The sequence below is a fragment of the Bufo bufo genome, chromosome 3 (assembly GCF_905171765.1).
Source record: "Bufo bufo chromosome 3, aBufBuf1.1, whole genome shotgun sequence".
NCBI lineage: Eukaryota > Metazoa > Chordata > Amphibia > Anura > Bufonidae > Bufo > Bufo bufo.
The window spans coordinates 674,393,606-674,465,694 of record NC_053391.1 but is presented as its reverse complement, the minus strand read 5'-3'; the positions used below and the strand labels follow the sequence as shown (position 1 = coordinate 674,465,694).

The window sequence follows — 72,089 nt, the reverse complement described above, 5'->3', positions numbered from 1 at the left end:
TGTATGGCATGAGTGATGACTCAGAAATAGGTTCGGTAGTATTCCTTTGATCAGGTTTAGGCAATTGTAAGTTAGGGAGTTCTCTAGTACTTTAGCTTTACAGGCGAAGAATAATTAGATTTACTTTAAGTCCACTTTCCATAGCACTCAGGTACTAAATATACTATTTTCTACTTATCTTGAGCTATACAATAAGGGCGTTTCTCCCTTGCGGCAGGCAAACTCTCTGCGACATTATTTGCAGGATGCTCTCCTAAAGTATTCAGGTTCACTATATCTAGGAAGGCTTCTAGTGAATCAGGACAATTATGGCCTTTAATCATCCGGTTGTATCCAGGTACTTGGAAAGTTACTTTTGGTCACTTGTGCTTGTGAAGTCCATATGCCAGACTCGGCTCTAACCTTCACTAGGCTTGCTTTATATTTAGACGTAGACTTACTGTCCAGTGCTAAGCTACTTTAACTACTTTTAGTTTGTCCTCTCCAGGATTGATCAGGTCTCGGAGGAAAGAAATTTTAACTGCATCGTGGATAAGGCCTGTTTCTCTCCTCCATTAACTTCCTTCTTCTTTCTCTGACTCTCACACACTGACTAACTACTTCCTCCCTGTTCTGTCCAAGTAATGACAGCACCACCTAGGGGTGAATAGATGTAATCACAATGCCAGCCTGATAAATAGGAAATACCATACATTGCAAATACATTAACTAAATAGGCAGATGTTTAAAGTGTCCCTTTTACACAAGTATGTGGGATGCTGCAGGAGGAACACCAGAATAACAACAGAAGGGGAAAGACAAAGAACTAGACCTCAAGGCTAGGCAGAGGGGAGCGGTCACCTCCTAGGAACCCCTAAACCTGGCCCTGACTCCTGTCAGTATGTATAGACCCTGAAGGTGGCAAAATACATACGCCAGAACCTAAACCCTAGGAGCCCTGAAATTCCCTAAGGTTAGTGACAGGGAATAAGACAACTGGTTCCTTCCCAGGTGATTGAACCAACGTCTCCCTGAGGCCTAGTAACAACCAGCACAAGGGAACAATCAAATGCAACGAGCAGTACAACTTATCTTATAGAAAATGGATGAGCAGGAACACAGGAAAGGTCCACACACCAACTCTTCCAAATCCAAGCAGAGAATATCAACCGCATGGATTGAAGAGTGGGACCAAACTAAATAGGGAATGTAGTAATGACCACCAGCTGCACCTTACAAGAGGTCTGGTCATTACCAAACAACATTGAGAATCAAGAGACTGTCAGATAACCCCACGTGCAGCCAGTCTCCCAGATCTTCTGACCTCTGACACGGGAGGAACCGTGACAGTCTGAGATGAACCAACCCCTTTCATAGCCAGCTAATTGCTGGATCGGTGGATGTCGGACCCCCACCGAACGGAGGATAGGTCTTCAATATTTCACTCCCTCCTTTAAATAACAGGACGTTTTCTGAAGACACAGAAATCCCAGAAATGTTGCGCATTTCCAAATCCACAGCACTTTACAGTACAATACATGTGGATGGGATTTCAAAAACCCAGTCTACGTATAGCGGGAAAAATCCGTGCAATAAAATAAACCTGCTGCAGATCCACCCCGTGTGCATTACCTTGCAGAAAATCCGCAGGGTGTACAGGTGGCCTGTGGTCACACCTGGTGAATATGAGGATAGCGAAGCTTAGGCTGGATTTACATCACCGTTTCAATTTCTGTTTTTCTGATCCGTCAGAAGAACAGGAGAAAATAAAAGGAACCTGTAAAAAAAAAAGGATACTGTGCATACGTTATGCACATTTTGCATCTGTTTTTAGCAACCTTTTTTTTTTTAGATGGAAATTCCAGGTTTTTTTCGCCTCCAGTCTTCTGAAAGCAACTTATTAGATGCCTTTACCAGCCGCTCGCGAACAAGCTGAAAGAACGTCTCCGTGCGTGACAGCTCCAGTTTGCTCTTTTTCTGGGTGATTAAGAAAGCTAACGGTGTCTATTGCCAGCTCCATTCTCGGTTCTCTAATAATTTGTGAAAGCAGAAAGTCCCAAAGACCAAGAGGTCTATATTTAACCTGAACGTCAGACGGTGACTAATACCTAACAGGTCGCTGCCTTCAAACCACAGGATCTAAAACTTTCAGAATTCCTTCAGTCTGTAAAACTAAACTGATATTCCTGGCAAAGGAGAATTTTACATACTCATCAAAAATAGACATTAACCCGTCAGTGTTTCTGGGTTTGTCGCTGAGATGATTAAAGAGGAGCTCCACTGCACAATCCGGACGATCTGGTGTGGTATAAAGACCCACCATATGGATCCTTCACTGATGAGACACTTGACATAAAATGGTATGCAGAACATGTACTTCTCTGGACCAGGAGAGGTCCAAGTTGTATTCTGCTTTTTATTATTTTTAATTTTTAATTTGTTTCTTCCACGTATGCTTTTTTTTATATACCTGCCTGTGGAGCTGCAAGTTCATTGCTCAGGGGGCATTCCATGTGAAGCTGGAGCACCCACCATATTCAGTGCAGAATAGACATACACACTCCGTCCACTGGACAAACGCACATGGACTTTCACACACATGCCCTGTCTTGACTATCTCTGCTTCTAGAGCTGCAAGAAGAGTAGTCAGTGGACATTCCCCTTGAAACTGGATCACCCATATTTAACGTAACGCACACACACTTTCAAAACACATGGACTCGCACACAAATGCCCAGTCTTGACTTTCTCTGCTTTTGGATCCGCAAGAACTGTGCTTAGTGGGTATATAATGCCCCGCTAGGGGGCATTACCACTCTTGTCGCCCCATCACTATCTCCTATGGTTGATCCTGTGTCATCTTATACACATATTTTCAGATCCTGCATATTGTGTATGTATATTTCCCTGTAATGTTATGTTAACATGTAATGTGCCTGGTTCACCAGCAGATGGCGGCAACAATGGCAGAGCTAGTTTACCTAGAGTGGTAACTTCAATCCATTCTAGCCCTCTTTAGAGAGGGAGGAGTTTAGCTCGTGAAGGTCAGTCTAGAGCAGTGTTTCCCAACCAGTGTGCCTCCAGCTGTTGCAAAACTACAACTCCCAGCATGCCCAGACAGCCTTTGGCTGTGCGGGCATGCTGGGAGTTGTAGTTTTGCAACAGCTGGAGGCACACTGGTTGGGAAACACTGGTCTAGAGGACCCCCTGTAAGCGGAAGGCTGTGTGCCAACCAGCAGAGCCCGTCTGCTCTGTTGGGCCTAGAGGCCTAAGCTGAGTGCCTCTAGAGTCAGGAAGGAAGATTCCCTGGATAAAGATACAGATCAAGAGAAAGATAGAGAGAGACAGAGTCAGACTACAGCAAGTAAAGTTCAGCAGAAAGAAAAAGTTTCTATTTATTCCAGCCAGCATAGCAGTGTTGAAAGAGTACAGATGTAGCAGAGCTAATTGTGTTTGCCTGCCAGAATTAATGTCAAAACCTGCTGATAACCAAGATAAAGTTGGAAGTTTGTGTTCTGATGAAAGTTTATGCCAAGTAAAGCTGTTAACTACTTCAATACAAGTCTGGACTCAATTTATTCTGCAAATCCCTCAACTATTAACCCTATTTACACTGCTTCGGACTACAACGCCTGGGGTTCCAGGATATCCAAATAGGAGCACCGTGACACGTGCATTCACACCTAAAGGAACACTATAGGCAGCCCTTACACCACTCTGGCATTCCTACACCTGGGATCCACTACCACCTTCTACAAAGGAGGACCCTGTCCCTCGTTGCTGAAATGCAGCTGGCGTCACGACAAAACTTTTACTTATGTAATGTAAAACACACATGAACTCGCACACACATGCCCAATCTTGACTTTCTCTGCTTTTAGATCTGCAAGAACTGTGCTTAGTGGGTATTCCCTGTGAAACTGGAGCGCCCACAGCACGTCATGTAAGACACACCCAATTCCTAAACTCATGGACTCGCATAACCATGCCCAGTCTTCACTTTATCTGCTTCTGGAGCTGCAAGAACAGTGGTCAGTGGACATTCCCCCTGAAACTCGAGCACCCACCCTATTTAATGTAAAACACATACATTTCCAAACACATGGACTCGCACACACATGCCCTGTCTTGACTTCCTCTGCTTCTGGAGCTGCAAGAACTGTGCTTAGTGGATATTCCCTGTGAAACCGGAACGCCCACCATATTCAATGTAAAACATACACGCACAAAACACATGGACTCTCAACACATGCTCTTGACTTTCTCTGCTTCTAGAGCTGCAGGTTGAGCATTAGTGGGTGTTCCCTGTGAAGTAAGCTGTCCTCCTTCCAACTCTCAAAGCTCTATCCCAGAGGCGGTGAACTTTTTCTGTCCTGTAGGAACACCCACCATGTTTAAGGCCCCTTTCACACGAGCGAGTTTTCCGCGCGGATGCATTGTGGGAGGTGAACGCATTGCATCCGCACGGAATCCTGACCCATTCATTTCTATGGGGCTGTGCACACGAGCGGTGATTTTCACGCATCACTTGTGCGTCGCGTGAAAATCGCAGCATGCTCCTCTTTGTGCGTTTTTCACGTAACGCAAGCCCCATAGAAATGAATGGGGTTGCGTGAAAATCGCAAGCATCCGCAAGCAAGTGAATCACCATGGTAAAAGATCATGTGACGTACCATGTGATGACCGGAGTGACGTCATCAAAGGTCCTTGACCTATAATTAATGCTTACCACAGGTCCTATTCAGTAAAGGGGACAGAAGCAGATGCCGGGCTCCGCGATCAAGTGGATTAAGGTGAGTTAAATGTTTTTTTGTTTTTTTTAACCTCTCCAGCGCTGTTTTACTATGCATTCTGTATTCAGAATGCTATTGTTTTCCCTTATAACCATGTTATAAGGGAAAATAATACAATCTACAGAACACCGATCCCAAGCCCGAACTTCTGTGAAGAAGTTCGGGTTTGGGTACCAAACATGTGCGATTTTTCTCACGTGAGTGCAAAACGCATTACAATGTTTTGCACTCGCGCGGAAAAATCGCGGGTGTTCCCGCAACGCACCCGCACATTTTCCCGCAACGCCCGTGTGAAAGGGGCCTAAGGGGGTTTCTGTGACCAGCAATTAAACATCTCTTGGCTGCAGGAGAAAGTTTCCAATTATGCTTACTATCTGGACGTTGCACCCCCTCATGTGAAGCCCCTCTTTGGAACACCCTACATCCACTGGTGTCACGTCCTTTACAAGGTTTTGAGTCTTGTCTATGGACGGGGACGCCACTGCTGCAGCCCAGGAAGGGATGTGCTGTGGACTGAGCCAGAACTATATGTCTCCCTGGCGCATACTCCTGAACCCACCTCATCCGCGCCTGTGCCATTGACACAAATAGTTCAGGCCCAGTCCACACAACCTCCCCCATCCTGGGATGTAGAAGCAACGTCCCCCTCCATAGACCCAACCAGAAAGCTGACATTGGCAGAAGTAGGATTTTCCTTCATCTGCTTGGGTTCCAGAGGGTCCAGTCAATGCAACTTGGAGACGGTAAGTAGATTGGAAGCTTTTTTCTGCAGGCAATCGATCATTAATTAAGGTGGGTTATGGGGTCCTGGAAACCCCTTAAAAGCACACTTATGCCTACTATGCACATACCCTAAATAAGATAAATGAACATTTGCATGCTCCTCACAGACATGGGCTCGCTGTTACCCATTTCGTTCGACTTCCATGACGTGTCCCAGAAAGAGGGCCACTGCCCCAGATGACGATCACATTTGGCTTTCTTGGCAACCACAAGCCCCCTGCACCTTCAGTCTCGACATCAGTCGCAATCTTACTGGATCCAGCTGCGCCTTTCCTCACCACAACCGGTGGGTTTGGTTTGCCAAGACAACCGGCACTTGCTAATGACATCGGGCCTGGCTGCCAGGAGAGTCAGACTTACCTACGGAATGTGATTCTATCCTTGTCTGACTCTTGTAATTGTGCACTGATCCTGACTTTGACTCCTGGTTGACCCTGACCTTGTTCCTTAATTTCTCCTCTTCCTTATCCTTGGGAAAATTCACCTGGTACCTGTTGTTCTGATCCCTGGCTGCAGGGCCGTAGCTAAAGGCTCATGGGCCCAGGTGCAAGAGTTCAGCTTGGGCCCTCCATCCTTCATTGCTTTGTGGCCAGGGGCAGGGAAGCACATAGCCCTCCTGCTGCCTGAGGCAAAAATTTAAACAAACCCCCCCCCCCAAGCATTTTATTAAACGTTTGCACCAATAACAAACCAAAACGAACAGTAGTCAGCAACAGATCACAGATGACAATTTGTCAGATCTTATTATATTGTATCATACTCGATAGACCAGAGGTCAAAATCAAGAACACGGAAGCATCAGCCTTTCCTGGCCAAGCTACTCCTCAGTGCCTCACCACCCCGCTAAGTGGTGGTTGCTAATGAATCCCCTTCCGTACGTCTTCCCTGCTCCTCCCAAATTGCTAATGGGCCTGCATGAAGTGGAATAGTCTCAGATGAGTAATCTCATCCTTCCTCCAGTATGGAGCTATATATGGCCTCCACCTTTCAAAGAACTTCTTAGAATGCGTTTCCTTATGTCTTTCAACCTCAATCCTCTTACAGCAACTTACGAAGGTGGGCAACCAATTCCCCGACAGATGGAACTTGAAAATCTACCCAGTGGAGAAAAATAAGCGGTAAGACTGTGAGAAGCACTGCATGCAACAGCTTGGGGACTTGTCTAACACTGGAGTGCTACAGTTTAGGCTACTTTCACACTAGCGTTCGGAGCGGATCCGTCTGATGTTTCATCAGACGGATCCTCTCCGATAATGCAGACGTTCGCATCCGTTCAGAACGGATGCGTCTGCATTAAAACTTAGAAAATTTTCTAAGTGTGAAAGTAGCCTGAGCGGATCCGTTCAGACTTTCCATTGAAAGTCAATGGGGAACGGATCCGCTTGAAGATTGAGCCATATGGTGTCATCTTCAAGCGGATCCGTCCCCATTGACTTCCATTATAAGTCTGGACGGATCCGCTCGCCTCCGCACGGCCAGGCGGACACCCGAACGCTGCAAGCAGCGATCAAGTGTCCGCTCGCTGAGCGGAGCGGAGGCTGAACGCTGGCAGGCGGATGCATTCTCAGTGGATCCGCCTCCACTGAGAATGCATTGGGGCCAGACGGATGCGTTCGGGGCCGCTCGTGAGCCCCTTCAAACGGTGCGCACGAGCGGACACCCGAACGCTAGTGTGAAAGTAGCCTTACCCCTCAGGATGGAATAGTAGGAGGAGAAGGCCCTTAAAGGCTATGTACACCTTCGGAGGCAATTTTTTTTTATGATTGCATGTTACTCATTTTCGGATAAAAATTATTTTTTCAATTAAACTTTATTAAAAATATTAAGCTGTTCTTCTGTCACAAAGGGTTAACTGCTACTGTTAATTTCACTTTGTACTGAGAGGTCATAAAACACTATTTAAGCCACATTCTTATTGTTAAGATAAGAACTGAGCTATAATGACTGTTTATAAGGTCAGAGAGCAGAGAAAAGGAGTCCGTCAGCTCCTGGTCTGACAGAAAATCCACAGCTCAAAATGAGTACAATGCAATAATTTTTTTTCCCCCCAAATGTGTACGTAGCCTTTAAGTAGAGTAATGGTTCAGAGCAGGGGCGGCCTGGGAACTTAAAGTGGTCCTGGAAAAAAATACTAAAAGTGGCCTAGTTTTGTAGTTGGGTCCAAATTGATGGAAGGCAGGGCCAGCAATACCATACTGTGGCACATTATACCACCCCAACAAAGCCAAAAACCACAGTCCATCACAAAATACTGCCAGCAGCACAAAATACATTCCCAAAAACTTCCACTGGCCGACCGTGAGGAGGGCTCAGCCGCCCCCCTGGACATCGTCCCACTGGGAAATGTCCCTGTAAGGTCTATGGCCAATCCGCCACTGGTTCAGAGGGAGGATACACAGTATATTTCAACAGCACATCTCAATAGCTGCATTTTTTCAGTAATGTAGTTTTTTCAAGGCTAGCACAGTGACCCATTCAGTTCTATGAAGCCGTGTACATCCGTTTCTAGTCACGGATCGTTGTGCCCAATCCGCAGATCTCATGGCAGGTCGTATTTCTCTCCATATTTGCAGATGAGAATATCCCTCTCTATTGATTAATAAAAAATACACAAAGAAGGTATCCAATTTTTGTGGATCCGTTTTCTCATGGACTGAAAATTGGATATGCTTATTTGCATGAGGTCTTCTTCAGTGACTATTCTGGGGCTGAGGACCTCATGCCTCCCCTCTCTTTTGGAGGGACAGTCCCTCTTTTTGACCCAAGTCCCTCTTTGATCCCTTTTTTTGACCTGTGGAATTAATGCATAAATGTTCATTAAAGTGGTATTCCCATCTTAGACAATGGGGGCATATCGCTAGGATATGGCCCCATTGTCTGATAGGTGCGGGTCCCACCACTGGGACCCGCACCTATTTCCAGAACGGAGCGGGGGGCGCTGTGGCTGGAGGACCCCAGATTTCCCGGGGTCCGTCCACCACCAAGCGCTAAACCCTGCCTCTTCCATAGGAGTGAATGAGAGCGTGCCGCGCATGCGCGGCCCATGCTCCCATTCATTTCTACGGGCAGACGGCTCGGCTATTTTCGGCGGCCCCATAGAAATGAATGGAGGGCGGCTGCGCATGCGCAGTGCGCTCTCCTTTACTTTCGGGGCTCCGTTCTCGATATAGGTGCGGGTCCCAGCGGTGGGACCCGCACCTATAAGACAATGGGGCATATCCTAGCGATATGCCCCCATTGTCTGAGATGAGAAAACACCTTTAATAAATTTGCTAAACTGCATCTTACTAAACTATCTGTATGGTTTCTACCTGTATATTAGACCAGAACTTCATTATTTGGGGAGCACATAGCCTTGGTGCTGCCTGAGGCAAAAATTCTTGACCTAACCCCTTCCCTCTAGGAACGGGGAAAATTCTGTAGATGCTGCACCCCAGTCTAGAGGGGGACAGAGGCCTCAGGGAGACGTGGTCCATCAGACACATTGCATTGCAAGCATGAGCACCGCGCATCTAATGCTTTGCAGCAGATGGGCCATCAATGCATCGTGTTAGGTCACGTTTGTTTACTGTATGGGGCCCTGGCAGGATAGGGCCCCAAGAAATTACTTTGGATGGAGGCAGGAAGGTCTTCGAATGTGAAGACACTTTTTATTGACTTGCAATTTCTATAGAATTTTTTAGGGCTTCTACAATTCAAAAACTGCAGGAGGCCTGCTCGAAAACTTTTGCCGTAGCAGCCTAAATTTTACGGGTGCTAGTCAAAGCGGTATTTCCGGTTTATAGCCTTTTGGCCAAAGGACGCATTGTCCATTCTCTCATTCCTGGCTGATTATAGCCTTGTAAAATCTTTTTTTTTCCTTCTAGACCAATAAACAGTTGGACCTCAAACAGAATTTAGGATCCTCATTGTGGCTGCACCTGCTCCATGGCTTCTGCTTCATCCTCGTCAGATAATGCACCACTTCTGCTTCTTCTTTCTGTCTCTTTTTCTGAAGAATCGTGGACAGTTTTGTGACAATTTTTTCATGATTGCATTGTACTCATTTTGGGCTAAATATAATTTTTTTTCAATTGATCTTTATTAAAAATGTTTAGCTGTTTCTGAGAGTTTTTTCAAACTGATGACCTATCCTCTGGATAGATCATCAGCATCTGATCGGCGGGGGTCCAACACGCGGGACCCCCTGCCGATCAGCTGTTTGAGAAGGCAGCGGCGCTGGCAGTAGCGCCGTGGCCTTCTTGCCGTTTACCGCAGGCCCAGTGACGTCACGACTAGTAATAATGGCCTGGGCGGGGCTAAGCTCCATTCTAGTGAACAGAGCTTAGCCCCGCCCTAAGCCATTGATACTAGTCGTGACATCACTGGGCCTGCCGTAAACAGCGAGAAGGACGCGCCGCTGCCGCCAGCGCCGCTGCCTTCTCAAACGTTAGAGGACAATGGTTCACCTTACTAAATTTGAAACCTAATTAAAAAAAACAACTACCTTTAATATTGCCATGTTACTTTCCGGTAGCGCTGGGAAACAATCGGATGGACCCAAAAATGCTTCCTCGTCCAACAAAACCGATCGCTTTCCCCATCGCCGAGAAACAAGCCAGTGCAATACGACCTCTTCCTCTGAGTCATCCGCCATGGTAAAACAGCAACCAATCGAACCTCTGTACCCTGTAAAGACTACAGAAAATGGCCACCAAACCAAACTCACATGACCAGCATATATACCAGTATCCTGGGTGGAGATATTAAAATTACACTTTTTTTTCCCCTTCCTTTTTTTTTACGCTCCGCCCAAAAAAACGGAAGACACACGGAAACACAATGGAATCAAAAAAACTGAAACAGATCACGGAACAATAGAACCCCATTTTGCGGAATGGTCGTGTGCATGAGGCCTTATTCAAGTGAATGGACCTGAGCTGCTATACCAAGCACAGCCACTATACGATGCACGGCGCTGTGGTTGGCAAGCTGCCAGGAGGCAGCGGTGTTCATCGGCTTCCTCAAACAGTAGATCAGTGGTGGTGCCCCTGCGGATCTCATATTAATGACCTATCCAATATATAAATCCCAGAGAACCAATTGAATTGGCTTCCTAAGAGATTGTGAACGAACATTTGTACAGTGCTGTGGACTATGCCAGCGCCATATAAGGTTTTTGTCAGTCGATTTGTCCTGACGAAGTCCAAAAGAACGCGTTTATCCTTTCGTGGAAACTGAGTGAACGGAGAGAGCGACTGGGGACCAGGGAAACATCACTGCGGGGTCATCAGGGGACTAGTAAGGTGAACCATTGTCAGCTGTGTGCAAAACGCTTCATGGGCTTGGACAACCCCCTCAGAAGGAGCGCTCTACAGCTGACAACCCCTTCATCTGACAGAAGTAGAAACTCATTATCATTTTAAGATATTCATTTACTGAGGCACTAATTGCATTTCTTGCGTTGGGTGACGTGTGACATATATTTTGACGCTAAAAGCATTATGGCAGCGGTTTAATACAGGTAACTAGGCTTCAATTAGTGGGGTAAAGCACTTAAACCTACATGAGAAATAAAAAAAAAAAAAAAAAATATATATATTTCAATTATTTTTAGAGACCTTTTTTCTCCATTACAAGTTGTGAATGAGCTGAGCTGCCATCTAGTGGATGTACACAGCATTGCACAGATATCCCATCCTAATAATGCTGCCTATTCATTTACAAATCGGGGGGTTCTGCCAACATCTCAGGACGGAGTGTGGGCACCCTATGCTTTTGTGCCCACTATATATAACCCCTGAGGAAGCCAGCAGAGCCTGGCGATACGCGTTGGGCTTTTTTCTCCCTGACCACCACGCATACTCCCACCATGTTACTTCCATGATAAGTATTCCACTTATATCATTCATGTTGATGGATTTTAGGCACTTTAATTGAATCTTACTTATTTATCTGGGAGGACGTTCATGGTTTTGTGGTAGAGCCAGGGTGGCGTGCGCTACGTATTTGGTCCACACAGCCATGATTTATTGTATACAATGATTTTAAGTTGTCTCTGTTGTCTTGAATAAACTTGATACTTTTTTAGATGTGCGCCTCTTATCTCGGTATTCTTTTTCTCTCTTGGATTAGATTAACCCTTAGATGCCATGGGCATCTAAGTAGTTGAGCAAGGGGAGGGAGAGCCCTATACCTCTGTCTAATCACTTGGAGCACACCAAAAAAACGTACTTTATCTTGGCAAAAGTATAAATTATTACATATAGGGTGATCGCCGCAACCCTTATGACCTGAGCAACAGCATTAGGCTCCATTCACACGTCCGCAATTGTGGTCTGCATCTGTTCCGCAATTGTGCGGACCCATTCATTTTCTATGGTGACGGAATGGATACGGACAGCACAGTGTGTGCTGTCCGCATCCGCATTTCCAGAGCGCGCCGCCGATCTTCCGGTCCGCTGCTCTGGAAAAAAATAGAGCATGTCCTATTCTTGTCCGTTTTACAGGCAAGGATAGAACGGTTCTGTAGAGGGCAGGACGTTCCATTCTGCAATAGGCGCAACACACAAGGCCGGCATCCGTGTTTTGCTGACCGTAAAAACGGCTATGCCGGCGTGCATGAGCTCTAATTAATTAGATACAGGTCATGCAGAGACACACAGCATTATAAATCAGTATAAGGCCTCATGCACACGACCGTATGTATTTTGCAGTGCGCAAAAAAAAGATACGGATGACGTCCGTGTGCATTCCATATTTTGAGTAACAGAACAACTGGCCCCTAACAGACCGTAATGCGGACAATAATAGGACATGTTCCATTTTTTTGCGGAACGGACATACGGGCAAGAAATGCACACAGAGTAACTCCAGTTTTCTTGTGTGGACCCATTGAAATGAATGGCTCCGCATCTTGTCCGCAAAAAAACTAAAACGGAATGGACACGGATAGCAAATACATTCGTGTGCATGAGCCCTAATGCCGTGCGCTCCTATGAAGCGAGCAGTGTCCAGAACTGGAAATCATGCTCACAGACGGAGCATGATTCCCGCACAGGACACGCTCGTCTGAAAGAGGCCTTAGGCTACAAGTATGTACCTGGTCCGATGCCCTGATAGACACGATGTCCACATCATAATATTAAAACAGTTTTTGGCATTTTATAATGCTTCCTCTGTTGTCATGGCCGAGGTGGGTGACTGGTTTAGTCGGAGCGTGCGCAGTTCCAGCGTGGAATGTCTGGCCTTGCTTTGGGCAGAGCAGGCATGACTCCGGCACGCCCGCGCACTAAGACCCTGAGCATGTTGCAGTGGTATACAGAGCGCATATCTGGGTACGCCTTGCCAGATCATATAAGTGCTTTATAATTGGGCACAATGATGTTTACAGATGCCCATCGACTTCACTAATTGATAATTATAGGGGTATTCCCATCACAATGATCACTGTTTAGGCTACTTTCACACTTAGGAGCAGATCCGTCTGGTGTCTGCTCAGACGGATCCGCTCCTATAATGCAAACGCTTGCATCCGTTCAGAACGGATCCGTATGCATAACTGTTTTTTTTTCAGATCTGATTTTTCACTTTATGAAAACTCAGATCCGACAGTATATTCTAACACAGAGGCGTTCCCATGGTGATGGGGACGCTTCAAGTTAGAATATACTAAAAGAACTGTGTACATGACTGCCCCCTTCTGCCTGGCAGCAGACCCCCCCCCCCCCTGTATTTAACTCATTGGTGGCCAGTGCAGCCGCCCCCCCTCCCCCCGTTTTTAACTCATTGGTGGCCAGTGCGGCCGGCCCCCCCTAATTAAAATGACCGACCCCCCATCATTGGTGGGAGCGGAGAGTTCTGATCGGAGTCCCAGTTTAATCACTATAAGCAATGCGCCGCACAGACCTTTCATTTACCAGTAGGAGGAGCGCCCGGCGTCACAGACATCGCAGCTCGCAGGTAAGTATAATGCTTCTAAAATTGCTAAGTAACCATGGCAGCCAGGAATGCAGTAGCGTCCTGGTTGCCATGGTTACCGATCGGAGTCCCAGCGATTAAACTGGGACTCCGATCGGAACTCTCCGCTGCCACCAATGATGGGGAGTCGGTCATTTCAATTAGGGGGGGGGCCCGGCCGCACTGGCCACCAATGAGTTAAATATAGGGGAGGGAGGGGGGGCTGGCCGCACTGGCCACCAATGAGTTAAATACAGGGGAGGGAGGGGGGCCGCCGCACTGGCCACCAATGAGTTAAATACAGGGGAGGGAGGGGGGGCCGCACTGGCCACCAATGAGTTAAATACAGGGGAGGGGGGAGGGTCTGCTCCCTGGGAGCACGGGGCAGTCATGTACACAGTTCTTTTAGGCTGGGTTCACACTTAAGCGTTTTACAGCGCGTTCAAACGCGCTGTAAAACGCTCAACACATGAAAACCAATGCTTCCCTATGGCCCTGGTTCTCACTTGAGCGTTTTACAGCGCGTTTGAACGCGCTGAAAAACGCCCTACGCTCAAACAAGTTCTTGAGCTTCTTTGGGGCGTTTTGACGCGCGTTTGTGGCCATAGGACACTGCAGTCAATCACACAAACGCGCGTTTACTATTGCAAAAAACGCGCATAAAAACGCGCGTTAAACGCGCATATCAAATGCGCTCAGGTCTGAACCCAGCCTTAGTATATTCTAACTTGAAGCGTCCCCATCACTATAGGAATGCCTCTGTGTTAGAATATACTGTCGGATCTGAGTTTCACAATCTAACTCAAATCCGATGGTATATTCTAACATAGAGGCGTTCCCATAGTGATGGGGACGCTTCAAGTTAAAATATACCATCGGATTGGAGAAAACTCCGATCCGATGGTATATTAATAGGGACTCCTGACTTTACATTGAAAGTCAATGGAGGACGGATCAGTTTGCAATTGCACCATATTGTGTCAACGTCAAACGGATCCGTCCACATTTACTTGCATTGTAAGTCTGGACGGATCCGTTCGGCTCCGCGCGGCCAGGTGGACACCCGAACGCTGCAAGCTGCGTTCGGGTGTCCGCCTGCTGAGCGGAACGGAGGACAAACGGTGCCAGACTGATGCATTCTGAGCGGATCCTTATCCACTCAGAATGCATTGGGGCCATACGGATCCGTTCGGGGCCGCTTGTGAGAGCCTTCAAACGGAGCTCACAAGCGGAACCCCCAACGCAAGTGTGAAAGTAGCCTTAATCTGTTATTGATTTGACAGTGATCATTTTTCTAAATACATTTTATTACCAATTCCCACCCTTTTTGAGAAAATAAGTCCCCTCTTACCTGATTGTTGTCTTTCGTCCCCCCTGGTTACGGCCACATCTCCTGTCGAATCCCGCCGGGCAGCGCTTGCGCAGAAGCTTTTAGATTCTCTCCCGGCCGGGCAATGTCCTGAACGCGCATGCGCCATGATGACTTCTTCCTGGCCAGTATAGTACATAGCCGCAAACGCGCACGCCTGCTCTGTACTATACAGGCCAGGAAGAAGTCACCATGGCGCATGTGCGGCGGCGTGCGCGTTCAGGACATTGCAAGGAAAAACTTCAGTCTTCTGCGCAAGCGCGGCCCGGCGAAGAAGTTAATCAAGCCCAGCCGAATCCAGGAAGTGAATGTCGCGCTGGACGAAGGCAAGTATGAAAACTGATGATGGGAATACCCCTTTAAATATCTGTATGAGAAACTGAGCACCTTTACATGACGTATACACTAATTTAGCACCAGAGATTCCAAATTGCACTTTAGCACTTTCAGTTGTGGAAGAAAACAATCATTAAGGCTACTTTCACACTAGCGGCAGCCTTCTCGGGCGGGGGAACAGCCTTCTCGGGCGGGTGCTGCCGTTAGTAACACACTTCAATGTATGAGATTTTATGTGATAGACCAACACAAAGTAGCAAGTATGTGTGAAGTGAAAAGAAAACGATACATGGTTTTCAAAATGTTTTAAAAATAAAAATCTGTGTCATGCATTTGTACTCCCCCTGTACCCTGATACCTCTACATAAACTCCTGTGTGACCAAATTGCCTTCAGAAGTCACCTAATTAGTAAATAGAGTCCACCTGTGTGTAAGTTATCTCCAGCTGTTCTGTGAAGGCCTCAGAGGTTTGTTAGAGAACATCAGTAATCAAACAGCATCATGAAAACCAAGGAACACGCCAGACAGGTCAGGGATAAAATTGTGGAGAAGTGTAAAGCAGGGTTAGGTTATAAAAAAAAATAAAAAATATCCCACGCTCTGAACATCTCACGGAACACTGTTCAATCCATCATCTGAAAATGGAAGGAGTATGGCAGAACTGAAAACCTACCAAGACATGGCCATCCACCTAAATGGACAGCCCAGGCAAGAAGAGCACTTATTAGAAAAACAGCATAGAAGCCCATGGTCACTATGGAGGAGCCTGGAGTCCGACCCACTGATCAAATATTGATGACCTATACTGAAGATAAGTCATCAATATCAAAATCCTGGACAACCCCTTTAGGGAAATGGTGTGTTTGTGAAATGATATCACACCCAGAGAGTCCAGGCTTTATAGAACTGCAGTTTATTAAACTATCAACAAAATAAAACTTTATTAAAAAAATAGCACAAATGAACACACAAGCCATCTCTGTAGAGAATAATAACCGATGAGAGAAAGCACAGACATCTTCACTCCCAGGCCATGGATTCTGCAGGGGGGTCTCCTGTGAATCGGAACCCAGTGAAGACGTTCTGGAGACCGGGGAAGGCGTTTCTTACTTTATGCACCACACAGGCCGGGATGGGCTTCTTATCTCCCTCGCCCCGGTAGCCGTGTATCCACGCTGAAAAAAAGCGGTAACATACCCTGCGGAGATATCTGGTGGGAAAAAAACAAAGTATGAGCCATTCATTTACTGAGGATCAAGTGTTAAAGGGGTATTCCCATCTGGGATAAACCAATAATGTCAGATAGGAGCTGGTCCCAGAGGTAGGACCCCCATCTATCACCAGAAGGGGTCTCTGTTCATTGCCTATGGGAGTTCTGAAAGTAGCCGAGAAGTTCACAGTGGTGAATGGAGAGCATACTGCGTAAGCGGGTGCGGCTGCTCTCTATTCACTTCAAGGGTCGTATTCTGGAGATAGGAGCGGGTGCCAGACACACGACATATGCCATCAATGTCCCAGATGGGTATACCCCCTTTAAATCATGTACATTCTAGCTAGATGAAAATTACCTGTGTATTATAGTGCATGGGGAAGAGCGGAGTCTCATCCTCTACATAATGGACAGGGACCTTACACGTGTGGCCAATCCTGCAGGGGGCGGTAGAAATGCACAGTGCCGCGGAATATGCCGGCCTATATGTATGGCCTGTTTCACACTTTGCATGTGTTCCTGATGGAGTCCAAAAGACCTCTGAAGCGTCCTTACCGCCAGAGGTCACATTACATATTTTGAGCAAGGTAAAAACACCCCTCTTAGGCCGGGTTCACATCTGTGTTGTGAACTCTGACGCTTCTATCCGGTCACCGCATCCAGCGTACATGGCGGCTTTCAGACGGAAAAAAAATGCTACATGCAACGTTTTCTGTCCGGCCAATAAAGTGAATTGGGATCCTGCATTGTGCGGTGGTATCTGGCTACGGAGGAGACGGGAACTCCAGCAGATGTGACCCCAGCTTTACAATTTCTAAGGAGTTCATAGATCGATAGATAATAGATAGATAGATATGAGATAGATAGATAGATATGAAATAGATAATAGATAGATAGATATGAGATAGATAGATAGATAGATAGATAGATAGATAATAGATAGATAGATAGATAAATAGATAGATATGGGATAGATAGATATGAGATAGATAGATAGATAATATATAGATAGATAATAGATAGATAGATAAATAGATAGATAAATAAATAGATAGATATGAGATAGATAATAGATAGATAGATAATAGATAGATATGAGATAGATAGATAATAGATAGATAGATAATAGATAGATAGATTAATAGATAGATAGGAGATAGATAGATAGATAAATAGATAGATAGATAATAGATAGATAGATTGATAGATAGATAATAGATAGATAGATATGAGATAGATAAATAGATAGATAGATAGATTGATAGATAGATAATAGATAGATAGATTAATAGATAGATAGGAGATAGATAGATAGATAAATAGATAGATAGATAATAGATAGATAGATTGATAGATAGATAATAGATAGATAGATAGATAAATAGATAGATAGATAGATTGATAGATAGATATGAGATAGATAGAAGTAGAAATAGCCAGCAGCACTCCGAGATATTAAAGGCAAACGTTGGTTTATTAGACCCAAAGTCAAGCTTGACTTTGGGTCTAATAAACCACCGTTTGCCTTTAATATCTCGGAGTGCTGCTGGCTATTTCTACTTCTAGCTTATTGGACCTAGGTGCTGGTCCACATTTGCCGGACGTGCACCCCTCGTTCACACAGTGTGCTGCCTCCTCACTTTTTCAATTAGATAATAGATAGATAGATATGGGATAGATAGATAGATAATAGATATATAGATAATAGATAGATAGATAGGGGATAGATAGATAGATAATAGATAGATAGATAATAGATAGATAGATAGATAGAAAATAGATAGATATGAGATAGATAGATAGATAGATAGATATGAGATATAGATAGATAGATAGATACAGAGATAGATAGATAGATAGATAGATAGATAGATACAGAGATATGAGATAGATAGATAGATAATAGATAGATAGGAGATAGATATGAGATAGATAGATAGATAGATAGATAGATTAATAGATAGATATGAGATAGATAGATAGATAGATAATAGATAGATAGGAGATAGATATGAGATAGATAGATATGGGATAGATAGATAGATAATAGATAGATAGATAGATAGATAGATAGATAGATAATAGATAGATAGATAGGAGATAGATAATAGATAGATATGAGATAGATAGATAATAGATAGATAATAGATAGATAGATAATAGATAGATAGATAATAGATAGATAGATATGAGATAGATAGATATGAGATAGATAGATAGATAGATAGATAGATAGATAGATAGATAGATATGAGATAGATAGATAGATAGATATGAGATAGATAGATAGATAGATATGAGATAGATAGATAGATATGAGATATAGATAGATTAATAGATAGATAGATAATAGATAGATAGATAGATGATAGATAGATGATAGATAGATAGATAATAGATAGATAGATATGAGATAGATAATAGATAGATAGATAGATAATAGATAGATAGATAATAGATAGATAGATATGAGATAGATAGATAGATAGATAGATATGAGATAGATAGATAGATAGATAGATAGATATGAGATAGATAGATAGATATGAGATAGATAGATAGATAGATATGAGATAGATAGATAGATATGAGATAGATAGATAGATAGATAGATATGAGATAGATAGATAGATAGATAGATAGATAATAGATAGATAATAGATAGATATGAGATAGATAGATATGAGATATAGATAGATTAATAGATAGATACAGAGATAGATAGATAGATAGATAGATAGATAGATAGATAGATAGAGAGATATGAGATAGATAGATAGATAATAGATAGATAGGAGATAGATATGAGATAGATAGATAATAGATAGATAGATAGATAATAGATAGATAGATATGAGATAGATAGATAGATAGATAGATAGATATGAGATAGATAGATATGATATAGATAGATTAATAGATAGATAATAGATAGAAGATATGAGATAGATAGATAAATAGATAAATAGATAGATTAATAGATAGATAGATAGATAGATAGATAATAGATAGATAATAGATAGATAGATAGATGGATAGATAGATAGATAATAGATAGAAGATAGATATGAGATAGATAGATATGAGATAGATAGATAGATAATAGATAGATATGAGATATAGATAGATAGATACAGAGATAGATAGATAGATAGAGAGATATGAGATAGATAGATAATAGATAGATAGATAATAGATAGATAGATTAATAGATAGATAGATAGATAATAGATAGATATGAGATAGATATGGGATAGATAGATAGATAGATATGAGATAGATAGATAATAGATAGATAGATATAGATAGATAATAGATAGATAGATATATAATAGATAGATAGATATATAATAGATAGATAGATATATAATAGATAGATAGATAGATAGATAGATAGATAGATAGATAATAGATAGATAGATAATAGATAGATAGATAATAGATAGATAGATAAATAGATAGATAGATGATAGATAGATAGATAGATAGATGATAGATAATAGATAGATATAGATAATAGATAGATAGATAGATAGATAGATAGATATATAATAGATAGATATAGATAATAGATAGATAGATAAATAGATAGATAGATGATAGATAGATAGATATGAGATAGATAGATAGATAAATAGATAGACAGGAGATAGATAGATAGATAGATAGATAGATAGATGATAGATAGATAATAGATAGATAGATAGATAGATAGATAGATAGATAGATAATAGATAGATAATAGATAGATAATAGATAGATAATAGATAGATAATAGATAGATAGATAATAGATAGATAATAGATAGATAGATCGATAGATAATAGATAGATAGATAGATAGATAATAGATAGATCGATAGATAATAGATAGATAGATAATAGATAGATAGATAATAGATAGATAGATAGATAATAGATAGATAATAGATAGATCGATAGATAATAGATAGATAATAGATAGATAGATAGATATGAGATAGATAATAGATAGATCGATAGATAATAGATAGATAATAGATAGATAGATAGATAGATAGATAGATAGATAGATGATAGATAGATAGATAGATAGATAGATAGATAGATGATAGATAGATAGAGTACAGGCAAAGAGGCAGTTCTCCGGATGGCATGAAAAAAATAGGATCCCTTTATTTATCAAATGCACTTAGGTGAATGCAGGGATTCTACTTTTTTTATACCATCTGGAGAACTGCCTCTACTTTATACATTGTGGGTCTTCAGTCTGAGATTTTTGAGGGTTTTTTTTGCACCTGGACCTTCAATTGGAGTGCATGATATCATATCATAGCTCAATATACTATCCCTGCAGAACCATATACCACAGTGCAGCACAATATACCATCCCTGCAGAACCATATACCACAGTGCAGCACAATATACTGCCCCAAAAGTTGTCCCTCTGTGGTGGCCACCAGTTGCTGACATTTTCTGTCCTCCTCCTCCAGCTTAGGCCTCTTGCACACAAACTTTTTTTTTTCCCGTTTCTGTTCCGTTTTTTGGGTTCAGTATACGGAACCATTCATTTCAATTGATCCGCAAAAAAAACTAAACAGAAGGTACTCCGTATGCCTTCCGTTTTTCCATTCAAAGATAGAACATGTCCTATTATTATCCGCATAACGGACAAGGATAGGACTGTTCTATCAGGGGCCAGTGGAATGCACATGGTCGTCATCCGTATTTTTTGCGGATCCGTTTTCTGCAGACCGCAAAATACTGAAAAAGCCATACGGTCGTGTGCACGAGGCCTTAGGAGGTGATATGTGGCCACAGCAGTTGAATTCCGGAGGGCATGTGCGGTTGCTGGTTGAGTACATGAGTACCTGTTTCTGACAGCTCATTATGTACCCGGCCAGTGGCAGAGAGGAGGGCTTGGGCGCCCCCCTGGGGCAAATTTCCCTTTAAGGTCTAAGGCCAATCTGCCGCTTGCCGGGAGCACACTGGCATAGTAAAGCTGATGTCCTCTGGAGCGGCCGTGTCTGTAGGGGCGTCACTGTGCCCTCGGCCTGGCTCTTTAGGACGTTCCTCTAGGATCAGCTGCACGTATACAGAGTCTGACAACACAAGCCATTTTTCACAAGGAAACCCACTGAAAGGAGGCATACGGAGGCACAACAGCGGTGCCTCATAGAAATCAGTGCTGCACTTTGCCTCCATACAACCCGAGTGCAGGACGCCTAATCAATATATATCTTTCAGGAGGAATCGCTGGTTAAGTAATTACCTATTCTTCTCTGCATCTGGAGGCGGAAACCTGTGAATGATGCGTAAATTAATATTCACAACCTCTTCATTCTGGCAGAATAACTTGAAGAGCGGGTGCTCGGTTATACAGCTCCTGCCTTCTAGGTGACCCTTGATTTTTTCAATCTCTTTACAGCAGACCGATTCCATCTCGGTGGGCAGCGATATGCAGTTGGCGCACTGGCACCAGCTCGTGTTCATTAGACGGACCGGCGCCGGCTGCTCTAGTGCCGATGAACCCGCTTCCTGTAGTATGACGGGACTGGACGGACACAAGTGTTTAGCTTCTGACAGATCCGGAGATCTTGATATCTGTAATAGACACATATATGACTCTATCAATAAGGACCATGTATTTACAGCGGTCTCATGTGTGACAACCTGTGGAAAGACAAGCTAGAGGAGTTGTCAGCAACCTACTGGAAATAAAACAGGACCCGGGTCTTCAGGGACAGGGCAAAAACATCTCGTCTTGCCAGAAGACAGGGATTGACGAGATGTCTTGCCCTGTCAATCAAATGGGAGAGTGGAGTTTAGAGAGGACCAGGGATTATTTGTTGTGGTGCTCCTAGCACTACACCAGCCCCTTGGTGCTCCTAGCACTACACCAGCCCCTTGGTGCTCCTAGCACTACACCAGCCCCTTGGTGCTCCTAGCACTACATCAGCCCCTTGGTGCTCCTAGCACTACATCAGCCCCTTGGTGCTCCTAGCACTACGCCAGCCCCTTGGTGCTTCTAGCACTATGCCAGCCCCTTGGTGCTCCTAGCACTACGCCAGCCCCTTGGTGCTCCAACTAACTCATTTGCATAAATATAAAAGTAATGATATCTCCACACCGGTACAAGCTAAAAACAAAACAAATCTATCGATTTAATCAGCACGATCAACCCTACCAGGCAATATGACTGATTTTATAGGGTTGATCATGCCGTCAGGTGCTCTTAAGATCAGTCAACCTGAACCGACCACAAAAAAATGTCTCATCACAGATCAGCCTCTAAAATAAAATCAAACCCCAGACCAGAAAAAAAGAGAAAGGTTCAGAAGCTCGCCAGCTTCAGGACATTGTGCGCCAGTCCCAGAAGTAGTTCCACTCCTGATGGTACTGCCACCATTACAGTCGACTCTCCTGCAATGCATCTATGGCAGCAGGTCTGCGGGGCCCTGACAGCTGGGGTCCCTGTTCAGGTTTCAGACCGCCAGTTGAGTACCCCTGGTCTAAAGACGTCTCTTTGCTCGTTTTGCTACAATGTATCAGTCAGGAACCAGGGCATTGTCTAGACCGGATACAATGTATCCACTTCTCAGCAGGACTAGCAGTGTACACGATTACTGCCTCTGAATGCATGCAAGGGTGTTCTCGTTCATGCACATCAAGCAGAGATCTTAAATTAAAGAGGTTTTCCCCAGGCTAGGTCATCAGTGGAGGTCCGACTCCAGGCACCCCCACTGATCAGCTGTGGCCTCCTCATAGCTTACCAAGCACAGCGCTGTCCATTGTGTAGTGGCTGTGCTTGGTATTGCAGCTCAGTCCCATGTGAACGTGATGTCAACATGGAGTGCCGCGGCCTCTTCAAACAGCTAATCGGCGGGGGGTCGGGAGTTGGACCCCCACCGATCGGATACTGATGACTTATCCTGAGGAAAATAGAATCACATATGGTACATACGGCGCCCTTCAGCACAGCCCCTAAACATATAAAAATCCTACACCAGGCCCAAACAACTAAATAAAGATAGGGGGCGCTAGGATAATACAGAGGAGACTATTTCGCCATCCATGACATCAGGTAAAAGAGGTGTGAACAGCGTCTTACATTTGGAAATGTAGAAGGATTTGGAGCAGGCATCCTCAAACTGCGGCCCTCCAGCTGTTGCAAAACTACAATTCCCAGCATGCCCGAAAAGCCTACAGCTATCAGCCTACAGCAGGGCATTCTGGGAGTTGTAGTTTTACAACAGCTGGAGGGCCGCAGTTTGAGAATGCCTGATTTGGAGGGTCTGTCTTACCTTCTTGCTGCACTGTGGAATATCATACTTGTCAACTCTTCCAAAACATCTGGGGGGCTCCCGGAAAAAGAGGAGACCTCCCAGAAGAGTTGGCAATTCTCCCAGGCCCTGCTTGCACTTTATCTGTATGTGGCGTCAGGATGCTGCGGCATCAGACTCAACCCCGATGACCCAAACAGTGCATTGAAGGGGGGGAATGTGGAAAGGAGGAGTGGCCATATATAGAGGGGCGTGACCTGTCAAAAAGGGACATGTCTTCAGGAAGAGCGTCTGGCTGCAGCGGGTGTTTGGTCTGCTTGCTCGGTACTTCTGGCAGCCAGGAACTGAGGGGAGCACAGGAGCAGGTACAGTCCTGATCAAAAGTTTAAGACCACTTGAAAAATGGCAAGAAATCCTATGTAGCATGGCTGGATCTTAACAAGGTTCCAAGTAGAGCTTCAACATGCAGCAAGAAGAAATGGGAGTGAGACAAAACATTTTTTGAGCATTCAATTTAATCAAAACAACGAATAAACTGAAACAGGCTGTTTTTCAGCTGATCAAAAGTTTAGGACCACACCTCCCAAAAAAAACTAAACCCCCCAAAACAGAAATCCAACTTCCAAACATGAACTCAGTAATGAGTAGCTCCGCCATTATAGTTTCGGCATGCTTGATGCAAGCGTTTCCATGAGGTGAGTGGGAACATTTCTCCAAGTGGTGAAGACGGCCCACGAAGGCCATCTACTGTCTGGAACGGTTGTCCATTTTTGTAAACTTCCCTTGCCATCCATCCCCAAAGGTTCTCAATTGGATTTAGATCAGGGGAAGACGCAGGATGGGCCAAAAGAGTGATGTTATTCTCCTGGAAGAAGTCCCTTGTCCTGCGGGCATTGTGTACTGTAGCGTTGTCCTGTTGAAAAAGCCAGTCGTTACCACACAGACGAGGGCCCTCAGTCATGAGGAATGCTCTCTAACATCTGGACATAGCCAGCGGCCGTTTGACGCCCCTGCACTTCCTGAAGCTCCATTGTTCCACTGAAGGAAAAAGCCCCCCAGATCATTATGGCGCCCCCCTCCACTGTGGCGCGTAGAAAACATCTCAGGTGGGATCTGCTTGTCATGCCAGTAACGTTGGAAACCATCAGGACCATCAAGGTTAAATTTTTTCTCATCAGAGAATAAAACTTTCTTCCACCTTTGAATGTCCCATGTTTGGTTCTCTCTTGCAAAGTCCAAACGAGCAGTTCTGTGGCGTTCAAGGAGACGAGGTCTTTGAAGACGTTTTTTGTTTTTGAAGCCCTTCAGTCTCAGATGCCGTCTGATGGTTATGGGGCTGCAGTCAGCACCAGTAAGGGCCTTAATTTGGGTCGAGGATCGTCCAGTGTCTTGACGGACAGCCAATTGGATCCTCTGGCTCAGTGTTGATGACATTTTTTTGGGTCTTCCACTTGACTTTTTTGTTCCATAACCCTCAGGATCATTTAAGAAATTCCAAATGACTGTCCTACTGCATCCCACCTCAGCAGCGATGGCGCTCTGTGAGAGACCCTGCTTATGCAGTTCAACAACCCGACCACGTTCAAAAAGGGAGAGTTTTTTTGCCTTTGCCATCACAACGTGTGACTACCTGACAGAAAATAACAATGAATCCACATCTTTGCACAGATTTGGCATTTTAAAGGCATGTGGTCCTAAACTTGATCAGCTGAAAAACAGCCTGTTTCAGTTTAATCGTTATTTTCATTAAATTGAATGCTCAAAAAATGTTTTGTCTCACTCCCATTTCTTCTTGTTGCATGTTGAAGCTCTACTTGGAACCTTGTTAAGATCCAACAATGTAAAATATTATTTTTTGCCATTTTTCAAGGACTGTATGTGGGGTGCCTGGGAGATTTGTCCAGGAGATCACCCCTTTTTTCCAGGAGTCTTATGTATGTGTGATATGAGTTATATGTGTGGATATCGGGGCAAATAACGTAGATGGCGATATCAGATCTGCATGAAAACACTGCAGGAAACAAACCGGGACGTGCTGTCAACATGGCCATGTTTTATGGATAGATTTGCCAAAATTTGCAGATCTTGACTGGTTTGTCCAAATAATAGTTTCCAAGGACAGATGGAAAGGCGGCCATGTTGCTCCCGATTGTTCACAATGCTCTGTATATGGAGTAATCCCACTTACCGGATCCTCTGAAGACACGGCTGGTACGATTATGTCATCTTCTAGGTCCTTAGTGTCCGCCATTTAATTTTTTATAAAATTCTCCTTAAATTCTGAAAAATAGAATAAAATAAACACAAGATTGAAGGAAAATGGCAGTGGAGATGTCCCTGTACAGGTGGCGGCTGTTTTCAGGCTGGCGACTGATCGTGGAGACGTCTGCACTTCTGATCCCAGCTATTTCTGCATTATAAGGGGTCTCCTTTATATTCTCTTTGGGAGTGCCAGAGACCGCCGAGTACAGCGCTCAGCTACCTCCGTCAGTCTCAGAGTGGAACGGGGGTCCCACCAGTTGAAATTCAACAGATCAGATAGTGAGAACTCCCATCTGGACATCCATGGTTCATCCACAGGATATGCCATAAATGTCCGATAGGAGTCGGTCACCAGAATCGCCAACTGGTGGCCGCGCTCGGGTAGCTCTCTCTCCATACTTCAATGGGACTTCCCGAAAAAACAGCAGAGAGGATTTGCCATTAAAGGGGTATTCCCACCTCAGACAATGGGGGGCAGATCGCTAGGATATGCCCACCCAGAGGTGGGACCTATCTCTAAAATGAAGCCGGCAAAGTGGTGGCCGGCAGTGTCAGGTCCGGCCACCACCAATCGTTCCTATTGGCTCGCTCGGCTAATTTCAGAACTGCCGACGGCAGTAGCCGAGCCAGTGCTCAGCTATTTTCGGCAGCCCCATTGCCGGCTGGATTTATGAGATAGGTACCGGGTCCCAGAGGTGGAGGACGCCACAATGGAGGCATGTCCTAGCAATATGACCCCATTGTCTGAGATGGGAAAACCCCTTTAATATCTTGGTACAAACCATTCAAAGGAGTTTTCTGGGACGTAGATCCTCAGGATTGCTATCAATATCAATTCGGTGGGGGTCCGACATCCTGCATCCCAATGAACAACTGTTTGGGAGCCGCAGGAAACCATACAGTGGATGGAGCTGGAAGCTGTGACATCACCGCGCCGGCTACAGCGCAGATCTGTATTTAGAGATTTGCTCCGGTCTGTGAGAGCTAGGCGCAGCAGGCACGGCAACGTCACCGCCTGACGCCTCCCTGCGCTAAACCATTAGTCGCAGGGTTAAAGGACTTGTCCAGTTTCAGGAGGAAACCGAAAAACGCTCGTGATCCAGCTGCAATAAAGAATAGAGTGTTACTTACCTGACAGCTCCCACAGGCAGACATCATGTCAACGCGTGACTGCTGCAGCCAATTACTGGCCTGTACACCACGTACGGTGTCTACGCCATGTACACCACATACGGTATCTACGCCGCGTACGGCATCTACGCCACGTACACCACGTACGGTATCTACGCCATGTACACCACGTACGGTATCTACGCCATGTACACCACGTACGGTATCTACGCCACGTACACCACGTACGGTATCTACGCCACGTACACCACGTACGGTATCTACGCCACGTACACCACGTACGGTATCTACGCCACGTACACCACGTACGGTATCTACGCCACGTACACCACGTACGGTATCTACGCCACGTACACCACGTACGGTATCTACGCCATGTACACCACGTACGGTATCTACGCCATGTACACCACGTACGGTATCTACGCCACGTCACCACGTAGGGTATCTACGCCACGTCACCACGTACGGTATCTACGCCACGTCCACCACGTACGGTATCTACGCCACGTACACCACGTACGGTATCTACGCCACGTACACCACGTACGGTATCTACGCCACGTACACCACGTACGGTGTCTACGCCACGTACACCACGTACGGTGTCTACGCCACGTACACCACGTACGGTGTCTACGCCGTGTACACCACGTACGGTGTCTACGCCGTGTACACCACGTACGGTGTCTACGCCGTGTACACCACGTACGGTGTCTACGCCGTGTACACCACGTACGGTGTCTACGCCGTGTACACCACGTACGGTGTCTACGCCGTGTACACCACGTACGGTGTCTACGCCGTGTACACCACGTACGGTGTCTACGCCGTGTACACCACGTACGGTGTCTACGCCGTGTACACCACGTACGGTGTCTACGCCGTGTACACCACGTACGGTGTCTACGCCGTGTACACAACGTACGGTGTCTACGCCGTGTACACCACGTACGGTGTCTACGCCACGTACGGTGTCTACGCCACGTAGACCACGTACGGTGTCTACGCCACGTACGGTGTCTACGCCGTGTACACCACGTACGGTGTCTACGCCATGTACACCACGTACGGTGTCTACGCCATGTACACCACGTACGGTGTCTACGCCATGTACACCACGTACGGTGTCTACGCCATGTACACCACGTACGGTGTCTACGCCATGTACACCACGTACGGTGTCTACGCCATGTACACCACGTACGGTATCTACGCCGCGTACGGTATCTACGCCGCGTACGGTATCTACGCCATGTACACCACGTATGGTATCTACGCCATGTACACCACGTACGGTATCTACGCCAAGTCACCACGTAGGGTATCTACGCCAAGTCACCACGTAGGGTATCTACGCCACGTCACCACGTAGGGTATCTACGCCACGTCACCACGTAGGGTATCTACGCCACGTCACCACGTACGGTATCTATGCCACGTCACCACGTAGGGTATCTACGCCACGTCACCACGTAGGGTATCTACGCCATGTACACCACGTACGGTATCTACGCCATGTCACCACATACGGTATCTACGCCATGTCCACCGCGTATGGTATCTACGCCATGTCACCACGTACGGTATCTACGCCATGTCCACCTCGTACGGTATCTACGCCATGTCCACCTCGTACGGTATCTACGCCATGTACACCACGTACGGTATCTACGCCACGTCACCACGTAGGGTATCTACGCCACGTCACCACGTAGGGTATCTACGCCACGTCACCACGTACGGTATCTATGCCACGTCACCACGTAGGGTATCTACGCCACGTCACCACGTAGGGTATCTACGCCATGTACACCACGTACGGTATCTACGCCATGTCACCACATACGGTATCTACGCCATGTCCACCGCGTACGGTATCTACGCCATGTCACCACGTACGGTATCTACGCCATGTCCACCTCGTACGGTATCTACGCCATGTCCACCTCGTACGGTATCTACGCCATGTACACCTCGTACGGTATCTACGCCATGTCACCATGTATGGTATCTACGCCATGTCACCACGTACGGTATCTACGCCATGTCCACCGCGTACGGTATCTACGCCATGTACACCTCGTACGGTATCTACGCCATGTCACCATGTACGGTATCTACGCCATGTCCACCGCGTACGGTATCTACGCCATGTACACCCCGTACGGTATCTACGCCATGTCCACCGCGTACGGTATCGACGCCATGTCACCACGTACGGTATCTACGCCATGTCACCACGTAGGGTATCTACGCCACGTACACAACGTACGGTATCTACGCCATGTCACCACGTACGGTATCTACGCCATGTCCACCGCGTACGGTATCTACGCCATGTACACCACGTACGGTATCTACGCCATGTCACCACGTACGGTATCTACGCCATGTACACCACGTACGGTATCTACGCCATGTCACCACGTACGGTATCTACGCCATGTACACCACGTACGGTTGTATTTCACACTGCGGTTTTGACAGCGGAATTTGACGCCGATTCTGCACCAAATCCTTTTGTCAAAAACTGCCATGGAATTGCCTGTGAAAGTTTTGGAGCCCTCCAAACTGCAGATTCATTTTCAGTGGGGAGGCAGATTCCGCTCCAAATTCCCCTGTCAAAAACCGCCTGTGTGAACAGCTCCCTGAAAGCCTTGGGAGGTCAAACTAATTACTGTAAATGAGTTGATGATAAAACAACAGGCCAAACCTTAAAGGGTTAAACGCCCCCCCACTTGTATTTTCCCTACGTTCTTCCATAATCCATACCTCGGGAAGTTGCTCATTCGAAAGCGGAGGTCTCGGAGTCGCGCATGCGCGCCGTGGCTCCGGGCGGTCAGGTCACGTGCTCGCGGCGCGGGCGCGTCCGAATGACGTCACGCCGAGGCGCTGGAAGATGTCCGACGCTTCCGGTCGTGCGGCGGGAAACGAGATGCCGGCCAAGAAGCAGAAGCTGAGCAGCGACGAGAACAGTAACCCGGAGTTGTCTGGGGATGAAAATGTGAGGAAAAACGCGCGGTGGGAACGGGGGTCGAGGTTGGGGCATCTGACTGTTGGTTTCGGTATTTCTCACTGTGCAGTATGCTGCCCGCTCACCTCTCAGAGCAGCCAGCCTCATGTGTTGTGGTACTACAGGTCCCAGAATGGCTGGTTCCGCATCACAGGGACGTTTTCGGTTATGCTGTGACTTGTAGTTCCACACGGCAGGGCACATGCTGGGACTTGTAGTTCCACAGTAAGTAGACGATCGCAGGCTGTCTGTGAGATGTATGGCCTCTGTTATAGAGGTGCTAGGCTGGTAAACGAGAGGGTTTCCATTCGCTGACAGCATGCAGAGTCCAGCTGACTGATAGCAAATCATAGAAAGATCATAACTTTCCATTACACAGCAGAGAATGGGGGACCAGGCTCCCCAGTCTTCAGGACTGGTTGAGATCCCCCTATCGCCTCCCCCGGAGTGCTGTGACAGAGGCGGTATGTTCAACTATGGCATGATTAGAATGCTTGTGGTTTTCAGGATCTCTGCTTACTGTCAGTAAATGGAAAAGCTCTTGGTTAGGTCCAGAGGTTCTGCTGTTTGTCTGACTAAAGGGCGCCGTCAGTCTGGATCAGGGGCAAAATTAAAAAGTACCCTTCCCAGTCCCAAGTTTTTTTAATAAGCTCTCCATCCCTGTGAATATCAACCAGTGCAGCCACTTCCCTGCCTCCCCATGAACCCAGCAATGTGTCCCCGTCCTCTGCCCAGGCCTGCGGAGTTCACTGGGTGCTGCCTGCTCGATCCCGCTCCTTTTCCTAGCGCTCACTCGCACACTGGCGGTGGACTTCCTCTTGGCAGTGCGCTCTACGCATGGTGTCAGCCCTGCCCACAGGCTTCTCACTGGTTGACCATTGGGTGGTCCGCGACAGCAGGGTGCAGCACCTCAGACCATGTTCTGGTGAGGATGAGTCCTATGGAGCAGCGTCCCCGAGCAGCGGCTACAACCTCCGTGGGGGCTCCAGCTGTGGAAACACTACAACTCCCAGCATGCACAATTACTTAGCTGTTCTCCGAACTCCCAAGGAAGTGAATTGAGCATGCTGGGAGTTGTAGTTTCACTACGGCTGCAGTCTTGGAGGTTATTGACCCCCTTGTTCTACAGCAACATTATACAGAATCTGGGGGGGGGGGGGGGGGGCAGGGTAGTTTCTTACCAATTTCTTTTGTTACCTGTGAATTACACCAAGGTGACCTGTAGGGCCCGTTCACAACTGTGACGCTGACGTCAGGATGTGTGTACAGCGTGTGCTGAGCTTTTTCGTCATCGTGAAAAATATGATTAAAGGGGGTATCCCCATCTGGGACATCGATCTCAGAGAGGTGGAGGTCCCATCTCTTGGACCCGCTAAGTGAAGTAGAGCGCACCGTGCATGCTTTCCATTCATACCTATGGGAGATCTGAAAATAGCTGAGCCAACACCATAGTGGTGAATGGAGGGTGGCCGCGCATGCGTAGTGCGTTATCCTTCACTTTGGGGACCCTGTTTGGGAGATAGGTGCAGGACCCACTCCTATCTGACATTACACCATCAATGTCCCAGATGAGAAGACCCCTTTAATCTTCTACCTTTTCTGTTTTTACCTCTTTGGATAAGGGTACTTTCACACTAGAGTTTTTCTTTTCCGGCATAGAGTTCCGTCCTCGGGGCTCAATACCGGAAAAGAACTGATCAGTTTTATCCCCATGCATTCTGAATGGAGAGCGATCCGTTCAGGATGCATCAGGATATCTTCAGTTCAGTCATTTTGACTGATCAGGCAAAAGATAAAACAGCAGCATGCTACGGTTTTATCTCCGGCCAAAAAAACCTGTAGACTTGCCTGAATGCCGGATCCGGCATTTTTTCCCATAGGAATGTATTAGTGACGGATCCGGCATTCAAAATGCCGGAGTGCCGAATCCGTCCTTCCGGCCTGCGCATGCGCAGACCAGTAAAAATGTGAAAAAAGATACAAGACAGATCCGCATGACAAGCGGAGAGACGGATTCGTCCTTGCAATGCATTTGTGAGACGGATCCGCATCTGGATCCGTCTCACAAATGCTTTCAGTCAGCGGCGTATCCGGGGGGCAGTTCTGACGACGGAACTGCCCATCGGATCACTCTGCCGCAAGTGTGAAAGTAGCCTTAGAAAAGTTTGTTGCGTTGTTGTTTTTTTAGGACATATTGTGCCCTTTCTCTGTCAGGACCTGTTCGTCTGTGTTGGAGACTCCATTGCAGATTCCGCCAAAAAGTGGACAAAAAAGTCAGACACGCAGGACTCCCCTGCCCCTTCCGAAACAGACCCCCAAACGGGCCCCATTATAGTCAGTGTGGCCTGTTCGGCTCCATTGGTTTCTGTCTCTCCTCTAACGGAGCCGAACAATAAAAATAACTAGTGTTGGTGTGAACGTGGTCTTATCTCTCATGAATATGTCCCCACGACGCTCTTACGTGGCTTCAGACAGACGTTCTAAGCCCCCACCCCAAAAAAATGCTCTAGTTTTGGACCAAAATAACACTGCGGCCAGATGTTCTGTACTTGCCATTAGGAAATGATAAAATGCTGCGCAAACACTGGTTTAAAGGGGTTCTCCGGGCTTTTTCTATTGATGACCTATCCTCAGGCTATAGGGGTAAAAACACAAATTAGACGGGGTCACATCAGGTTTTCGCCCTACGTTTAACATATACATTGGGGGAGAGGATGCAAAAGCATGATGTACTACGATTTTACATCCTGCAGCGTCCAGCAAAAAAACCGATGTTAACATATATGGAACTAACGGATGGCGCTGTATGTGTTGAATGTAAGGCTACCTTCACACTGGGGTTTTGGCTTTCCGTTTGTGAGATCCGTTCAGGGCTTTCCCAAGCGGTCCCAAACGGATCTATTTTGCCCTAATGCATCTTGAATGGAAAAGGATCCGCTCAGAATGCTTCAGTTCCGTCTCCATTCCGCTCTGGAGGCTGCCTTCAGCGTTTTGATGTCCGCTTGACGAAACAGAGCCAAACGGTCCTGGCACACAATGTAAGTCAATAGGGACGGATCCGTTTTATCTGGCACAATAGAAAACGGATCAGTCTCACATTGACTTTCAATGGAGTTCATGACGGATCCGTCTTGGCCATGTTACAGATAATAGAAACGGATCCGTCCTGAGCGGATGCATGCGGTTGTATTATCGTAACGGAAGCGTTTTTTGCAGATCCATGACGGATCCGCCCAAAATGCGAGTGGGAAAGTAGCCTAAGGCAAAAACGTAATGTGAAACTTTACGTGACTAAAAATTCCACTTCTCACCCACTGAAAAACCCTTTTAAAAGCTGCATGACTTTTCAAGTCAAGAAAAGCGGTGGTGTGCGGCGGCAGCAGGCGGTGCGGACGGGGGAGGGGAAGGTTCGGGGCTTGCACCATGTGGTTTTCTTATGACGCGGTGCCTGCTTTTCTTCTTTAGACGTTGTGCAGGTTTCAGGTTCAGTCTATATGTGCTGTTGGATCATTTGCATCTATACGGTTTGAGCAGGATATGAGCCATCTTTCTAGACAACCATTTAAAAAAAAAAAGTTCCTGATCCAGCCACCTGAGCAGACGTGGCGGGTTCTGCAGATGGTGGATGTTTCCGCTCCTCCTTGGCGGTACACTGCGTGTGTGCAGAAACCTGCATGCCGTCGTCATTGCCTGGGACCTTACAGGGCAGATACTTCTCCAGCGCTGACATAGTCCTACAGACATTATCATCGCTCACTGTCCCCAATCTTAATTTCCTATCAGTTTGTCTTTTGAGGAAACCGGGGAACCCAGGGGAAACCCCCCCCACACACACACACGGGGGGAACCTGCTAATATCACAGATGGTTCCCTTGGTTGGATTCAAACCCAGGACCAGTGCTAACCACTGAGCCACCTAGACAACCATCAGGCCTCATGCAGACGACCGCATCCGTTTTGCAATCCTCAAAACACAGATACCAGCCGTGTGCGTCCTGCCCTTTGTTTAAAAATGCCTATTATTGTCCGCAAAACGGACATGTTCTATCTTTTTTTGTGGAATGGACCTATAGAGGCAGACAGCGCACTGTGTGCTGTACACCTTTTTTGCTGCCACTTTGAAATGAATGGGTCCGTGTCCGATACTGAAAAATTGCGGATCGGACGCAGAATAGAGTTATATGAATGGGTGTGTCCCAACTCTCCTGATGAAGGGTCAGGCAGTTTGGGTTCAGCATGCTCGATCCGACATGAGCTCCTCTGACCCCCCTTATTGAGGACACACATACACTAGCATGTGCCGTAATGTGGGGGAGCGGGGAAACGCCAGCGTCAGATCTGCAGTCCGCGCGGCCGCACATGGCGTAAACTCTGGATTTTCAGCAGCAGAATTGCATGTGAAAAATCTACGGCATTTTACAGTAGTAGTAAAGCGGAGAGGAGTTAAAGGGGTCGTCTCGCTTCAGCATGTGGCATTTATCATGTTAATACTAATGTATTGTGATTCTCCATGTTGCCTCCTTTTCTGTGTGGATTCATTTTTCCATCACATTATACACTGCTTGTTTCCATGGTTACGACCACCCTGCAATCCAGCAGTGGTGGTCGTGCTTGCAGACTATAGGAAAAAGCACTGGCCTATGCGTGCTCCTGCGGTCCCAGCCACCAGAAAGGCCAGCACTTTTTCCTATAGTGTGCGAGCACGACCACCACTGCTGGATTGCAGGGTGGTCATAACCCCCCCGGATACAAGCGGTGTATAATGCCAGCAAAGGAGTCAATATGGACTATCCCAGTACATTAGTAAGTCCCTTGTAATAACTTTCTCTACATAACTGCTATTTGCTGAAGTGAGACAGACCCTTTATTATACTCTATCCTCACAGATGTCCTATTCCGTTCGTCCATCTTGATTTATGAGTGAGGCATTGATGTAGTGATACAAGTGCGACCTTGATTTATACAGTCGGCCTTTTTCCATTAACATGGCGTACACGTTTTGGGCACTGCGGTCAGTGACTGCTCTGGAGATGAGCGTCTAATGGGTGGTATGTAATATACGGAGTGAATGTTCAGTTCCAGTAACTGCAGAGCACATCGCCGCGCCGTGGTGCCGATCAGTGACCACAGCCGAGTCATGGACCTACCGTTCAGCGGGGCTCTCCGTAGAGATGTAACAGGTCGTCGCGCTAAGGGTGAGGTAGTGAGCGCGACCCTGACGTACTAGGTGTAAGGGTGATGGTATGGCGCTGCCCCACAGCTGTGATAAACTGCCACACTCCCACCGAAACTGCCAGGATCCCCCATGGTTAACCCTCTCAAGCCTGTCTGCCCAAGCTTCCCGATGTGGGGCTGTCCGTCAGCGGTGGTCTCAGGACACCATGTTTGAGCTCTCTCTGTCTGTTGTTTGCAGGATGACGCTGTCAGTATAGAGAGCGGCACCAACACAGAGCGGCCAGATACCCCCACAAATACTGCGAACGCCCCGGGGAGGAAGAATTGGGGAAAAGGCAAATGGAGATCAAAGAAGTGTAAATACTCATTCAAATGTGTGAACAGCTTGAAGGTAAGTCCCTGAGTAATGTCCCTTGTATTTCCATCTTAACTGGTTCAGGACCAGACACCGTTTTAGTGTTTAACAGCGATGGCTTTTCATAAATTTGTCGCTCTAAGGGCTCATGCACACGACTGGGTTTTTGCAGGTCGGATGCGGCCCCATTCACTTGAAAAGATAAGGACAGTACTCTGCGTGCCGTGTCCGTTCCGTGCCGTCTGAAAAATTATACATGTCCTGTTATTGTCTGCATTACGGACAAGGATAGGACTGTTCTATTAGGTGCCGGACATTCCCTTCCCCGAAATGCACACTGCCAGTGTCATCTTAGCATTTATTTTTTATCTTTTTTGTAATATATTAGCATGACCCAGACAGGGGTAGGCAACCTCCGGCACTCCAGATGTTGTAAAACTACAACTCCCAGCATGCATACTTCCTCTGCTCTTCTCAGAACTCTCACAGAAATGAATGGAGCATGCTGGGAATTGTAGTTTTGCAACAGCTGGAGCGCAGGAGGTTGCTGGTCCCTGACCTAGACATTTCACTTGTGTTTGTCATTGTCTACCCTAAATTCTGATAGACCGCACTGCTTGTCCGATATCAGGTAATAGAACCAGAACGATTCATGTGGGGAATGATTTTTTTGGTTGATGCTTTTTTTTTTTTTTAATACTCCAGTCGCTGAAAGGTCAGAAGACACTTGGGGACTTAGTATCTTTATGTGTTCTGGTCTACGTTTACGTTAGTCGTTGTCGCAGCATGCCCAGACGTTTTATCAAATCACCAGTAGGCGGCTGGCACTTCCGTAGCTTCTCAGTAAGGGCTCATTCACACGACCGTATGAAAGGGTGTGGACCCATTCATTTCGATGGGGCCGCAAAAGACGCGGACAGCGCACCATGTGCTGTCCGCATCCGTAGTCACATTCCGCGGCCCTGCAAAAAAAAATATAGATCATGTTCTGTTCTGGACCAGAATAGGCATTTTGTATGATGGCAGCGGCCATGTGCTGTCTGCAAATTGCGAAAGGCACACGGTCCAGTATCCGTGTTGTGCGGATCCACAAAATGCTACGATCATATTTCTCTTTCCGCATTTTTGCGGATCAGATGCAGACCCATTAGTTTCCATGGGACCGCAAAATCCACGGATAGCACACTGTGTGCTATCCGCTTCCGTATGTTCGCATAAAAGATAGAACGTGTCCAATGTGTTCCGTAGGCAGTCCGTATTTTGCATATTCGTGTCCGCAGACTTTAATGACCTGTTGTGTCACCTTTGAATCTTTATTAAATGTTACTTTCCTTTTTTGCGGATCCGCAAAATACCGAAATCATGCGGAAATATACATTTTGTTTTTTTTTGAGGACATGCAGAAGATTTTGCTGCACAACTGATCCAGATATTTGCGGACCGCGAATAACACACAGCTGTCTGAACGAGCCCAAACTCTGTTCCACAGGGGTACTATATGAAGACACAACTGTATACCAATCCAGAGTGGTGCTATGTAGAAAAATGTGTCTCAAAGGAGAAAAAAGCGTGGCACTCACTATACGGAAAAAACGAAAGGTTATTGTAGAAGTAGATACATAGGGTGTGGATCCTGAGGGGCCGTTTCGTGCTCACCTGCACTGACATTTTATACGATTTGCCACTTAGTGGGAAGGGTTCTGTTCTAGCATGACTGCACCCAAAGCAAGGTCCATAAAGGCACGGGGTGGAGGAACTCTTGAGTGGGTGCACCTTCTCCAAAATCTGGAGGCTGTTAAAGATCCAAAAAGGGGCCCAACTCCCTATTAACACCCGTGGTTTAGACATGGGATGTCCAGCAGGCTCATACAGGTGATGCTAGGGGTCTGCATACTTTTGAACACATAGTAAGTTGTGCTGATCTATACCACTGTATCTCAGGCTTTTTGACGTAGGACTTCCCCAGTAGAAAGGTAACTTCCATTTGCTTCCTGATCTCTGTGTAGCATTAAACCACCGTCCCCAGGCCGGAGCGTGCGTCCCGTAACGCGCAGGCAGGAGGACTCCCCTTCAGTTGGCTGAAATAATTGCCGGGGAAACGTTTGAGGAGCATTTGTCTTACTGATTTCTGTGTATGATTTGCAGGAAGATCACAACCAGCCGCTGTTTGGGGTGCAATTTAACTGGCACAGTAAAGAGGGCGATCCCTTGGTGTTTGCCACTGTCGGCAGTAACAGGGTAAGTAGCAGGCACTCGCGCCATCGGCGGTGATCCGATTGGTCGTCGTCGGTGACTTTGTTCCTCACAATCTGCTCTTCTTTGCAGGTCACGCTGTATGAATGTCACTCACAAGGAGAAGTCAGGTTACTGCAGTCATACGTGGACGCTGATGTATCCTTCACATGAGAGCGCTTTCCAGGGATTTAGCGTATCATGCAGTCCTTCACCCAGTGAGGACAAGTGCGTTGCGCGGTTTCTTGTCGTAGTTATGTTTTTGGCAGTAGACCCCCACGTCAGAGTTGTAGGGGCATTGCAGCTATAATATAGGCATTGTAAACCCGTTATATTGGAACCTGAAAGGCTTCCCTCTGCGTCAATACAAATGTATGCTCCCTCTGTGACTGCAGAGTGAAGGTGATTTACATCAGATGTCTCTTCCTTCTGCACCCCCTTACCTCTTGCAGTCTCACAGACACACTGAGAAAGAGAAATTGGGGCTGCACCCCCTCCCCATCTATGTACTGTTTCACGCTAGATATTTACAGGGAGCCAGCAAGCAGGGATGAGGTTGTTTTGTCTGAGACATTGGTGGCATATATATCGCTAGGCTATGCCACCAATGTCAGAAAGATGCAGGTCCCAACTTTTGCACCCGCACCTATCTCCCGAACGGGCTCCAGAAAGTGAAGGAGAGTGCACTGCTGCTCTCCATTCAGTTCTATGGAATAGCTGGCTCAGCGATCTCTAGCAGTCCCATAGAAGTGAATGGGGCGGTGGCCATGCCTGCACTGTGAGCCCTCCATTCATTACTATGGGACTATAGCCAAACTATTTTCAAAACTCCATGAGAAATGAAGGGAGGGCACGCCGTGCATGCGTAGTGCGCTCTCCTATTTCTGGCACCTGTTCTGGAGATACGTGTAGGTGCTCCTATCTGACATTGGTGGCATATCCTAGCGCAAGGATCAGAAACCTCCGGTACTCCAGCTGTTCTGAAACTGCAACTCCCAGAATCCTCCTTTCACTTCTGTGGGAGTTATAAAAACAGCTAAGCAAGTGTGCATGCTGGGGGTTGTAGTTTCACAGCAGCTGTATTGACTAAAGTTGCTGATCCCTGTCTCCAGTGAGACAACCCCCAACATTCCACAGGCGTATAAAGGGGCTTTGTGATGTGCCGTTCAGGGTGTTAACACCAGGCTTATTGAATGCTTTAGTATAGCTGTAGTTGTCACCAGTGGTTGTCCACATTTTAGGGTGAATTCACACGTAGCAGTTCTGTTTCAGAAATTTCTATGACTGCCACGTTCATCTGAATGGATCGTGCAGAAAATCTATTTGCTTGCTGCCGAAAACGACCTGGAAACAATCTGCAGCCAGTGAAATTTCTGCGACCGATCTGCCATGTGTGAATATACCCTTTGACGTCATACAAGTAGGTTGTGCGTTGTGCCATGACTGCCATTTCCAGGGTCTGTACTGATTTCATCTTGCTTGATATCTTCTTTTTTTTTTTAAAGTTAAACTCCTTAATTGCAAGATTTAGGCAGATGAGAACTTTTACACCTGCGCGTGGACTTACGACAGCAACACAAGTCACCCGCTCCTGGCAGTGGCAGGCTCCCGGGGAATTATCCGGATTATTAATCCCATCACTATGCAGTGTATCAAGGTATGTGGTGAATGGGTTAGATAACTACTAGGGATGAGCGAATCGAATTCGGATGAAACAAGTGGTACCTTGGAACCGAACCTGAGTTTGGGAAATGTTTTTTTACAGTACAAATGTATGAAGTTATTGTGCGAAGCAATAACTTCAGCTCATCGGAGCCAATACATTCTAATACTGTACAGAGCTCCTGCTCCGTACAGTAGTAGAACAAGGTTTTATGTGAATCGACTACGGATGGTTCATCCAAAGTTAATTCGCTCATTCCTAATAACTACGTACTGCAGCATAGCCTCAGTAAGTGGCTTATATGTCTTCTCGTGCTGTTAGGATGCTCCTAGTTCTCCTGTGTGCATAGGCCATGTAAGCAAAACCTGATCCATGTCGTCTTTTTTTTTATTTTATTTTTTTAAATAAACCTGTATATGCCAGTATAGTGGAAGCAAAACTAAAGATATGATGTTTTTTCCCCCCACGCAGCACTATGTGGGCCACGGCAATGCAATCAATGAACTCAAGTTTCATCCACGCGATCCAAACCTACTGTTATCTGTCAGCAAAGGTATGTCTAATAGGGGACACTGCCTCTGAAGACTCTAGAAAAGGAATTCATGAAGTCACTTCCTAAAGGCAGAATTCATCAATTCACTCAGTTTTACAGATAGCAGCAGGGAGGGGGAGGAGATTCAATACAGCAGATCAGAGTGTGCAGAGGGGGGTAAAGCATCCAAGGAGGGCAGCTCACGCAAACCGTAGATTGGGAGGAAAGCAGACACACACACACCAGGCAGTTTGCAGGGGAAAGAGATCACACAGGTTATGTACAAGTGTTGAGCGAAAGAAGAGCACCCACAGCAGTACACACGTGGCATCAGCACAATGCTCATTAGCTGTAGTCAACCCTGGAGTGAAGCTGTGATGATACATGAGAGCTAATGAAGACAGCAGCATCCTGGAGACACACCTCTCACCTCAAGCATATTTTTCCGTGTGAACATACTCTTAAATATGTGTTGTTTTTTTTTAAACAGAACCACTTTTTCTAATCCTGGGCAGTCCCTGTAAAGGGTTTGACCAGCAAGGAATAATTTTGGCCAAAGGGCTCAGAGTGGTTAAATAACATAAGTGATGACCAATCCCGTTTGGATGCTTAACAGGCCCCCCTTCCCGCCGGTCTCTAATTTCTTCTCCCATCGTGACACACAGGAAATCCCAACTCAGCCAATCACTGGCATTTCCTGTGTGTTCAGGCCAGTGGGGACCGGAAGGCATTGGCATGGGAGTGGCAGGAAATCTGTGAGGTATCGCTTTTCTTTTTTTTTTTTAGGACATCCTGGGCATTTTCCCCTTAATTGTTCTCTGCTGGAAAGAGTATATATTTGGGATTTGAAGACTATTCAGTCTATTTAACCCTTTTGTTTCTGCAGATCATGCACTGAGGCTGTGGAATATACAGACAGATACACTTGTGGCTATATTCGGTGGTGTGGAAGGGCACAGAGATGAAGTGTTGAGTGCAGTAAGTCACTAATATTTCCTTGATTATCAGCATTTATAATTTTTATAAAGGTTACCATGGTCCTATGCTAGGTCTCCATGTACTTTAGAAGGGAGGCGGTATGGTGCCATCAGAATCTTTCAGTGGTGCAACCTCAGACTTTGTACCTGTAGCTTAGTGATCATCTTGGGTTTTCTGGAGCGTTGATGTTTCTATCCTAAGGATAGGCTATATCCATATCACAGAGTGGGGGTCAGAATCCTTACACAGCGCCGTACATTTATGTAGTGGCTGTGCCTGGTACTGCAGCTCAGCCCCAATTACTTGGGAGCCAGCTCTAATAGCAGGTACAATAGCTACTGAAAATGCTGCGCTGGACCTTGTAGTCAATAATGGGAGTACAGAATAATATTTATTTATTTTTTAATAGTATGCAGTTCATTGCAGATTTGCTATGCTCTTATGGAAACCTGCCACCTACAGGGCTCCATAGGAACTACAATTGCAATAGCATGGGTTTCTTCATGAGACCCAGCCTATCGCAGGCAATGAAGCTAAAGTCTATAGCAAATTCTTGAGAAGTCTACATAGACAGCGGTTTGCAGAAGGGGCATTTTCCCCCATAAGCTTCTTTTGGACTCAAGATGCCAGAAAACTGCATGTTTTTTTTTTTTTCTTTAAACTTATTCTCGATCCACAGCATACGGCATAAGTGTCTGATCAGAGGGGGTCCGACTGCTCCCCGTGATCACAAAATGAGACTGTGTTCCCCCCGTTTGAATGACATGTCATACAGATGCATACTGCTCAGGGGTGGGTTAAGTGCATGATAGGCCCAGAGCTGTCTACCCAACTCGGGCCCCTCCCTCCATTTTAGTTTAAACCTCAAACCGTTGATTGGCTGGGGTGCTTCATGAGCGCCACAGTCTCTTCCTAGGCAATATGACATCACATTCATCGTTCACATGGTCTAGGTGCAGCTCTGTCCCATCCGAGTGATTGGGGCTGAGCTGCTACACCAAGCGCAGTGCTATCAATTGGACAGCGCTGAGCAAAGAGGTTGCGGCGCTTACTGGAACATCGCGGTCTCCTCAAACAGCTGATTGTCTGGGGTGCCAGGAATCATACCCCCACCATCTCATAACTTTGTGTACAGATGTCATAGATATTACCTGCAGTCGTATGTAATACCCCACATAACACAGTGAATTAAAGTGAGTTACATAGGACTGCAGGTGACAAATTTTAATTTTAGTTGACAAATTTAAAATACATATGATTATGATAAAAAAGACTTGGAGGAGAAGATGAGACGCAGGTCACAGTAGTGAGCCAGCTCACTCTCTCTATTTCATCAATTTCATTTAATGTTTCTGTGTGTCGTTAAAAGAGATTGACAGTATCCCCCATAACACTGACCTCTGCAGCACCCTGCCCCTTAACAGTGAAATCCACAGTGCCCTGCCACTGTAAAATGAGACCTTCACAGCAGCCCGCCCCTTTAACAGTGAGTTTCACAGCACCCCACCCCTTAACACTGACCTCCATAGGGCACCGTCCCCTTATCTGTGATCTCCACTGTTCCCTGCCCCCTTAAGTGACCTTCACAGTACCCTGTTTCCTTAACACTGACCTCACAGTGCCCTGCTGCGTAGACAGTGACCTCCACAGCAGTTGCCCCTTTAATAGTGGCCTCTGCCCCCTTAACAGTGACCTCCACAGCGCCCTGCCCTTTTAATGCTAGGGCTCCACGACGACATGTGTGGCGCAACATTTTGTCTCAACAATTTTTAGAATTCTAGTCTATGGTGTTGCACTGCGAAATGTGGCGCCTGCAACACGACAGTCGCAAAAAATCCATCCAAGATGGCTTTTTCTGCTACTGTTGCAGCATGTTGCATGTCACAGTGCAATACCATAGACTATCATTATAAAAATTGTCGCGCGACACATGTACCAGTGTAGTTGTGCCCTATGTGTCGTGCAGCCCTAGCCTGAAGCTGACCTACAGCAGTGAAGAAAAATGGCTGGATTGTTATGGAAACCTGGAGTAAAACTGTGTGTATGTGGAGACTAAGGGCCTGCGAGCTTCTATTGGCCGATAAGGGTCATGTAGCTGTGTGTATGGCAGTCGGGATATGAGTAAAAGACTTGCAGGCTTGTATTTGCTAATGCAGGTTATTTTTTGGGAATATCTCAGGAACGTTACGTCCTATAGAGCTGAGACCCGGTCTAAAACCTTCCTGGGCACCTGATTTACCTGTGTTCCAAATTTGGTGAAGATCGGTCCAGTCGTTTGGTCGCGCATGAAGAACAGACAGGAAAACTGGCTTAGTTGTCCATAGCAACCAATCAGATTCCACCTTTCATTTTCCAAAAGGGCTGTCAAAAATGACAGGTGCAATCTGTTGCTATAGGCAACTAAGCCAGTTCTACTTTACACCTATGGTGTCTACAGGAATTATAATGCCCCCAGTAATAATAACACCCTATATTGTGCTCCAAGTAATAATTTCTGTATAGTGTCCCCAAAAATATCCCCTAATAGCAACGCCCCCACACTGCCCTCATACAGTAATTTCTCCCACACTAGCCCCATATACAGTGAGGAACAGAAGTATTTGAACACCCTGCGATTTTGCAAGTTCTCCCACTTAGAAATCATGGAGGGGTCTGACATTCACATTGTAGGTGCATTCCCACTCTGAGAGACAGAATAAAAAAAAAAAATCAGGAAATCACATTGTATGATTTTTAAAGAATGTATTTGTCTTGCACTGCTGAACATAAGTATTTGAACACCTGAGAAAACCAGTGTTAATATTTGGTACAGAAGCCTTTGTTTACAATTACAGAGGTCAAACGTTTCCTGTAGTTCTTGACCAGGTTTGCACACACTGCAGCAGGGATGTTGGCCCACTCCTCCACACAGATCTCCTCTAGATCTGTCAGGTTTCGGGGCTGTCGCTGAGCAACACAGAGTTTCAGCTCCCTCCAAAGATGTTCTATTGGATTTAGGTCTGGAGACTGGCTAGGCCACTCCAGAACCTTGATATGCTTCTTACGGAGCCACTCCTTGGTTATCCTGGCTGTGTGCTTCGGGTCGTTGTCATGTTGGAAGACCCAGCCACGACCCATCTTCAATGCTCTGACTGAGGGAAGGAGGTTGTTGCTCAAAATCTCACAATAAATGGCCCCATTCATCCTCTCCTTAATACAGTGCAGTCGTCCTGTCCCCTTCGCAGAAAAGCCCCCCCAAAGCATGATGTTACCACCCCCATGCTTCACAGTAGGGATGGTGTTCTTGGGATGCAACCCATCCTTCTATTTCCTCCAAACACGACAAGTGAAGTTTAGACCAAAAAGTTCTACTTTGGTCTCATCTGACCACATGACTTTCTCCCATGCCTCCTCTGGATCATCCAGATGGTCATTGGCAAACTTCAGACGGGCCTGGACATGTGATGACTTGAGCAGGGGAACCTTCCGTGCAATGCATGATCTGAAACCATGACGACGTAGTGTTCTACCGACAGTGACCTCTGAAACTGTGGTCCCAACTCTCTTCATGTCATTGACCAGCTCCTCCCTTGTAGTTCTGGGCTGATTCCTCACCTTCCTTATCTTCAGTGATACCCCACGAGGTGAGATCTTGCATGGAGCCCGAGTCCGAGGGAGACTGACAGTCGTCTTTAGCCTCTTCCATTTTCTAACAATTGCTCCAACAGTTGATCTATTTTCACCAAACTGCTTGGGAATTGCCCCGATGCCCTTTCCAGCCTTGTGGAGGTCCACAATTTTGTCTCTGGTCTCTTTTGACATCTATTTGGTCTTGCCCATGGTAGTAGTTGGCGTCTGACTGTGGGGTGGACAAGGGTCTTTCAAGAGCTCAGACAGGTGCTACTAGGTTAGATCAATGAGTGGAGTAGAGGTGGACTTTTTAAAGGAACAGTAACAGGTCTTTGAGAGCCAGAATTCTTGCTGTTTCTCAGGTGTTCAAATACTTATGTTCAGCAGTGCAAGACAAATACATTCTTTATAAATCATACAATGTGATTTCCTGAATGTCTTTTTTAAATTCTGTCTCTGAGTGGGAATGCACCTACAATGTGAATGTCAGACCCCTCCATGATTTCTAAGTGGGAGAACATGCAAAATCGCAGGGTGTTCAAATACTTCTGTTCCTCGCTGTATATATAGTAATTTGCCCCACACTGCCCCCCATATAGTAATTTGCCCCACACTGCCCCCCCATATAGTAATTTGCCCCACACTGCCCCCCATATAGTAATTTGCCCCACACTGCCCCCCATATAGTAATTTGCCCCACACTGCCCCCATATAGTAATTTGCCCCACACTGCCCCCCATATAGTAATTTGCCCCACACTGCCCCCCATATAGTAATTTGCCCCACACTGCCCCCCATATAGTAATTTGCCCCACACTGCCCCCTCATATAGTAATTTGCCCCATGTAATAATCTGCCCCCAAAGTTGGCACAAACAGAAAAAAAATAAAAAAATATAAAAGCTAATGCTTACCTGTGTCTGGGATGGTGAGGCAGGCGTGCAATCTTCATTGTCCTATGTCCCGGCTCGCGATGATGTCATCACACACGCCTGCGCCGGGATTATACTACCACATAGGCCTCAGGCTTACTATGCCTGAAGCCTATGGTGGTGATCGGCGACGGGGCAGGTAACTATGTGCTCCCTTTCCCCCCTCCACAGTATGTGGGTGATCAGGTTGGCGTTGGGCCCCCCAGCGATGCCGGACCTGGGGCTGCCGACCCGAACACCCCTATGTTAATCCGCCACCGATGCTGCTGCTTCTCCATTGAACTCTATTGGGTAGCTGGAGATATGAGCGCTTGTACAGTCTCCAGCAGCCTCGCTCCCTCCAACCAATGACGCCGTGCGCTTCTGCAATGCCAGTCCGGGATCTCACAGACTGTGTTCCACGGACGTCTGCATGAGGCTTAATTCAGTCAGCAGGACAGAGTGATATCGGCCGTCTTGTCCTTGGTGACACCTTCTCCTGAGCTAATGAGAAGATCACTGACCTGAGGTCACATTGCCACATTGTGGCAGGGCTGAAATGCAGGGGAAATGGTTTTTTTTGTGATTAATTTACTATTGTAAAGTTAGTGCGAGCTGCCACCATAAAAAAGTGAAGCTGCAAACTTTGCCAAATTTTGGTTTTTAGTCTCAAAACTTTTTGCTACAACTGTACTTAGGAAAAAAAAGAAAAAAAATCTTCATCAGAAACGCATGTAAAAACGCTTGAAACTCAAACTAAATTAAGCGTTTAAAATGCTGAGAAAATCCGAGCACATTCTCCACGTGGTGTGATCGCCAGTGTGGCAACGGAGCAAAAACTACGTGGGAAGTTGTGCGCCTTTTCTCGTGTCCACTTACCGCTGCTGCTATTTTTCACACAACTGTTTGACGTTCATGCTCTTGATAAATAAAACCGCCATGTCATTATTTTCTTCTTGCGTTAGGATTATGATCTCCTCGGAGAGAAGATAATGTCCTGTGGAATGGATCATTCCCTCAAACTGTGGCGACTGAACTCTAAGCGAATGAAAATTGCCATAAAGTATTCCTATGAATACAATCCCAGCAAAACAAACAGGTGAGTGTGGGGCACATCCTGATGCTCCTTGCGTTTTTTTTCTTTTTTTTTTGCGAAGTTTCTCGATTAGGGCTCATGCACACGACCGTATCTGTTTTGCGATCTGTAAATCACACATTCGCAAAACACAGATCCTTGCCGTGTGCCTGCCTGATCCGCAGTTTTTGCGGATTGAATGCAGACCGAAAATACGGTCGTGTGCATGAGCCCTTAGGCCCCTTTCACACGAGCGAGTTTTCCGCGCGGATGCGTTGCGGGAGGTGAACGCATTGCATCCGCACGGAATCCTGACCCATTCATTTCTATGGGGCTGTTCACATGAGCCATGATTTTCACGCATCACTTGTGCGTTGCGTGAAAATCGCAGCATGCTCCTCTTTGTGCGTTTTTCACGTAACGCAGGCCCCATAGAAATGAATGGGGTTGCGTGAAAATCGCAAGCATCCGCAAGCAAGTGCGGATGCGGTGCGATTTTCACGCATGGTTGCTAGGAGACGATCGGGATGGAGACCCGATCATTATTTTCCCTTATAACATGGTTATAAGGGAAAATAATAACATTCTGAATACAGAATGCAAAGTAAAACAGCGCTGGAGGGGTTAAAAATAAATAAATCATTTAACTCACCTTAGTCCACTTGATCGCGATGTCGGCATATCCTTCTGTCCCCTTTACTGAATAGGACCTGTGGTGAGCATTAATTATAGGTCAAGGACCTTTGATGACGTCACGCCGGTCATCACATGGTACGTCACATGATCTTTTACCATGGTGATGGATCATGTGATGACCGGAATGACGTCACCAAAGGTCCTGTTGCTGTACAGAGATCAGATGAAGCCAGAAGGAGATACCGGGCCGCGAACAAGTGGACTAAGGTGAGTTAGATTATTTTTTTTTTTTTTTTTAACCCCTCCAGCGATGTTTTACTATGCATTCTGTATTCAGAATGCTATTATTTTCCCTTATAACCATGTTATAAGGGAAAATAATACAATCTACAGAACACCGATCCCAAGCCCGAACTTCTGTGAAGAAGTTCGGGTTTGGGTACCAAACACGCGCGATTTTTCTCACGCGAGTGCAAAACGCATTACAATGTTTTGCACTCGCGCGGAAAAATCGCGGGTGTTCCCGTAACGCACCCGCACATTTTCCTGCAACGCCCGTGTGGAAGAGGCCTTAAGGTGAACGACTGGGCTCCATGCAGCTCAGAAGTTATCCCTGCTCTGAGAAAGTCTGCTCCTCAAGCTTTCTGTTTAAAGATTGGGCTGAGCGCTCCTTTATCACTCTGCCCAATTATACAGAGAACTGTGCGGCCGTACATTTACAGCTGCACAGTCCTCTCTATCCCCTCCCTGCACTCCTCTCTATGATCAGGGCAGAGAGGAAACGGAAAGCTTGTAATATCAATGTGCAACCTCCTAATAGAGCCTGTGCAGTGCTGCAGCCTGCTGTACTGCATTAACCTTTACACTGCCGTCCATCGGAAATCTTAAATTTAACCATTTGACTGCCTTAGGCCATCAGAGATCCTTACATTAAACCCAACACTGTTCTAGACCAGACCATCAGAGACACTGTAATTAACCTCCAGGCTGTCCTAGACAACCAGGTATACTGATATTAACCCCTTCAATACCCTAGACCACCAGGAATATTGTCATGAACCCTTTTGCTGCCCTAGATCACCAGGGACTTCAACACTTTTACTGCCATAGACCACAAGGAATGCTGGCATTTACGCCTTCATTGCCCTAGACCCCCTGGAGTACAGATTATCAGGTTAAAGGGGTTATCCAACTCCTATAATGACCCCCCCTCATATAGGTTATACTTACCCTGGCACTCGTGTCACTCCTGCTCCCCGCATGGCCGCCACTACATTTCCCCGTCATGTGAATCAAAACATCTGGTGACGGGGGAGCAGCCAATAGCAGGCCACGACGGGGGAAGAGCCTCCCTAGCGTCATCCGTGATGCTAGGGAGGCTCATCCCCCATCACGGCCTGGGGTCAGAACCAGCAGTGCACGCATGAGTCTGAATGCAAGCACTTTGGCAACAGAATCTGACTCGCATTTGCGCTGCAGATTGTAATCCCAGGCTGGGATCACGTGCCCAATGTACGGCACGTCGTCTTGGAAGTAGCGGCAGAACAGGAACCTGGCACATCTTGGATAACTCCTTTTTAAGGATCATCTAGGAATAGCACATAATGCTGAGATTTACACATTCACATATTAGACTGTTGCCGTCCATTTTACAGGATGACTGATTTTATGTATTTAGCTTCTTAAAAATTGTGACTTTTTGCTCGTTTCCCACAGACCATTTATTTCGCAAAAGATCCATTTCCCAGATTTTTCTACGAGAGACATTCACAGAAATTATGTGGACTGTGTGAGGTGGCTCGGAGACTTGATATTGTCTAAGGTGAGTGTGTGTGAGACCGCAGTATAAGCCTGACCGACCAAAAAGGCTTAAAACACCATTAGAAGAGTGTGTGTTAACCCCTTAAGGGACAACCTTTCTTTTTTCTTTAAGTTATGGTGGGACAACCCCTTGATCACCTAATCAGAATGATTATGACAATGAGGGTCCTTGAGTCCCTCAAGTGAATGCAGTGGCTGTTAGGCGCGTGTGCTGGCACTCCATACACTTCTATAGGATTGTAGAAGGGCAGCAGTGTATATATATATATATATATATATATATATATATATATATATATATATATATATATATACATACACATACACACTTTGGCTGTGTCCGGTAATCCCATAGAGATGAATGGAGCGGCAGCGCATATGACTGCACTGGTCGGCCTCTACCAATCAGATAGTTATAATCTATCCTGTGAGTACGTGGTAAGTTTATTATGGTGGCACCACCCCTTTAAGGATCAATAAAGATTATATATATTTTTTAATGCTTCCATTCGCAGAGCCACAACTTTTATTTCATTTTTTTGTAGCTGCAGTAGCTGACTGAGGCCTGTTTATTTCAGTGTGAGCTGAAGGCTTTAAAGGGGTTATCCAATTTCTCGAAATCCCCCATATGTGCTGGGCCCCTCACAGGTAATATACTTACCCCGCTCCCTGCGCCGCTCCTGGTCCTCGCACCACCGCTTCTCCCTGCACACGGATGAAAACATCCGGTAGGGGGTGTAGCAGCCTATGGCAGACGGGGACGAGCCTCCCTAGAATCATGGGTGACGCTAGGGAGCCTCGTCCCCCGTCCCTGCCTGCCATTGGCTGCTACACCCCCATCCCTCCCATCCCCGACACCGGATGTTTTTAACCGTGTACAGGAAGAAGCGGTGGAGCGTTATATTACCGGTGAGGGGCCTGGCACATGGGGGGTGGTTGAGAAATTGGATAACCCCTTTAAATGGCACCTTTTTGGGATACATGTGACTTTGATCAGCATTATAGTTTACTTTCCTAATTTATATCATTTATGTTGGTGAACTATTTAAATATTTTAACAAAAGGGGTTTATTTTATATCTTTTTTACAGGTTAATAACATTAATCTACTTAAAGGGGTTGTCTCACTTCACCAAGTGGCGTTTTAATATGTAGAGAAGGTGAATACAAGTCACTTACTAATGTATTGTGATTGTCCATATTGCCTCCTTTGCTGGCGGGATTCATTTTTCCACCATATTTTACACTGCTTGTTTCCATGGTTACGACCATCGTGCAATCCAGCAGTGGTGGCCGTGCTTGCACACTATAGGAGAAAGCTTCTGCCTCTCTGCTGGCCGGCACAGAGTGTGCATAGGCCGGTGCTTTTTCCTATAGTGGCAAGCACGGCCACCGCTGATGGATTGCAGGGAGCTCGTAACCATGGAAACGAGCAGTGTATAATGTGATGGGAAAATAAATCCAGACAGCAAAGGAGGCAATATGGAGCATCACAATACATTAGTAAGTGCCTTGTAATAACTTACTCTACATAATAAATGCTATTTGCTGAAGTGAGACAATCCCTTTAAAGGGGTTGCGCCAACATGTAAACTTGTACCCATAGAGGATGTGTCTGCCTGATGGGGGTTCAATCACTGGGACCCCAACTGATTATGAGAGTCTTGTGCTTTCCCAACACCCCCATAAATGGAGTGGCTATCGAGCATAGTTGTTCCCGCTCCCTTCACTCTTTATGGGACTGCCGGAGATGGAGTACAGCATTAGGTTGTCTACAAGGAGATGAATGGAGCGGCGGTGCACGTGATCGACTGCTGATTTCGTGATCGCCTCGGGTCCCAGCGGTCAGACTGATCATGAATTACAGCTAGTGTTGAGCGAACTTGTGTTTTAAGTTCGGCGTCTAAAGTTCGGGTTATCGAAGAATCGCGTTATGGATTCTAAATTCCGTTATGGTCCGTGATAGCGGAATCCATAACGCGATTCTTCGATAACCCGAACTTTAGAGGCCGAACTTAAAACACAAGTTCGCTCAACACTAATTACAGCCCATCATATCCAGAGGCTGAGAACCTGTACTGACGCAGCTGAGGGTTTGCTACAGTTGTATCCAGTCTAGACAATACTCCTTTCAGATAAATACATAAGCAGCACAACTCTCTCTCCAGTCCTGATAGTTTGTTACAATGTGTCAGTCTTGAGCTCACGTTATTAACCTCACAGAGAATGGTCTGCAGAAAATAGTACCAGACCGTACTGGATCTGTGGAGGTAAATAAGTAGGTTGCCGTTCACTGACAGCCATCCCATTTTGGAAGTGGTTAACTGAAAATTCAGTAAATTGAAAATTGGAGTAATTCATTGACAATGGTAAGAGATCAGTTTACTTAAAGGGGTTTTCCGGTACTTAGGTGTTGATGGTCTATCCACCAGATAAGTCATTGATGTCAGATTGACGGGGGTCTGACACCTCATACCCCCACAGAAGAGACATTTTGGGCAGCCACCAATGGTGGGACACTGTGTAGTGGAAGGAAGGCTCTGCGCGCTGTGTAGTGGAAGGAAGGCTCTGCGCGCTGTGTAGTGGGAGGTAGGTTCTGCGCGCTGTGTAGTGGGAGGTAGGCTCTGCGCGCTGTGTAGTGGGAGGTAGGCTCTGCGCGCTGTGTAGTGGGAGGTAGGCTCTGCGCGCTGTGTAGTGGGAGGAAGGCTCTGCGCGCTGTGTAGTGGGAGGAAGGCTCTGCGCGCTGTGTAGTGGGAGGAAGGCTCTGCGCGCTGTGTAGTGGGAGGAAGGCTCTGCGCGCTGTGTAGTGGGAGGAAGGCTCTGCGCGCTGTGTAGTGGGAGGAAGGCTCTGCGCGCTGTGTAGTGGGAGGAAGGCTCTGCGCGCTGTGTAGTGGGAGGAAGGCTCTGCGCGCTGTGTAGTGGGAGGAAGGCTCTGCGCGCTGTGTAGTGGGAGGAAGGCTCTGCGCGCTGTGTAGTGGGAGGAAGGCTCTGCGCGCTGTGTAGTGGGAGGAAGGCTCTGCGCGCTGTGTAGTGGGAGGAAGGCTCTGCGCGCTGTGTAGTGGGAGGAAGGCTCTGCGCGCTGTGTAGTGGGAGGAAGGCTCTGCGCGCTGTGTAGTGGGAGGAAGGCTCTGCGCGCTGTGTAGCGGGAGGAAGGCTCCTCTCCCATTCACTTGTATAGGAGCTGAGTGACCGTACCCGGGCACTGCATAGCGGACAGAACCTTGTTCCTCCGGCTGCTGCTGCTTACAGGTGTCGGGCCCCCGCCGATCTGATATTGATGGCCTATCCTGAGGATAGATCACTGATAACGAGCTACCGGAAATTTCCTCTAAAGCCGGACAGTCGCTTACAGTTATGGAAATATTTCATCATTGCACTGATACCTCGGCGTTGGTTGGACGGTGACGAGATAACACTTCTAGTGACAACTTTGTCTTTCAGTCCTGTGAAAATGCCATCGTGTGCTGGAAACCGGGTAAAATGGAGGACGACATTGACAAGATCAAGCCAAGCGAGTCTAACGCCACCATCCTGGGGAGGTTTGATTACAGCCAGTGCGATATCTGGTACATGAGATTCTCCATGGACTTCTGGCAAAAGGTCTGTTATACCGCACTGCAGGGCGGCACTATGGGCAGAACTACAGGGGGCTGTGGTATTCCAGGATCCAAATAGCCAGTGCATTTACTGGAGTAGAGGGGTAAAGCCAGTCTCCTCGCTGGAGCCCAGAAATGAATGAATGATGCAAGGAGACGGAATATCATATTGGGGCCCCCCCCCCTCGTTTTGTCAGTCTGCAGCATTTTCTGCATGGTCCTGAAACGGTCTCATAGAAATGCTGCAGAGAACAGAGGGGTTAATATGCGGATCTATTCTATCTTCGGCTGAATACTGACTTAGGGGGTGGGGCTTAGCTAGGGGGTGTGTCTATCAAACTTGTATTAGTGCAGAGGGTGGAGGCGGCTGCTGCTGCAACCAGTTGTCTTACAGCCAGACCCAGGACAGTGAGGAGGAGGAGGAGGAGGGGGCGGCATGGCAGAACTCACCGGGCGGACAGAGATTTCTTTAGATATTTGTTAATTGTCTTTTATAGTTGTGTATGTCAATTGTAATATGTTTAATTGTAATATAAGATAAAATGTGATCAAAGGAGGGATAATGGGTGGCATTCCTGGACCCTATTACATCTTAATGGCGCTATTGTACCCATGGAATTGTCTAAAAGTGCTCATTGGGACTGGGAGATGGATTTCTGGTTACATCCTAATGGTTCCCTAAAACCATGTCTCATAAAAGGCTGGACTCGGAATGAGTGCAAGTCATAAAATACGTAGACGGCTGGCACTCTGGAAGAAGGTGGTGCTCGGATACAAGTAGAAGAAGGGGATCAACACGCACTTCCTGATCCTAATAAATCTTCCCCTTATTGCCATAAACAGAATACAGCCAGATGTGACGCGTTTCGGCTAAACAGATGCTTGTTTAACCCCTTAAGGACACATGACGTATGTTTCCCGAGTCCTTAAGGACACACGACCCCCAATGGACTATGGAGACACAAACATTTTTTTTGTTTCAAAAATGAAATCATTGTGTAAAACTTACATAAATTTAAAAAATTGTATACATATTAGGTATTGCCGCGTCCGTGACAACCTGCTCTATAAAATTGCAAATTATAGTAATAGGCGAGCACACTTCATTTGGCATGTGAATAAAATTTAATTAAATCACTCAATAGTAATACACGTGTATATGCAGGTAAAATAATGATGAATACTAAAAACTATTAAAATAAATAGATGACCATATGTAGGGTATAAGCTTCGGAGTTATATAGTCCAGCAAAGTCCAAAATATAGTTCACAATACGTACAATATTGGTGTGCAATAGGTGGTATTGATTATAATCCCTTAGGGATAAGTCCATAGATGTATATATGGATCCGTATCCAATTGATTGCTATGCAGATATTAGAGGACTCAATTATTCCCGGAGTAGCTTAGGAGATCCACTTTGTAAATAAAATGTTCCAATAGACATCAGAAGTTCAAGCCTTCATATATTTGCAGCTTGTAATAACAGCTTAGTTCTTACCTTCCTCTGTGTCGAGGATCCGGGACGCTGGTGTTTGTTAGCGTCTTCCTCCTTGCCTCTCTAGCCGGCTTACCCGAAGTATCGCGGGAGTTTGAGCGAGACTTGCAACTTGGTCCGTACTTGTAGCTCTTCCGGCTTGGTACATAGGGAGGAATCTTGCGGTCCTTGGTCTTTTAGTGCCGATGTCAGTTCGACTGTCCTGGCAATTCAATTTTCTTAGCGTGGCCACGCTTATAACTACGGAGGTGTTGTTCCCAGGTATCTGATCCGGTCCAGACGCGTTTCGGGAATAAACTATCCCTTCATCAGTGGTATCAGATCACCTGACAGCCTCCGCCTTTTATATCCAGTTAGGAACTCAAACTATGGAGATCTGGATTTTCATATGGAACAAGCGATTCTCTGTATGCGGTTTTCGTGCGTTTTTTAAAACGCTTATGCGTTTTTTCTGCTGTATATTGCCTTTAACCCTTAAAAGCTTGTGGTATAAACTGATTTGGTATTTAGAGTTACTTTACAGAGTTATATCATTATAAAGTTTCATAGATGGACTCACATGTCTATACCTTAAATTTCATGACAATATAATGTCTGGTCACCATATCTTCATAAATAATGTAACAATATCAATAAACATGTTAAAATAGATAAAAAATAAATAAATATGGACATAATACATAATAATATAAAATTTATTAGTATGTTTTAGGACTTAAAATTGAGGAAATTCATAGCGGATATATTATGCAAATTTGTCCGGTGTCATGCTGCGATTTTATTCCGTATACCCATAAATGATCGCCCCAACAAAGAAAGACAATACTATGATGGGCACTTGGATGAAACTGAAGGGTTTCTTCAAGTGTGGCAAATGTATGGCGTGTAGGATCAATTCTATACCGAGGAAAACAACAACTATTTCTTCCACTCAGAACACTTACAAATGGGAGATCAAAGACTGTCTCACTTGCAATACCGCCGGTGTCATCTACCTTGTACAGTGTCCATGTAAAAGACAGTACATAGGACGAACCAAACGTCCCTTGAAAACCAGATTGGCAGAACACATATCCAATATACGGAAGGGATATGATAAGCATTGCTTATCTAAGCATTTTAGAGATATACACAATAAAGATCCATCCAATCTGGTTTTCATGGCACTGGAGAAGGTAGATGCACACTGGCGAGGAGGCAATTATATCAAACAGATGTCCAAGATTGAGTCAAGACGTATATACGAGTTCGGATCTATGCTACCAGCGGGTCTGAACGCTGAACTAGAGATTTTTGGGTTCTTGTAGGCTGGGTGCCCCTGTGCTGACTCATACGCCGCAGTTGGGCCGTTCATCGGCACTGGGTCGTTGACTCGGACAGGGGCCCCCAGCCCCATACAACTCCATCATCTCAACTCCAATATCCTACTCATCTGTTTCCATGATTCCATTTCCATGGATCATTTATGGGTATACGGAATAAAATCGCAGCATGACACCGGACAAATTTGCATAATATATCCGCTATGAATTTCCTCAATTTTAAGTCCTAAAACATACTAATAAATTTTATATTATTATGTATTATGTCCATATTTTTTTTTTAATCTATTTTAACATGTTTATTGATATTGTTACATTATTTATGAAGATATGGTGACCAGACATTATATTGTCATGAAATTTAAGGTATAGACATGTGAGTCCATCTATGAAACTTTATAATGATATAACTCTGTAAAGTAACACTAAATACCAAATCAGTTTATACCACAAGCTTTTAAGGGTTAAAGGCAATATACAGCAGAAAAAACGCATAAGCGTTTTAAAAAACGCACGAAAACCGCATACAGAGAATCGCTTGTTCCATATGAAAATCCAGATCTCCATAGTTTGAGTTCCTAACTGGATATAAAAGGCGGAGGCTGTCAGGTGATCTGATACCACTGATGAAGGGATAGTTTATTCCCGAAACGCGTCTGGACCGGATCAGATACCTGGGAACAACACCTCCGTAGTTATAAGCGTGGCCACGCTAAGAAAATTGAATTGCCAGGACAGTCGAACTGACATCGGCACTAAAAGACCAAGGACCGCAAGATTCCTCCCTATGTACCAAGCCGGAAGAGCTACAAGTACGGACCAAGTTGCAAGTCTCACTCAAACTCCCGCGATACTTCGGGTAAGCCGGCTAGAGAGGCAAGGAGGAAGACGCTAACAAACACCAGCGTCCCGGATCCTCGACACAGAGGAAGGTAAGAACTAAGCTGTTATTACAAGCTGCAAATATATGAAGGCTTGAACTTCTGATGTCTATTGGAACATTTTATTTACAAAGTGGATCTCCTAAGCTACTCTGGGAATAATTGAGTCCTCTAATATCTGCATAGCAATCAATTGGATACGGATCCATATATACATCTATGGACTTATCCCTAAGGGATTATAATCAATACCACCTATTGCACACCAATATTGTACGTATTGTGAACTATATTTTGGACTTTGCTGGACTATATAACTCCGAAGCTTATACCCTACATATGGTCATCTATTTATTTTAATAGTTTTTAGTATTCATCATTATTTTACCTGCATATACACGTGTATTACTATTGAGTGATTTAATTAAATTTTTTTCACATGCCAAATGAAGTGTGCTCGCCTATTACTATAATTTGCAATTCCTTGTTTTGAGAGGGTGGGTGTCCCTCTAACTAGGCTAGCAGCACCTGTTCCTATATTTCGTTTGGAGTGAGCCACCATCTTTGATTTTTGCTCTATAAAATTACCACATGATCTAACCTGTCAGATGAATGTTGTAAATAACAAAAAAAAAAACGGTGCCAAAAAAGCTATTTCTTGTTACCTTGCTGCACAAAATGTGTGATATAGAGCAACCAAAAATCATATGTACCCTAAAATAGTACCAACAAAACTGCCACCCTATCCTGTAGTTTCTAAAATGGGGTCACTTTTTTGGAGTTTCTACTCTAGGGGTGCATCAGGGGGGCTTCAAATGGGACATGGTGTCAAAAAAAACAGTCCAGCAAAATCTGCCTTCCAAAAACCATACGGTGCACCTTTCCTTCTGCGCCCTGCCGTGTGCCCGTACAGCAGTTTACGGCCACATATGGGGTGTTTCTGCAAACTACAGAAAAAAAATCAAGGGTTAACAGCCAAACAAAATAGAAAATTTGCCAAAAAATCTAAATTCTGAAATTTTAACACCATTTGCCATTAACTCTTGTGGAACACCTAAAGGGTTAATGATGTTTGTGAAATCAGTTTTGAATACCTTGAGGGGTGTAGTTTCGTTTTTGGGTGGTTTCTATTATGTAAGCCTCACAGTGACTTCAGACCTGAACTGGTCCCTAAAAAGTGGGTTTTTGAAAATTTATGAAAAATTTCAAGATTTGCTTCTAAACTTCTAAGCCTTGTAACGTCCCCCAAAAAATAAAATGGCATTCCAAAATGATCCAAACATGAAGTAGACAGATAGGGAATGTAAAGTACCGGTAATAACTATTTTTGGAGGTATTACTATGTATTATAGAAGTAGAGAAATTGAAACTTGGAAATTTTGCAATTTTTTTAAATATTTTTTTTTTGTAAATTTGGTATTTTTTTTTGTAAATAAAAATGAATTTTTTTTTTACTTCATTTTACCAGTGTCATGAAGTACAATATGTGGCGAAAAAACAATCTCAGAACGGCCTGGATAAGTCAAAGCGTTTTAAAGTTATCAGCACTTAAAGTGACACTGGTCAGATTTGCAAAAAATGGCCAAGTCTATAAGGTGAAATAGGGCTGAGTCCCTAAGGGGTTAAAAGGCGGTTTAGCTGAAACGCGTCACATCTGCCTGTATTCTGTTTATGGCAATAAAGGGAAGATTTATTAGCATCAAGAAGTGCGTGCTGATCCACTTCTTCTACTTGAGTCATAAAATAGACACTGACGTGGCATTGTCAGGATGCCCTTCTATAAAATGAAGGGTTTCCAGTTCTTGACAATTGATGGCCTGTTATTAGGATAAATGTTTAGATCGGTGGTGGTCCTGCTGCCGGCAACTGTTTGATGGGGTCGAGGTGCCTGAGCGAATGCTCTGTCCCTTTATAAGCTCCGTCTGATATTAATGGCCTAGGCCCTATACTAAGGATAGGCCATTGGTTTACTAACCAGTAAAGCCCTTTCACATAAGACCATCGTAGCCAAAATAAAGTGAAGTCAGTCGATCATTATTTACCGATTGCATTAGTTTTGGTCCCTGGGGCTGCTGGTAGAAAACTGCCCGCGCCCCTATCCCCACGGTGTAGTGTTTCATTATTGTAGAATCTGCTGCCTCCTCATGAGAATAACAAACCAAAGGAGGCAAGACACGGACCATTAACTAATAGACTAATCTATTTCTCTCTGCAGATGCTCGCACTCGGAAACCAGGTGGGGAAGCTTTACGTCTGGGATCTGGAGGTGGAGGATCCACACAAAGCCAAGTAGGTGTCCTGCTCTTCCTATAGAACTGTGATGTCCCTAGAGATCTTTATAGACGTAGTCCCCAAAGGAGAGCGGAACGTGATAGATTGCTGTACGTTATCGATATTCACAAAGTTTAACCAGATATGCAGTCTGTGATTTCTGTGTTTCATCGTCACATTGAGGATTGAACCCCATGATCACGGCTCAGGGATTTGTTACCTGGAAATCTCATATATTGCGAACAAAGGTCTGTGCAAGTCGGTCAGCGTGCGCGGAAAGTACGGCTAGCTTTCCATATAGAAAAATCTCTGCACTGTGAGGTCAGTGGTGGGTCTTCTCACATGTGATATATGGATAGTCTGACCTCTCACACGTGCATGTTCTCCACCAACATCACACAGAACCTCGGAGTATATCCAGAAGTCGGTCTCTTTCCCGACCAAACTTACTCATTAAAGGGAGTCTGTCACCAGCATTTCACTTTTTTAACCCTTCCCACAGCTCCCTAGCATGCTTACAGTTAATAAAAACGTTACCTCTGGCATCAATCCTGGACTTATAGAACCATCAAAAACGATCTTTATAAGATATGCAAATGAGGGCTCGCAAGTGCCCAGGGGCAGCGTTACTCTCTTAGGTGCCTTGCTTGCTCAGCCTTCTCATTGCGTCCCCCCGCCCCTTCCTACCCTCTGCCCGCCCATCCTTTCCCTCTGACCACCTTTGTACTAACTTGTTATGCTGCCGATATCCCGCGCCGGCGCACTCATTCCTTTGGCCGGCGCATGCGCACTGCGATGCCCATTCCTTGTACGGCATCACAGTAACTATTGCGCATGCGCCGGCTAACGACGACTATTTTCGCGGTTTTCTAAATTATCGGTATCGGCATGTAACCTTGCCGATAATGCATCCAGCGCGCTATCACAGAACATGAGCGCGCTGCTGTCAGCGCGCCATGTTCCCTCAGCAGCACAGGGGAGGAGGAGTCACTCTCTCCCTCCCCCCTGTGCCGCGCTGCCAATGAGGAGAGACGGCAGGAGGGGCGGGCGCACTGCGCCACCAATGAAAGTTAACGTCTAATGCAAATACAGGAGGCGCTGCCCAGCCTATATGACAGGAAGCTGCGATCAGCGGCAGCTAACCCCTCAGGTGCTGCAGCTCCCTGATTCTACCGCTGACACACCCGCCTCCTGTATTAAACGTTAATTATCATTGGTGGCGCAGTGCGCCACCCCCCCGTATTCAAATCATTGGTGGTGCAGGGCGTCCCCTCCCCTCCTTTCATTGATGGTGCAGTGGAAGCTTCTTATCGGAGCCCCAGCTTTGTAATCCTGGGGCTCCGATCGGTTACCATGGCAGCCAGGACACTACTGAAGCCTGGCTGCCATGGTAACCTCCCTGCTGCTGTGTGCACAGAGCTCAGGGCAGCAGGGAGAGTGCGAAGTCCTATTCACCCTGACAGAGCTCTATTGGGGTGAATAGGACAAGGGATCAAAAGATCCCAGGTTCTAGCCCCTAAGGGGGAAATGGTTATTAAATAAAAAGTAAAAAAAAAAAACATCAACAAATTATTAAGTTTATATCACCCCTTTTCCCAATTTTACATATAAAATATATAAACAATAAATAAATATTACATATCACATATTGCCACGTCTGAAAAGTCCAAACTATAAAAAAAAATAATAATAATTATCTCCTATGTGGTGAACGCCGTAACAGAAAACTTTTTTTTTTTTTTTTTTTTTATGAAAACGCACAGAATATCGGTATAAGTTATTGACTATCGGCCTGAAAGTTCACAGGTGATCGGTATCTGCTCTAAAAAAAAAAAAAATTGGCCGATCCCTAATCTGTAGCCCAAAATTAATAAAATACAATCGTAAAAGAAATGCCTCAAAGGTGTCTATAGCCCTTATGTCCATGAAGGAGGTAAAGAGAGATTCGGCAGACTTTTTAATAAATTGAGGGCCGACAGCTAAATGTCACCCAGAGTAGTACTGCTATCTCGGTCTGTAACACCTAGCGCTAGTGGATGTGCAGGGATCAGCAACCTTCGGCTCTCCAGCTGCTGTGAAACTACAACTCCCAGCATGCATATTTGCTTAGCTGTTCTAGTAACTCCCATAGAAGTGAATGGAGGATTCTGGGAGTTGTAGTTTCAGAACAGTTGGAGTGCCGGAGGTTGCTGACCCCTGCTTTAGTGCAAATGCTAAAACGGATGACCCTTTTCCACATGGACCTTCACTTACGCCCCATGTTCTCTGTTTACAGGTGCACAACTCTCACTCATCCCAAATGCATGTCCGCAATCCGACAGACCAGCTTCAGCAGAGACAGCAGCATCCTCATAGCGGTCTGCGATGACGCCACCATCTGGCGCTGGGACCGGCTCCGATGAAACCCCCTCCCTCCCCTTCCTTGATGAAAGACCATTGTGGTGTCATGTGCTGTGTCCGGCGACTAGTGTATGTAGGAGGCTGAGTTTAGTGACCTTCTTCTTCTCTGTAATGTTTCCTGGCTGCGATCCAGCTGCTTTTAATAAAAATTTATTTTTGTACAGCTTTCTGTAACATCTGTAATGTTTTTACGGATTTTAATGTATTTACTGTCTGATGTATATGCCGTCTGTATGATTGTGAGACACGGACTCGTGGGGAAGACGGGACGAATATGTTCCGCTCTTTGTAAATATCTTGTTTGTAGCCTTTTTAAAGTAGTCGTTAATTTAAGAATATCGTGTTTTGATGGTTACGGACTGTAACGTTCAAAATGGACTAAACCCCCCCCCCCCTCCAAAAAAATATTATAATTTTTTATTTTTTTTTGAAACTGCTCGCAAGAGGCTGAAAGTAAATATCGCCATGCGTCATGTAATGGAGAAACAATAAAGTGGAGTTAACAATGAAAACCCGCCTCGTCCGGTTTATGACTGTGCACTGTATGGAGTATCACAAAAGGGGCACGTTCCACATTCGTCCTCAGGATGTCATTCATATCGGATCAGCGGGGGTCCGACTCCCAGCACCCCCAACAATAAACTGCTTGAAGACGCTGTGCTGCGCCGTACTTTGTATAGTGGCTGTGCCTGGTATTGCATCTTAGGCCCATTCACTTGAAAGAGACTGAGCTGCGCCTAGGCCACATGACCAATTTACGCGCCAAGAGGCCGCAGTGCTCAACTCCAAACACCGGACTCCCGGCACCGATTAGATATTGATGACTAGAGATGAGTGAAGCGAGCTTCGGATGTTACATCTGAAGTCGCTTTATTCATAACTTCAGAATAATACTGTACGGAGATCTGTCTCCGTACAGTATTAGAATGTATGGGCTCAGATGAGCCGACGTTAGTTATCTGCAATATGAATAACTTTGGTAATTGATTTGATTTTTTTTTTTTAAAGTGGAAAACTGCTTTAAAACTTGAAACCGAACTCTGCTTCGGTTCTGACTGGTACGTCGCGAATAACATCGGCTCATCGGAGCCCATACATTCTAATACTGTACGGAGACGAATCTCCATACGGTATTAATTAAAGTTATGAACAAAGGGACTTCTGATGTAACATCTAGAAATGAGCGAATTTCAGGTTATGAAATTCGTTCACGCTTCGTTTACTGGTAAAAGATGAATTGCATTATGGATTCCACGGACCAGAACGCAATTCTATGACCGAATGCATAACGGAATGCCTTTAGAGGAATTCCGGTATTCATTCCGTCATAATAGAAGTCTATGGGCTGCGTAACAGATCCGTGTCTTGCATAATGGAAAGGATTCATTTTGCAGCCCATAGACTTCTATTATGACAGAATGCCTCTAAAGGCATTCCGTTATAGAATTGCGTTATGGTCCGTGGTAACGGAATCCATAACGCAATTCATCTTTTACCAGTAAACGAAGCGTGAACGAATTTCAAATTATGAAATTCACTCATCTCTGGTAACATCCAAAACTCGCGTCGCTCATCACTATTGATGACCTATCCTGAGCATAGGTCATCAATAACAAAAACTCTGACACCCCAAAAAATGTTAAATTCACTGAGGTTTTTTGCAAGAATCTGAAGATCCTGATTAGTCTTGTATAAATCTAATCAAGAAAACTTGAATGAAAACATGACTTTATGGTGAGATTCTGCTCAGGACCAGTGATGACTGACCTGGACAACTTCCAGGGCCCACTGGATAAAGGGTGGGGTAGACTAAGGGACCCATATACTCCTAGAGCTGGATCTGACTGTGTGATTGGACATCAATGTCTTGATTCTGGACTATCGCTTTAACACTGGGATTTCTGACATTGTTCCTGAAGCAACACATCGGCAATCCTTTCTGCAATGCTGATCTGACTGCAGAGGTTGGCACAGCTTGACTGGTGCTTGGAGTAGTGAAGGGCCATAGAAAAGATTAAGGTCTGTCCCATAGAAGTGAATATTAGAGAGCTGCAGTAACCAGGTACGACCACTACACTGTGTGGGGAGCAGTGCCTGGTTCCCATGCTCTGCAATCAGCTGATGATGGGCATGCTGACCCCTGCAGAACTGATATTGGTGACCTAACTTAAGGAAAGGTCATCAATATAAAAGTCCTGGGAAAACCCCTTTAACCGCCTCACGTCCGCCCATAGGATATAAACGTCCTATGGGTGGACGTCTATTTCTGACAGCACGTTTTAAAACGTCCTGTCAGAAATAGCAGCTGCACGCTAATCGTGCAGCTGCTGATCGGGTTGCCCGCTGTCAGTGACAGCAGGGCAACCCTAAGACAAGGCAGGGACAGTTCCCAGGTGTCCCTGCCTTCTAGATCGCTGCAGACACAGCGCTCACCGAGCGCTGTGTCTGCAGAGAAGGAAGCGCTGTGCGCTTCCTGTTCCGGCCCGGCGGTCATGTGACCGCTGGGACCGGAGAGTGCAGGGGCTGTGTGAGGTCTCTCAGAGACCTCGATCAGCCCTGCTGTGAGGCTGTACAGCGCAGGATTGCTGCTGTACAGCCTCTAAAGGGGTGCATTTGTCCTGTAACTGGGGCTACTATCTCAGCCCCAGTTACAGGAGAAATCAACTGTGAAAAAAAAAAAAAAAAAGTGAAGTAAATGTCCCCCAGAGGTCTTGTATGACCTTATGGGGGACGAAAAGTGTAAAATAAAATAAAAATAAAATAAAGTGTTGAAAAAATAAAATAAAAAAAAGGTTCACATGTAAAAAAAAATAAAAAATCCCAAGTAAGGAATAAAAAAAAAAAAAAAAAATAGAAAAAATAAAATAAAATAGACATATTTAGTATTGCCGCGTCCGTAAAAACCAGCTCTATAAAAATATCACATGACCTAACCCCTCGGGTGAACACCGTAAAAAATAAATAAAAAAAACTGTGTCAAAACAAGCAATTTTTGTCACCTTGCATCACAAAAGGTGCAACACCAAGTGATCAAAAACGCGTATGTCCCACAAAATGGTACCAATAAAACCGTCACCTCATCCCGCAAAAAATGAGCCCCTACATAAGAAAATCTCTCAAAAAATAAAAAAACTATAGCTCTTAGAACATGGAGACACTAAAACATCATTTTTTTGGTTTCAAAAATGCTATTATTGTGTTAAAGTGAAACAAATAAAAAAAAGTATACATATTAGGTATTGCCGCGTCCGTAAAAACCAGCTCTATAAAAATATCACATGACCTAACCCCTCGGGTGAACACCGTAAAAAATAAATTAAAAAAACTGTGTCAAAACAAGCAATTTTTGTCACCTTGCATCACAAAAGGTGCAACACCAAGTGATCAAAAACGCGTATGTCCCACAAAATAGTACCAATAAAACTGTCACCTCATCCCGCAAAAAATGAGCCCCTACATAAGAAAATCTCTCAAAAAATAAAAAAACTATAGCTCTCAGAACATGGACACATTAAAACATAATTTTTTGGTTTCAAAAATGCTATTATTGTGTAAAACTTTAATAAATGAGAAAAAGTATACATATTAGGTATCGCCACGTCCGTAACAATCTGCTCTATAAAAATGTCACTTGACTGAACCCCTCAGGTGAACGCTGTAAAAATAAATAAATAGAAACTGTGCTAAAACAACCAATTTTTTGGTCACCTTGCCCCATAAAGTGTTATAATGAATGATCAAAAAATCATATGTACCCAAAAATAGTACTAATAAAACTGGCACCTTATCCCCTAGTTTCCAAAATGGGGTCACTTCTTGGGAGTTTCTACTGTAAGGGTGCATCAGGGGGCTTCAAATGGGACATGGCATCTAAAAACCATGTGGAGTTCCTTTCCTTCTGCGCCCTGCCGTGTGCCCATACAGCAGTTTACGACCACATGTGGGGTGTTTCTGTAAACCGCAGAATCTGGGTAATAAATATTGAGTTTTGTTTGGCTGTTAACCATCGATGTGTTAAAGAAAAAAATTGATTAAAATGGAAAATCTGCCAAAAAAATGAAATTTAAAAATTTGATCTCCATTTTCCTTTAATTCTTGTGGAACGCCTAAAGGGTTAACAAAGTTTGTAAAATCGGTTTTGAATACCTTGAGGGGTGTAGTTTCTACAATGGGGTCATTTATGGGGGTATCCACTATGTAGGCCCCACAAAGTGACTTCAGACCTGAACTGGTCCTTATAAAGTGGGTTTTGGCAATTTTCTTACAAATTTGAAGAATTGCTTCTAAACTTCTAAGCCTTCTAACGTCCTAAAAAAATAAAATGACATTTCCAAAATAATGCCAACATAAAGTAGACATATGGGAAATGTTAAATAATAACTATTTTATGAGGTATCACTTTCTGTTTTGAAAGCAGAGAAAGTGTAATTTAGAAAATTGCGAATTTTTCAAATTTTTGGGTAAATTTGGGATTTTTTCATAAATAAAGGTGAAATATTTTGACTCAAATTTATGACTATCATGAAGTACAATGTGTCACGAGAAAACAATCTCTGAATGACTTGGATAAATAAAGGCGTTCCAAAGTTATTACCACATAAAGTGAGATATGTCAGTTTTGCAAAATTTGGCCTGGTCAGGAAGGGGGCAAAGGGCCCAGATGGGAAGTGGTTAACCACCTAATGGTTTTCCCCAAGTCCAGCTTTGGGGCTGGGAAAAGCACAGCTTGGGCTCATATCTCTTGAATGGTAGCAGCTAGAGACATTGGCCTGGTCTTGTTTGAAAGCTGGCATTCCATGCTTTCATACAAGACAGCATTAGCATAACATAAACAGGAGATATCACTGTTAGAAATTGAGTCGGGAATAAATGGGCAAAACCTGCTTTTAATTTTACAACTGCATTCACTGCTTCCTAATTTCTAACACGAATATCTTCCCCTGTACTGAAGATAGTGCTGTCATTCTGGTCTTGTTTGAAAGCTTGGAACATCTCTGTGGCGTTTCGAAATGTCAGCTATATACAATCACGCACCTGTGTAGAGAAACCTCTATGTGCACAGAAGTGACTTGTTGAATTTGACTTTCTCCACTTACAGCTTACGCATCAGACACCCATGCGTTAATCAAGTAGCCTTTAACCACCTCAGCCCCCAGTGCTTAAACACCCTGAAAGACCAGGCCACTTTTTACACTTCTGACCTACACTACTTTCACCGTTTATTGCTCGGTCATGCAACTTACCACCCAAATGAATTTTACCTCCTTTTCTTCTCACTAATAGAGCTTTCATTTGGTGGTATTTCATTGCTGCTGACATTTTTACTTTTTTTGTTATTAATCGAAATTTAACGATTTTTTTGCAAAAAAATGACATTTTTCACTTTCAGTAGTAAAATTTTGCAAAAAAAACGACATCCATATAGAAATTTTGCTCTAAATTTATAGTTCTACATGTCTTTGATAAAAAAAAAATGTTTGGGTAAAAAAAAAATGGTTTGGGTAAAAGTTATAGCGTTTACAAACTATGGTACAAAAATGTGAATTTCCGCTTTTTGAAGCAGCTCTGACTTTCTGAGCACCTGTCATGTTTCCTGAGGTTCTACAATGCCCAGACAGTACAAACACCCCACAAATGACCCCATTTCTGAAAGTACACACCCTAAGGTATTCGCTGATGGGCATAGTGAGTTCATAGAACTTTTTATTTTTTGTCACAAGTTAGCGGAAAATTATGATTTTTTTTTTTTTTTTTTTTTTTTCTTACAAAGTCTCATATTCCACTAACTTGTGACAAAAAATAAAAAGTTTTATGAACTCACTATGCCCATCAGCGAATACCTTGGGGTCTCTTCTTTCCAAAATGGGGTCACTTGTGGGGTAGTTATACTGCCCTGGCATTCTAGGGGCCCAAATGTGTGGTAAGGAGTTTGAAATCAAATTCTGTAAAAAATGACCTGTGAAATCCGAAAGGTGCTCTTTGGAATATGGGCCCCTTTGCCCACCTAGGCTGCAAAAAAGTGTCACACATCTGGTATCTCCGTACTCAGGAGAAGGTGGGGAATGTGTTTTGGGGTGTCATTTTATATATACCCATGCTGGGTGAGAGAAATATCTTGGCAAAAGACAACTTTTCCCATTTTTTTATACAAAGTTGTCATTTGACCAAGATATTTATCTCACCCAGCATGGGTATATGTAAAAAGACACCCCAAAACACATTCCTCAACTTCTCCTGAGTACGGGGATACCAGATGTGTGACACTTTTTTGCAGCCTAGGTGGGCAAAGGGGCCCATATTCCAAAGAGCACCTTTCGGATTTCACTCCTCATTTTTTCCTGAATTTGATTTCAAACTCCTTACCACACATTTGGGCCCCTAGAATACCAGGGCAGTATAACTACCCCACAAGTGACCCCATTTTGGAAAGAAGACACCCCAAGGTATTCCGTGAGGGGCATGGCGAGTTCCTAGAATTTTTTATTTTTTGTCACAAGTTAGTGGAAAATGATGATTTGTTTTTTAATTTTTTTTTTCATACAAAGTCTCATATTCCACAAACTTGTGACAAAAAATAAAAACTTCCATGAACTCACTATGCCCATCAGCGAATACCTTGGGGTCTCTTCTTTCCAAAATGGGGTCACTTGTGGGGTAGTTATACTGCCCTGGCATTCTAGGGGCCCAAATGTGTGGTAAGTAGGTAAATGACCTGTGAAATCCGAAAGGTGCTCTTTGGAATGTGGGCCCCTTTGCCCACCTAGGCTGCAAAAAAGTGTCACACATCTGGTATCTCTGTATTCAGGAGAAGTTGAGGAATGTGTTTTGGGGTGTCTTTTTACATATACCCATGCTGGGTGAGATAAATATCTTGGTCAAATGCCAACTTTGTATAAAAAAAATGGGAAAAGTTGTCTTTTGCCAAGATATTTCTCTCACCCAGCATGGGTATATGTAAAATGACACCCCAAAACACATTCCCCAACTTCTCCCGATTACGGAGATACCAGATGTGTGACACTTTTTTGCAGCCTAGGTGGGCAAAGGGGCCCATATTCAAAAGAGCACCTTTCGGATTTCACAGGTCATTTTTTACAGAATTTGATTTCAAACTCCTTACCACACATTTGGGCCCCTAGAATGCCAGGGCAGTATAACTACCCCACAAGTGACCCCATTTTGGAAAGAAGAGACCCCAAGGTATTCGCTGATGGGCATAGTGAGTTCATGGAACTTTTTATTTTTTGTCACAAGTTAGTGGAATATGAGACTTTGTATGAAAAAAAAAATAAAAAAAAAAATAAGCATTTTCCACTAACTTGTGACAAAAAATAAAAAATTCTAGGAACTCGCCATGCCCCTCACGGAATACCTTGGGGTGTCTTCTTTCCAAAATGGGGTCACTTGTGGGGTAGTTATACTGCCCTGGCATTTTCCAGGGGCCCTAATGTGTGGTAAGTAGGTAAATGACCTGTGAAATCCTAAAGGTGCTCTTTGGAATATGGGCCCCTTTGCCCACCTAGGCTGCAAAAAAGTGTCACACATGTGGTATCGCCGTATTCAGGAGAAGTTGGGGAATGTGTTTTGGGGTGTCATTTTACATATACCCATGCTGGGTGAGAGAAATATCTTGGCAAAAGACAACTTTTCCCATTTTTTTATACAAAGTTGGCATTTGACCAAGATATTTCTCTCACCCAGCATGGGTATATGTAAAATGACACCCCAAAACACATTCCCCAACTTCTCCTGAGTACGGCGATACCAGATGTGTGACACTTTTTTGCAGCCTAGATGCGCAAAGGTGCCCAAATTCCTTTTAGGAGGGCATTTTTAGACATTTGGATACCAGACTTCTTCTCACGCTTTGGGGCCCCTAGAATGCCAGAGCAGTATAAATACCCCACATGTGACCCCATTTTGGAAAGAAGACACCCCAAGGTATTCAATGAGGGGCATGGCGAGTTCATAGAAATTTTTTTTTTTTGGCACAAGTTAGCGGAAATTGATATTTTTAATTTTTTTCTCACAAAGTCTCCCGTTCCGCTAACTTGGGACAAAAAATTCAATCTTTCATGGACTCAATATGCCCCTCACGGAATACCTGGGGGTGTCTTCTTTCCGAAATGGGGTCACATGTGGGGTATTTATACTGCCCTGGCATTCTAGGGGCCCTAAAGCGTGAGAAGAAGTCTGAAATATAAATGTCTAAAAAATTTTACGCATTTGGATTCCGTGAGGGGTATGGTGAGTTCATGTGAGATTTTATTTTTTGACACAAGTTAGTGGAATATGAGACTTTGTAAGAAAAAAAAAAAAAAATTCTGCTAACTTGGGCCAAAAAAATATCTGAATGGAGCCTTACAGAGGGGGGGATCAATGACAGGGGGGTGATCAATGACAGGGGGGGTGATCAATGACAGGGGGGTTGATCAATGACAGGGGGGTTGATCAATGACAGGGGGGTGATCAGGGAGTCTATATGGGGTGATCACCACAGTCATTGATCATGCCCCTGTAAGGCTTCATTCAGACGTCCGGATGCGTTTTGCGGATCCGATCCATCTATCAGTGCATCCGTAAAAATCATGCGGACATCTGAATGGAGCTTTACAGGGGGGGTAATCAATGACAGGGGGGTGATCAGGGAGTCTATATGGGGTGATCACCACAGTCATTGATCATGCCCCTGTAAGGCTTCATTCAGACGTCCGGATGCGTTTTGCGGATCGGATCCATCTATCAGTGCATCCGTAAAAATCATGCGGACATCTGAATGGAGCTTTACAGGGGGGTGATCAATGACAGGGGGGTGATCAGGGAGTCTATATGGGGTGATCACCACAGTCATTGATCATGCCCCTGTAAAGCTTCATTCAGACGTCCGGATGCGTTTTGCGGATCGGATCCATCTATCAGTGCATCCGTAAAAATCATGCGGACATCTGAATGGAGCTTTACAGGGGGGTGATCAATGACAGGGGGGTGATCAGGGAGTCTATATGGGGTGATCACCACAGTCATTGATCATGCCCCTGTAAGGCTTCATTCAGACGTCCGGATGCGTTTTGCGGATCGGATCCATCTATCAGTGCATCCGTAAAAATCATGCGGACATCTGAATGGAGCTTTACAGGGGGGTGATCAGGGAGTCTATATGGGGTGATCACCACAGTCATTGATCATGCCCCTGTAAGGCTTCATTCAGACGTCCGGATGCGTTTTGAGGATCGGATCCATCTATCAGTGCATCCGTAAAAATCATGCGGACGTCTGAATGGAGCTTTACAGGGGGTTGATCAATGACAGGGGTGTAATCAATGACAGGGGGGGTGATCAGGGAGTCTATATGGGGTGATCACCACAGTCATTGATCACGCCCCTGTAAGGCTTCATTCAGACGTCCGGATGCGTTTTGCGGATCTGATCCATCTATCAGTGGATCCGTAAAAATCATGCGGACATCTGAATGGAGCTTTACAGGGGGGTAATCAATGACAGGGGGGTGATCAATGACAGGGGGGTGATCAGGGAGTCTATATGGGGTGATCAGGGGTGATCAGGGGCTAATAAGGGGTTAATAAGTGACGGGGGGGGGGGTGTAGTGTAGTGTAGTGGTGCTTGGTGGGACTTTACTGAGCTACCTGTGTCCTCTGGTGGTCGATCCAAACAAAGGGGACCACCAGAGGACCAGGTAGCAGGTATATTAGACGCTGTTATCAAAACAGCGTCTAATATACCTGTTAGGGGTTAAAAAAAACACATCTCCAGCCTGCCAGCGAACGATCGCCGCTGGCAGGCTGGAGATCAACTCTCTTACCTTCCGTTCCTGTGAGCGCGCGCGCCTGTGTGCGCGCGTTCACAGGAAATCTCGCCCATCGCGAGATGACGCATATATGCGTGACTCTGCGCAGGGCTGCCACCTCCGGAACGCGATCCTGCGTTAGGCGGTCCGGAGGTGGTTAAAGGGAACCTGTCACCTGGATTTTGTGCATAGAGCTGAGGACATGAGTTGCTAGATGGCCACTAGCACATCCGCAATACCCAGTCCCCATAGCTCTGTGTGCTTTTAATGTTTTTAAAAAAATCGATTTGATCCATATGCAAGTTAACCTTAGATCAGTCAGGGACAGGACTCATCTCAGGTTAGTTTGCATATGTATCAAATCTTTTTTTACACAATAAAAGATTGTATTACAAGATGATGATGATGCCAACAATCACGCCTAGCTTAGAAGATGGATACTGCTACTCAGAAAGCTGAGCACACTATGAGCAAAGCATCACTGGGAAAACAGGGAGTGGCTAGGCTAAACTAACTAGAAACCTGAAAACAAGGTGGGGGGGGGTGAGAGGAGCATACCAATACACAATGTAAGATACTGGAACAGAACAATCTCTCTAGCTGCTACATATCCAGAGATGATCAGCTGAAGCAGTTGTCCCCCTTCCTTTCAGTCTGTAGGAGAATGAGGGAGCAGTTGCAGAGCTGACACCCTGCAGGAGGAAAAATAGTTTAAAAAAAAATGTGGCATTATCATCATTGTACAAACCCACATAATAAAGTTATGTTCTTTATACTACACATTGAATGTTGTAAATTTCTACAAAATGTTAAAATTGCTGTTTTTCTATCTTTCTCCCTGAAAATAAAATACAACTTATTTAATACACTATATATACCCCAAAATGGTTCCTAAAAAAAACCTACAACTCATCCCACAAAATTTTTTTTTTTTTTTTTTTAGGGGAAACCATTAAAAAGTTATGACGAAGGGGTAAAATTTTACTGGTCCTTAAGGCAAAAATGATGTCCTTAAGTTAGTTAAAAGTGCAATTGTGTCCCCTGAGTTGTGCGCCAACAAGATTTACTACAGACACATTAAAAATCTACAACAAAAAGAAGTGGGAGGGTTTTTCCAATTTTAATGTGACTGTTAGGAGGTTAAGGCCCCTTGCAGATGAGCGCTTGTCACGTTCCGAGTCCGCAGCGCAGCTCCCGGCCTGACCTCACAGCACTGACGGGGTCACATAGCATTATATTGATTTATGATGCT

The 72,089-nt window shown here is 45.2% G+C and overlaps 3 protein-coding genes across 4 annotated transcripts; 2 read left to right on the top strand and 1 right to left on the bottom strand.

The window, feature by feature from the left end:
* Positions 1–16,095: 16,095 nt before the first annotated feature.
* LOC120996460 (P2X purinoceptor 7-like) lies at positions 16,096–29,906 on the bottom strand. 2 transcript variants are annotated; one of them, XM_040426374.1, is made up of 4 exons: positions 29,838–29,906; positions 25,858–25,949; positions 21,659–21,990; positions 16,096–16,408 (listed from the first exon to the last, which is right to left on the bottom strand). In XM_040426374.1, the coding sequence occupies exons 2-4, from the start codon at positions 25,918–25,920 to the stop codon at positions 16,219–16,221; spliced, it is 585 nt and encodes a 194-aa protein (XP_040282308.1). In that variant the 5' UTR covers positions 25,921–25,949; positions 29,838–29,906; the 3' UTR covers positions 16,096–16,218. The 2 variants fall into 2 exon arrangements, with proteins under 2 accessions (XP_040282308.1, XP_040282309.1); XM_040426375.1 differs by having other exon boundaries at positions 29,779–29,865.
* LOC120994035 (shematrin-like protein 1) lies at positions 27,150–28,053 on the top strand. Its single transcript, XM_040422497.1, has 2 exons — positions 27,150–27,453; positions 27,506–28,053. The coding sequence occupies exons 1-2, from the start codon at positions 27,150–27,152 to the stop codon at positions 28,051–28,053; spliced, it is 852 nt and encodes a 283-aa protein (XP_040278431.1).
* An 11-nt stretch (positions 29,907–29,917) lies between the features above and the next one.
* On the top strand, positions 29,918–61,432 carry EED (embryonic ectoderm development). Its single transcript, XM_040426373.1, has 12 exons — positions 29,918–30,069; positions 35,492–35,644; positions 37,754–37,846; positions 37,934–37,999; positions 39,372–39,497; positions 39,975–40,056; positions 40,922–41,013; positions 46,498–46,631; positions 48,960–49,065; positions 52,505–52,663; positions 58,577–58,650; positions 60,908–61,432. Exons 1-12 carry the CDS (start codon positions 29,965–29,967, stop codon positions 61,032–61,034), a joined length of 1,317 nt encoding a protein of 438 aa, XP_040282307.1. The 5' UTR covers positions 29,918–29,964; the 3' UTR covers positions 61,035–61,432.
* The last annotated feature ends 10,657 nt before the right edge of the window (positions 61,433–72,089 follow it).

Coding starts and splice junctions, on each gene's coding strand:
- LOC120996460 (XM_040426374.1), bottom strand. CDS start 25,920: ATGGCGGACACTAAGGACCTAGAAGATGACATAATCGTACCAGCCGTG. Junction 21,991..25,857: donor CCGTGTCTTCAGAGGATCCG/GTAAGTGGGATT, acceptor TGTCTATTACAG/ATATCAAGATCTCCGGATCT. Junction 16,409..21,658: donor CCAGATGCAGAGAAGAATAG/GTAATTACTTAA, acceptor TTTTCCCACCAG/ATATCTCCGCAGGGTATGTT.
- LOC120994035 (XM_040422497.1), top strand. CDS start 27,150: ATGTACACCACATACGGTATCTACGCCGCGTACGGCATCTACGCCACG. Junction 27,454..27,505: donor CGCCATGTACACCACGTACG/GTATCTACGCCA, acceptor GTCACCACGTAG/GGTATCTACGCCACGTCACC.
- EED (XM_040426373.1), top strand. CDS start 29,965: ATGTCCGACGCTTCCGGTCGTGCGGCGGGAAACGAGATGCCGGCCAAG. Junction 41,014..46,497: donor GAGATGAAGTGTTGAGTGCA/GTAAGTCACTAA, acceptor TTCTTGCGTTAG/GATTATGATCTCCTCGGAGA. Junction 49,066..52,504: donor GAGACTTGATATTGTCTAAG/GTGAGTGTGTGT, acceptor TTTGTCTTTCAG/TCCTGTGAAAATGCCATCGT.